Source organism: Syzygium oleosum, unplaced genomic scaffold (assembly GCF_021117445.2).
Source record: "Syzygium oleosum isolate NSW1041296 unplaced genomic scaffold, Sole_v2.1 Sole_v2.36, whole genome shotgun sequence".
Classification (NCBI taxonomy): domain Eukaryota; kingdom Viridiplantae; phylum Streptophyta; class Magnoliopsida; order Myrtales; family Myrtaceae; genus Syzygium; species Syzygium oleosum.
In genome coordinates this window covers 2,208,198-2,280,286 of record NW_026607520.1, presented here as the reverse complement: position 1 = coordinate 2,280,286, position 72,089 = coordinate 2,208,198, and the positions used below count along the sequence as shown (strand labels likewise).

General features: G+C 40.3%; 2 protein-coding genes and 2 pseudogenes across 2 annotated transcripts; 2 read left to right on the top strand and 2 right to left on the bottom strand.

Annotated features, from left to right (window-relative positions):
* Nucleotides 1-13,215: 13,215 nt before the first annotated feature.
* LOC130135640 (uncharacterized) lies at nt 13,216-19,638 on the top strand. The gene is made up of 2 exons (XM_056305253.1): nt 13,216-14,067; nt 19,615-19,638. The coding sequence occupies exons 1-2, from the start codon at nt 13,216-13,218 to the stop codon at nt 19,636-19,638; spliced, it is 876 nt and encodes a 291-aa protein (XP_056161228.1).
* A 3,900-nt stretch (nt 19,639-23,538) lies between these two features.
* Nucleotides 23,539-24,836, top strand: LOC115664156 (uncharacterized; annotated as a pseudogene).
* A 21,051-nt stretch (nt 24,837-45,887) lies between these two features.
* On the bottom strand, nt 45,888-51,326 carry LOC115680416 (wall-associated receptor kinase-like 3). The gene is given in 5 exon segments (XM_030604223.2): nt 45,888-46,204; nt 46,207-47,351; nt 47,982-48,089; nt 48,461-49,258; nt 50,455-51,326. Coding segments are annotated over 5 exon segments (2,937 nt in total). The 5' UTR covers nt 51,308-51,326; the 3' UTR covers nt 45,888-46,171.
* Nucleotides 51,327-64,237: 12,911 nt separating this feature from the next.
* LOC115669673 (wall-associated receptor kinase-like 1) lies at nt 64,238-67,020 on the bottom strand (annotated as a pseudogene).
* Between the last annotated feature and the right edge of the window lie 5,069 nt (nt 67,021-72,089).

Here is a 72,089-nt window from a genome sequence, read left to right as displayed (position 1 = left end):
CGAGCACGCAACATCCTTCCGAGGTCATCAAGTATGCGACATCCCATGACTTGTCGCCGACCCAATCGAAACACTAGTGATTAAACGCACGCGGAAGCGAATACGAATACTCCATACAACATTCAAATAAACGGGATAGTAAGGAAAATACTTCCCATAAAAACCGGCAAGTCATTATAAGCTCACAAAGATAACTCAAGGAGGTTTACACAATTACAAGCCTCACACGAAGCCACTTCCTAACTAGGCCACGGATACAAAAGGGAGGTTGACTTAAACTCCTCTACAACAAGGCATCCAAAAGGATGATACATCCAATGTCCAACATCACCCCGGAACTCCGAACTGCACATGACGACTACTCGTCATTCCAAGCCTGAAAATGTTTAAAAAATGGGAGATGAGATAAATCTCAATAAGTAATTACCTAAGCCTTGCTTAGTCTAACGCGTACCTCCGAACAATCCTAATCATGCAATACCGACATCCAACATGTCATAACAATCACAGGCACCCTTATCTCGCCTCGGCACATATGTAAGCCCTGCACGTTAGAATCCCGCCACAACATGGCCAATTGCTCATCAAGCTTGTACAACGCAATTCAAGGCATAATCATGCATAACACGGTTAATAATCTAGATGTGCTCATCAATTAACTCAGGCAAAGCATTCCCCAATGCAAATTGCACTCCTTAAGTCTAGATTATTAATGACACCTCGGGCCACTAAACTCCCGCCGGTCTTTTGGCGTAACCAGGCATCGTCCCGCTATGTCGGCGACGGCAATGTTAGGGATCGAACACCCCCCGGCAAGTCGGGTACCCAACGGCATTCCACTTAGGAGCATCGATCCGGCCTCCACCGCGATCGGCATCGTCTGGGATCGAACACCCCCCCGGCAACCCCAGGAACAAGATGGCATCCGAACTCCCGCCGGGCATCGTCTAGAACTCCGGCCTGGACTGAACGTGTCGTGACCATGTACACACCTCAGCAATCATTACCAATTCTTATCTTTGTAAATTAGCTCAATGTCAACTAAATCCGTCAAAATGCCATGATAACACCGAATAATTCTCAAGAGAGAAAAACCGAGAATGTACAAAACCGGGTCCAAATCGGTCAGTTGCGTAGTGACCGAAATCCATTTGAAATAAATAGTAAATCAACTCCAAAAATTCTGAAATTTGGATATGTTGTACAAAACATCTTGGTAAACATTTTTCATGAAGGATACAAAATCCAGTTCTAACTTTAAATGCCTCGTTTTGATACTCAAATCCGGACAGAACCCGATTCGCTCGGACAGCCCCTCACACCATCAAAATACAACTCATTCAGTACCCAAATCACTTTGAAAAGCTCTGACATTTTTATATGTCATAGAAAAAAATGTTTTTAACAATTTTTGTGAAGGAAGTTTGTTGAAACGAGGACTGCAAAAATTTGTAGAAAATCGGAAAGACCAAAAGGTCGGGTGAACAGTAACTCCGGCAGTTTTGAGACTGTCCGAAAATGGACTTTCGAATGACCCCAAATGATCTCCAAAAATTATAGATTTAATATATGTCATACTTCAAGATGTTATAAACAACTTTCATGAATAACACTTTCACAAATTCGGCCCACAACAGTCAAAGAGAAAATAGCAAAGTCCAGCTACGCAGCAGCAACCCTATCGGAAATCAACCAACAAGCACCACCAACCAAGTATAACTAGCCACTAAACCAACTATCCACAGCCCTTAAACCATCCCTAACGTGTCCATTAGTAACCCATTATCCTAACTAAGGCTTAGGGAACACTTACTCTTAGCCTAAGCAAGAAAACCGAGCAACGGGAGCAATAGAGAGCCTTAGCACGGCAACGGCTACTTCGGTGAAGCAACAGTGAGGGTGGACGACAGGTGGCAGCTCAAGTGGTCGGTGATGGTGTCAGGGTGATCGTGGGTGGTGGTGATGACGAGAGGGAAAAGGGGTTGGTCAAGCCGTGAGCAGCAGCAAGAAACCGAAGCAGTGAAGCAGAAACATCAGCCCAAGAAAGAAATAGAAGCAGCAGCGAAGTAGAACCAGTGGAGCAGAAACAGAACACACGAAGAGCAGCAACTGCCAAGAAGGAAAAGAAAAGAAGAAGAAGAAGAAGAGAGAGAGGAGTGGGTGAGAGTCAAAGGCATGGGCAGCGGCAGCGTGAAGCGAAGAATGCGCAGCAAGTCGGCAACAATATGGGTTCAAGGCGAAACAGGCGATCACGTGAGGGAAGGAAGAAGTCAGCGGAAAAGCAGTCAACAAGTGGGGGCAGCGTGGGAGGTCAGCGGGAAAGAAGGAGAGGAGAGAGAGAGAGAGAGGAGAGAGAGAGGAGCGAGGGGGAGGTCCAACATTAGCCACAAAATATTTTGCCCAATTTTTCTTTTTCCAAATTTCTGATCAACCCGATAATTGGCCACGTTTAACAAGACGACGTCCGACAAATTAGTCATGGAAATCTTGAAACTTCGATATCCAGTTCGGATTCTAATTAATGGCAAAATTCAATCGAATGCGACTTTAGTGTATCTCGAACTAACGGACAACTTTTAGGAATTACGCATATCAACTCGTGGCCAATTCGATATCGAGCCACATCTAAGTTTACTCGAGCCATGGCGACTTCGGTTGTCATGTAATTGTGAGGGTCAATCACTAGTTCCGAATGACGCGATCGTTCGAATTAGGTTTAGGATCAATCGAAATTCATACAATGGCCAAGCAGAATCACTCGCGATCCAATTGCATGACATTTGCGAATCATTCCATAACCATCTTTAGATCGGCCTTTAACGGCCCAAAATATTTCCTTGCCAATCCTTATGGTTGAAGTGTCAATCCATGGCCAAGTTCTTATGTCCACGTACTTGATTCCTAGCTAGCCATTCCCTAACGGTTAGTCTACTCGAGAGTAATCAATTTCGAGCGAGATTTCACTGAAAGCGCATTGAAGAAATATTCATTTCATAAATCCCAAAAATTGGTTCAAATTTAGAATGTCACGGCATTTCTTTCTCTATCATACACACTTTTATCCATTGCGTAACCCAGTTGAGCTTGTAAATTCATTTCTCAAACCTGTTTGGTGTGATCATCCCCCACATTGGGGCGAGGAAAATGAGTTGCTACATTGAGACAGCATGATTCGGAGCATGGACTGTAGATAAAAACCCTGAGAGTTCAAAAGAACTGAATTGTTGACAGCACATTTAGCTGGGTCCTTTGGAGCACCGTAAGAAATGTGTTGAAAAAGAGTCAAAAAAAGAAGTAGAAGAAGAAGAATGAAAGAAAAGAAAAGGAAAGAAGAAAGAAAAAAAAGAGTGAAAGAAAAAAATATTGAAGTCCAATTGTTAAGACTGAAGGCCAAGTTTGCAAAAATCATCCTCATGAAAAGGTTGCGATTTTGTGAAGATTAGTGTTGGACTCTCATGAAAGAGAAGATTGGTAATGATGCCGAGATGATCACCAACTTCAAACCCCTTCCATGAAAATCTTTGAGCCTAACGAATCCTCTCGTTTCTCAAACCATAAACCTAGCCTACATTATGCCCCTTTAAAGTCTCTTTAGATTTTAGGCTGCGCATGGCAACCATTCCGTGCCCGAGAACAGATTCTGGTCAGAAATGATTCTTTTTTATTCTGTGTCCGGGAACTGATTCTGAACATTTAAAGGCATTTGATAATTGTCCAAAATTCTGTGCCCGGGAACAAAAATGCGTTTGGTAATGGCATAAAATTTCTTTTTATTAATAATATTTTAATAACATTTTAAATATTTTAATATTTCTTTCTTTTCTTTTTTCTTCTCCTCCTTCTTGGCCATGGTCGGTAAAATATTTTTTAATTAATAATACTTTTATTAAAAATAATTTTTTTATTTTTTTGGTCATGGCCGGTAAAAAATTTTCTTATAAAATTTGTTTTATTAATAATTTTTTTTAAAAATATTTTACTAAAAAATATTTTTATTGAAAATATTTTTTTTATTTTTTTTTCTCCATGGCTCGGGCGCTGACCATGGCCGAGAAAATATTTTTTTATAAAAAATATTTTATTGAAATTATTTTTTTTATTTTTTTTGCCATGGCCTGGTCGCTGGCCATGGCTGGTAAAATAATTTTTTTATTAAAATATTTTAAATAAAAAATATTTTTATTGAAATTATTTTTTTTATTTTTTTTTGCCATGGCCTGGTCGCTGGCCCTGGCTGGTAAAATATTTTTTTATAAATAATTTTTTTAATAATAATAATTTTTATTAAAATATTTTAAATAAAAAATATTTTTATTGAAAATATATTTTTTATTTTTTTTGCCATGGCCTGGTCGCTGGCCATGGCTGGTACAATATTTTTTTATAAATAATTTTTTTATTAAAATATTTTAAATAAAAAATATTTTTATTGAAAATATATTTGTATTTTTTTTGCCATGGCCTGGTCGCTGGCCATGGCTGGTACAATATTTTTTTATAAATAATTTTTTTATTAAAATATTTTAAATAAATAATTTTTTTATTAAAATATTTTAAATAAAAAATATTTTTATTGAAAATATATTTTTTATTTTTTTCGCCATGGCCAGTAAATTTTTTTATTAATAATATATTTTTTATTTTTGTTGCCATGGCCGGTAAAATTTTTTTATTAATAATATTTTAATCTCGCCAAATACGGCGAGGGTGGCCCTCACGCCGGACATTAGAAGCTATATTAAAAACCAAGAAAAAGAAGAAGAAAAAAAAATTGATTCTCATTTTTGTTTCCAGAATCAAGAAGCTACTTTTTTTTTATTCTTGATTCTGCTCCAAAACTGATTCTGGGCACAAATTTGCAAGAATTTGTGCCCAGAATCAAAAAATTAAACAAACGGATTTCTATTCCCAAACTGATTCTAGGAACAAAAGAACAGAATCAAACACTATTTGGCAAGTTGCCATGCGCAGCCTAAGGCACTTAAATTAACATAGGGGTTTCAAATGTTAAAAGTTTCGCTCGAGGAAGTGCGGGCAAGATTGTTTCTATCTCTTTTGCAGGGTTCTTGACTTATAAACCCGACGGAGACGATGATTGAAAAACAATTCTTTCAAAGCCATGAAATGACTTATCCTTTTGCTAAGCCATTGGCCAAGCCTACATTACAATTCTATCAAAAGACCCCTCAGATTGATAAGGTTGTACCACTTGCGAGAAAACCCGGAACCTTTGTCGACGTGACAATGGTAACATCAAGCAATTATTCTCTTTTTCCCGTATCAATGGTCGGGACATGACAGCCTTCTAAGTAAGTGTGAGTCAAAAGTCCTTTCAGACTGAAAATCTCTCGTTTGGCATTTTGAGCAAATCCATTTCGTGAATAAATATCGTCCTGATGATGACTTTTTCTATGGAAATTTGGTGATGTAATCACAGTGAAATTGTTATGCATAAATCCCAGCCGATGAGTTTAATGAGTTTTTCCAGAGATATGTGTTCATAGATAAATTGGGGGTAAGTACAGTGCAAGTACCATAACTTTTGTACGGAGGACACTTAAGTGCCATAACCTTTTTTTGGCTCACTTGAGTGCCATAACTTAAAAAAAAAAAGATCACTTAAGTGCCACTTACGAGCTGGTCGTGAGAGCCTAAAAACGCAGCTTTTCCGGTCGAACAGTGACCTTCCCGGCGAGGCGAGCACCACCAGCTTGAAGAGGAGGTGTCGATGAATCATTCCATGGCTTCCGTTCATCTCGAAATTTCCATTTTAGACTCCGTTGACAATGGTAAAAATGCTTCGTAGTCACACAATTTATCGAGCCGATTTGTGTGACTACGAAGCATTTTTACCTTCGTCAACGGAGGCTAAAACGGAAATTTAAAGACGAGCGGAGGCTATGGAATGATTCACCAACACCTCCTCTTCAAGCTGATGGTGCTCGCCTCGCCGGGAAGGTCACCGTTCGACCGGAAAAGCCGCGGTTTCAGGCCCTCACTACTAGCTTGTCATAGAGGTTGGTCGTGAGGGCCCGAAACTGCGGCTTTTCCAGCCAAACGGTAACCTTCCCGGCGAGGCGAGCACCACCGGCTTGAAGATGGGGTGTCGATGAATCATTTCATGGCCTCCGTTCATCTCGAAATTTTCGTTTTAGTCTCCGTTGACGAAGGTAAAAATGCTTCGTAGTTACACAAATCGGCTCGATAAATGTGTGACTACGAAGCATTTTTACCTTCGTCAACGGTGGCTAAACCAGAAATTTTGAGATGAACGGAGACCATGGAATAATTCACCGACACCTCCTCTTCAAGCTGGTGGTGCTCGCCTCACCAGGAAGGTCACCGTTTGGCTGGAAAAGCCGCGGTTTCGGGCCCTCATGACCAATCCCTCTAACAAGCTAGTCGTGAGGGCTTGAAACCGTAACTTTTTCGATCGAACGATGACCTTTCCGGCGAGGCGAGCACCACCAGCTTGAAGAGGGGGTGTCGGTGAATCATTCCATGGCCTCCGTTTGTCTCGAAATTTCCGTTTTAGCCTCCATTGACGAAGGTAAAAATGTTTCGTAGTCACACATTTATTGAGCCGATTTGTATGACTACGAAGCATTTTTACCTTCGTCAACGGAGGCTAAAACGGAAATTTCGAGACGAACGGAGGCCATGGAATGATTCACCGACACCCCCCTCTTCAAGCTGGTGGTGCTCGCCTCGTTGGGAAGGTCACCGTTCGGCCAGAAAAGCCGCGGTTTTGGGCCCTCACAACCAGCTTGTAAGTGGCACTTAAGTGATCTTTTTTTTGGAAGTTATGGCACTCAAGTGAGCCAAAAAAAAGTTATGGCACTTAAGTATCCTCCGTACAAAGGTTATGGCACTTGCGTTGTACTTACCCCGATAAATTGTGTTTGCCTCATGTATATATTTTCTCTAACAATATCCAATAGAGAGACCAAAGCTATCCGGTGAGTACTTTGTTTACCTCGGAATCATTTAAGCAAATTTCAATACATGATGAGGATTCCAGGTATATGTTATCAAGACAACCCATACTACCTGAGGTGAGTTCCAGGTACACTTCCAGTATCCGAGGCGAGTTCCGGATATTTCAAAACTTTTCCAGACTATTTGAAGTGAGTTCCAGATGTCTATCTACCCTACCTGAAGTGAGTTCCAGGTTTCCTTCTCGACAACCTGAAGTGAGTTCTAGGTACCCTGAAAAAAATCTGAGGCGAGTTCTGGATACTTCAAAACTTTTCCAAACTATCTGAAGTGAGTTCTAGATGTCTGTCTACCCTACCTGAGGTGAGTTCCAGGTTTCCTTCTCGACAACCTAATGTGAGTTCCAGGTACCGTTAAAAAAAATCCAAGGCGAGTTTCAGATACTTCAAAACTTTTCCAGACTATCTGAAGTGAGTTCTAGATGTTTGTCTACCCAACCTGAAGTGAGTTCCAGGTATTCTTCTCGACAACCTGAGGTGAGTATCAGGTATCCTTCTTGACAACTTGAGGTAAGTCCCAGTTGTCTAGTCTATATCTGAGGTGATTTCCAAATGTCTATATAAGGAATCATTCTCGACAACCTGAGGTGAGTTCCAAAAGTCCATTTATCCTACTTGAAGTTTGTTCCAGGTATCTTTTAAGACTATCTAAGGTGAGTTCCAGATGTCTTTTCATATACATGAGGATGGTTCTAGGTATCCCTTCAAAAATTCGAGGTGTGCTCCGGATATTTTAAAACTGTTTTAGACTATCGAAAATTAATTCCATATGTCTATCCATGATCATCTGAGGTGAGTTCCGGATATTTTAAAATCTTTTTCGGATATCTAAAGTGAGTTCTAGATATTACGACATCTCTAAACTCTTGGATTAAATCCCAGATGTTTGTTACCCAATCCTTTTCAATTGTCTAAGGTGTGTTTTGGATATTTCGTCAAGAAATACCTGACGTGACTTCCAGGTATTTATTAAATCTCTTCGAATATCTGACATGAATTACGGATGTTTGAACCTTTATACCTGATGTGACTTCCAAGTATTTATTGGTTAAGTCTTTTTCAAGTACCTGATGTGAGGTCCAAGTACTCGAAGATCTTTGAACCTTCCAAATACCTGATATGAGTTCCAAGTGTTCATTTGTTAAGTCTTTTTGTTGACACCTAAATTTTGACTAACCATTTAGTGATTAATTGCACAGAAAATTAGGGATTAAATTTTAGTCCCTAACAAAAATATTAAAGTTAAATTACATAGCATTTAGTTTTAAGAACATTTATTAAGTAGTTGCATTTGCATCATACTGGTGGCAGATGGGCTTAACAAAATTTAATTGAAATGGAGTTAATGGACTCAAGTACAGAGGTTCTGAACCCAATCGAATTAATTGGATCAAGCCCGTGTGAATTAAAAATTCGGCCCAACTCGTTATTGACATGTGTGTTGCGCGTGTGGCACATTGGATTAGGAAATATTGAGAAAATATCATGAAAATCTTTGGGTCAAGAAACAATTGGAAAGCAAAGCGTTATCAGAGCAAGAATTAAGGAAAGAGGATTCACTCAAGCTGGTGGATACAAACTTGCGGACAAAGGGATTAAAGAAAGGAAAGAAAGGATTGGTAAGAAGATGTGGCTTCTGGAGAAATAACAAAAGAAGGAAAAGAATAAAAATATATATATTTCAATGCATCCACAATTGGAAGCTGCATCATGTTCTTTTCTTGGGGGCTTTATGTTGTTTTACATATAAATAGGGGGGCTTCGTTCACAACATTCACGGCCACAATATAGAGAGAGAGAGAGAGAGAATTGTCTCCATTGGCGAGAGCTTTTCATGAAAAAGACACACAAGACAGAGAGGGACAGAGAGAATTTTCTTCACCTTCTTCTTCGTGCTTCATCGAGAACGGCAACAAAGAAGCTATGACCTTGCCGCTTCCTGACGTTGGCGTTGTTGATCCGCGACGCTTTGCTGCTGTGGTGCTTTGAGGCTGTTCCTTCGCTCACCCCTGCATCACCCGACTGAGACGGCATTAATCTGTGAAAACATTGCTGCTGCCACGTCTAGCTCCACCACGTCCCTGCTGTCTGCACGAGCCCGCTGCGCCCCCGCTGCCTTCACGAGCCGAGGAGCTGTCATGGACCCCTTTTTGCTCGAAACGACATGATCGCTGCCTTTCCGAGTCAGCGATCTTCCCGTGTTTCTATTTTGCAGGCAAGCCAAAGTTGTCCTGTAGATTATCAAACCGAGCTTACACTACCATCAACTCCACCGTTGGTGTCGTTGGTGGAATCCTGAGCTTGCTGTCGTTACCACCTCTGTGACATTCTGAATTTCGACCCACTTTCGGGATTTATGAAATGATATTATCATCAATGCACTTTCTGTTATATCTCACTCGGAATTGGCCATTCTTGGGAATACTAACCGTTAGGGAATGGCTAGTTAGGATTTTGATACGCACGACCCAAGAACTCGAACCTGGATCGATACTTCGACCATAAGAATTGACGAGGGGATATTTAGGACCATTTTAGGCAGATCCAAGAATGATTAAGGAACAATTTAACAATGTTATACAATTGAGTCACGGGTGATGCCGTTTAATCACTGTATGCATTCCAAACGTTCCAAAATCAATTTCTAACGATCGTGTCGTTCGGAACTAGTGATTGACCCTCGTAATTACATGACAACCGAAGTCACCATGGCTCGAGTAAACTTAAACGTGGATTGATATCAAATCAACCACGGGTCGACACGCGTAAACCCTAAAAGCCGCCCGTTAGTTTGAGATACACGAAAGTTGCGTTTGAGCGATTTTGACCACGAATTGGAATCCGAACTTGGGTATCGAACTTTCAAGGATATCAAAATTATTATATTGGACGACGCCGCATTAAGCTCGCTTTATTATCGGTTTGCTCAGAAATTCGCGAAAACGGGAAATTAGGCTCGGAAATTAGAAAAGACGATTTTACCCCTGTGTGTTCTAGAATTTATTTGTTGAGTGGAAGGACTTATTGGTATTTTTACCCTAGTGACCGAAAATCTTCATGGACAACTTTGCCCTTGCCTTTTTGGTTAATTACAAAAATGCCCTTCTAGAAGACTTTTGTCAAGATGCATTTCTAGCCCTTGGATCAATACTTGGGCATCAAGGACTCATCCTAGCCCTCCATTTTGGTGAGATATGTTCAGCTCACACACTCTCTCTCCTCACTTTTCCCTTGCTCTCTCTCTCTCTTCATTTTTCTCTCTCTCTTCCTCTCTCTTGGCCGAGACACTCCCCACCACCGTCCACCACCCATCAGCCCCTCACGCCACCACCTTGGACCACCGTGGACCACCGTGAGCCGCCCGCAAGCCGCCGTTCACACCCGGAGCAGCCGCCGTTCGCCGGATCGCCGTTTGGGCCGCCGCCGTTCGCCGGAGCTCTTGGCTTGGCCGGGACTGGTGCTGCTGGGTTTGGCTTGATTCTTAGCTTATATTAGTGGTAAGTAACTCCCTAAACCTTGATTAGGTTAGTAGGTTACCAATGGATAGTGTTTAGGGGTTGTTAGGGTAATTTAGGGGTTAATTTAGGGGTTATGGCATAAGCTGAATTGAGAAATTGTTGGTGGATGGATTTGATAATTATGTGGCTGATTTGAATGTTAAGATAGGTAGATTATGTTATTTGAGCTTGATCATATGTTTAATGTTGCTAATTGTGCTTAATTTGGCTAATTATGGTTGTTTAGTGATTGTTTTAATTAAATTCGTGGGTTAGTCTTGTGGCTGCAATAATCATGTGGTAGTGGCTGAATTGGATGACTTGGACTTTGATCATATGGCCCCCATTGGTTCTAGAATGGTTAAGGTTAATTTTAGGGCTTAATTATCATGATTATGTGCTAATTTTGATCCTACGGTTTAGATTAAATTAAGATGTGATAAAAGTTAATCATATGGCTTATTAGAGATTTGAGATTGATCGGGTGACTTTGATTGGCAATCGCATGGCTAATTAGTCGATTGTGTGTCGATTAAAGGTTTAATGACGATCGTGTGGTGGATTAGTTGTTTAAAATTGATCGCATGGTTAATTGGTTTGATCGTATGGTTAATTTATTTAATCATGGCTGATTAGTTGACTATGTCTTGATCGTGTAGTTTGGTGATGATTTCGTGGCATAGAACGAAGATCGTGTGGTTAATTATGGCTATTGTTGGCTTGGCATGGCGTATCGTGATCATATATCGATGTTTGATGCGAAAACGAGTGCGATTCATGGCATATTTATTCGTAGTACATTGCACGTCATAAACACTTGCATTGGCTAATTAAGGAAGATTAAAATTGGCAATGCGTGGTTATTTACGTGTGTGACCATGATGAGTTCCGTCTAAGACGAGTTCTAGACGATGCCCGGCGGAAGTTCGGATGCTGTCTGGTACCCGACTTGTCGGGGGGGGTTCGATCCCAGACATTGCCGATCGCGGTGGAGGCCGGATCGATGCTCCTAAATGGGATGCCGTCCGGTACCCGACTTGTCGAGGGGGGTTCGATCCCGGACGTTGCCACGCCCAAAGTAGTGGGGTGATGCCTGGCTATGCCGGAAGACCGGCGGGAGTTCGGTGTGACCTATGGTGGGTCGTTAATAATCTGGACAACTTCGAGTGTTATGTGCATATGGTATGCTTGAGCTTTATTATAGGATAAAATCGTGAGGCACGGTATGGGACGGGCCGAAGTGATTTCATCTTATAATCGAGACTCGTGTGAATGATTGATTATGTCTGGATTATTATTATTGATGTTATGCATATTGATAGTTGCCATGGTTGTGATACAAATTGAGACTTGCATAGTATGTGGTACCATTGTCCGTTGGATAGGAACTTAACCTTTTGGTTAGAATGGCATGATTAGGGTGCCGGAGGTACGTATTGCCCTAGTCGAGGCTTAGGCAGTTTACTTATTGAGATTTATCTCATTCCCCGTTGTTAAACATTTTCAGACCCTCGACCTTGATTATGACTGAGCCTCCGCTTCGTTTCGTGGTACCAACGGAGATGGAGCATTGGGTGACTGAGTACCCAGTAGGAGAGGGTAGGGAGTATCGGAAGTATGAGAGCACGGTTTGGGTCGACGATGGGGAGCAGTGACTTGACAGCTCATAAGTACATGGCTTGGTTTCTGAGAGACGGAGCTCAGAATATTGGTCCTCTCGAGGGGTTTGATGTTCCCCATGACGATGGTTTAGGATTATGGGATCTTATGGAGATTGATCCCCCTGACGGAACTGTAGTTAATCCGGAGCCAGAACCGATGGTGACAGAGCCTCCGGCGTGGGTCGAGTGGCCGAACCCGAATGGGAGTCCTTGCCGTCCGGTTCTTATAGTGAGGCATCCGACCCGGCTTCGCCAGGAGCACCGCCAGGATATTGTGGAGGTTTTTGATAGGGTTAGAGATCCCTATCTTTTTGGGAGCTCCTCTTTTGAATAGAGTAGTGGAGCAGATCGACCACCCTATCCCTTTTTGAGTATGCGTGGTCTGGGTTTGTGGCCTTTAGGAAGGCTTGTATATTCTATCGATGTATGTGATGTTAAGTTTATAAAATAGTTCGTTGGTTTGTTTAAATTCTCTCTCTGTTATCCCGTTTGAATGTTCGTTGAATGGAGTGTTCGTTTGGCTTCCGCGTATTTTCTCTTATTTCGATGGTAACGGGTCGGCGACGAATCCTGGGAGTCGCATTCTTAACGACCGCGGCGGGATGTTACGTGTTCGTAGGGTACGGGGCGTGACATCCCCGTTTAAGTGGTATCAGAGCAAGGTTAGCTCGATCCATGTTTGGTCGAGACCTGGAGTGATAAGGAGCGATGATTTTGGGGTAGCTGGTTAGAGAGACTTGCCTTGATCACAAGTTTGTGACGCTTTGTGCGTGCTTTGAGAATATGTGCTTGTGATTGGTAGGCTTGAATTAACATCATACTGTTATCTGCTTATGAGTGCTGAGTGGTTTAGTGCTATTACTAACGTTACAGGCGCTCTAAGGTAAGATCTATACTCTTGCTAAGTGTGTACTTATGATGCTTATTTGGGGTGATTGCTTGCTTACAATTGCTTGCTGTAGTTCGTTGCCTAGAACTGCTTAAGCCGAGTAGTTGATTTAAGTCTTTGATTCCATGGTGGAATTATAGCAGGCTTAGGTGTTTGGAGTGATTTCTGTGAGGATGAACACCCGGGGTAGAGGAACCAGTGGTGCATCGAGTTCGCGAGCTAGAACGGCAGAGGATCCTAGAGTTGATGGGGTTTTAAGGGCTCTAGAGGCGATTGGACAGTTAATAGGCTTGCAGACCCAAGAACGAACTGCTGCTGCTGCTGCTGAGGCTGCTGCCGCCGCACAGAATAATCCGGGGAATGGAAATGGAAATGAGAATCGCCAAATGCACAAGTTGGTGGAGCAGTTCTTGAAACTTAAGCCATCAAAGTTCGACGGGAAAGGTGATCCCGAGGTTGCCACTCGCTGGGTTGAGGAATTGGAAAAGGCCTTTGCACTTCTGGGGTGCACGGAGGAGGAAAAGGTGACTTTGGCTGTGTATCAACTTCAAGATAATGCTAATGATTGGTGGAAGGCCACTCGAGAAAGAATTTTCCCAGTGGGCACTGTGCCGAATTGGACCGGCTTCGTCGATGCCTTTAATGGAAAGTACTTTTCTGAGAGTGCTCAAGAACAGAAGATGGCAGAATTCTTACGGCTTCGCCAGAATCAGATGACTGTGGATCAGTACGAGGCGGAATTTGCTAGGTTATCGAAGTTTGCACCGAGGATGGTCGAGAATCCTTTGGATAAGGCAAGAAGGTTTCGAGATGGTTTAAAGCCGGAACTTCGCAGCCGACTGATACCCCTGAACCTTAGGGATTACAACGAGCTTTATGAGCGGGCTCAGATGATTGAGAGAGATATGACCGAGAGGAATGCCGCATCTGGATCGCGGTTTATACCGGCTAGGGATAATCGTAACTTTGGAAAGAAACCTATGAATGGGAATAAACGATTTGTCCCTCCTGTTAAAAAGAATATCGTAAAGCCGACCTACTATTCTGGAACTCCGTGTCGATTTTGCGGAAGAAGGCATGGGAATGGCCCTTGCCCTGGCAGGAATGGAACTTGCTTTGGATGTGGCCAGCATGGTCACCAAGTGAAGGATTGCCCGAATCGACAAGTTAGGTCGCCATTTCAACCACAACAACCTCGGATGGGGAATCAGGCTAGAACCGCTCCCGGAATAATCGAATCGACCCCCAAAGACAAGGAAGAGTTTATGCTATGGCTCGCAAAGAGGCGGAGGATGCGCCCGGCGTGGTCACGTGTACGGTCTCTTTATGTGATCATGCTGCTTATGCCTTGTTTGATCCAGGAGCATCGCATTCATTTGTGTCGAACAATTTGTTAGATTGATCGGGATTGAACCGAAACCGTTAGAAGTAATGTTGCATGTTACTACTCCTCTAAAGGATAAAGTGCTAATCTCAGTAGGATGCTCGAACTGTAAGATAGTCATTGGTGGTAGAGAGGAATTAATTGATTTGGTGGTGTTGGCTATGTTTGATTTTGACGTCATTATTGGTATGGATTGGCTAGTAAAACAAAGGGCCGTGATGGACTGTAGTAGAAGGGTGATCCAATTTAATCCTGTTGGTCATCCTCGATATGAATTTGTCGGAAACCGAGGAGGAACCTCGATTCCTTGGATTTCGTCGCTTGAGGTGACTAAGCTGTTGGATGAAGGATGCCAAGGTTACCTAGCGGCTGTATTTGACTCATTGGCTGAGGAGTCAAGGCTAGAGGACATAGCCGAGGTGTGTAACTTTCCCGATGTCTTTCCTAAAGAATTGCCGGGATTACCACCTGAAAGGGAAGTGGAGTTTGTAATTGAGTTGGCCCCTGGGACGGAGCCAATCTCTAGAGCACCCTACAGAATGGCCTTATCAGAATTGAAGGAGTTAAAAGTTCAGATGCAAGAGCTGCTAGACAAGGGATTCATTCGTCCAAGTGCGTCACCGTGGGGAGCACCGGTGTTGTTCGTCAGAAAGAAAGATGGTTCGTTGCGTTTGTGCATCGACTATCGGCAGTTGAATCAAGTGACCATCAAGAACAAGTATCCATTACCAAGAATAGATGACTTGTTTGATCAACTGCAAGGGGCTTCGGTATTTTCCAAGATAGACTTAAGAACGGGCTACCATCAGTTAAGGATTAAAAAGGAGGATATACCGAAGACGGCATTTCGTACAAGATATGGACATTACGAGTTTACGGTTATGCCGTTCGGATTGACTAATGCCCCAGCTGCTTTTATGGATTTGATGAATCGGGTATTCAAGGAATTCTTGGATTTATTCGTTATAGTGTTCATCGACGACATATTGATATACTCGAAAAGTCCCGAGGAGCATGAGCAACATTTAAGAATGGTTCTACGGACCTTAAGAGAACACGCACTTTACGCTAAGTTTAGTAAGTGTGAGTTCTGGCTGAATCGTGTAGCATTTCTTGGACATGTGATCTCTGGGGATGGAATCTCAGTGGATCCAACTAAGATTGAGGCAGTTATGAATTGGCCGAGACCTACGACAAGTGACAGAAGTTCGGAGTTTTCTAGGACTAGCTGGCTATTATAGAAGATTCGTGGAAAGGTTCTCCGCGATAGCCACTCCTTTGACTCGCTTACTAAAGAAGGAAACAAAGTTCGAATGGACGGATAAGTGCGAGAGAAGTTTCCAAGAGCTTAAGCATAAGTTGACTACCGCACCGATTGATAATACCCTCGTGTCCGGAGGATACGAGATTTATAGTGATGCGTCGCGAAGGGATTAGGATGTGTTTTAATGCAACATGGAAGAGTCGTTGCATACGCATCGCGACAGTTGAGACCTCACGAGATGAACTACCCGACACATGATTTAGAACTTGCGGCCATCATCTTTGCACTTAAAATTTGGAGGCATTATTTATGTGGAGAAAGGTTTCAAATCTACACGGATCATCAGAGTTTGAAATATTTGTTTTCTCAGAAAGAATTGAATATGAGACAACGCCGATGGATGGAACTTCTAAACGATTACGACTGTGACATCTTATACCACCCGGGAAAGGCTAACAAAGTAGCGGATGCACTTAGTCGGAAATCGAGCATCGCGCATTTGATGATTAAAGAGTGGACTTTACTCGAGGGAGTACGGGATTCTGAATTTAAGTTTGAGGTGGGTCACCTCTCAAGCTTGTTAGCCACTTTAAGGATTGAACCAGAAATTCAGGCTAAAATTAAGGCATTACAATCTACGGACCCCGATATTCAAAAGATTCTGCAAATGGACGAAACTAAGAGAAAGGTTGACTTTCAAGTATCCGAGGACGGAATCTTGAAGTTTCGTGGACGTTTGTGTGTGCCCGATGACGTAGAGCTTAAGGAAGAAATCTTGGCAGAAGCTCACCGTAGCAACTATAGCATTCATCCGGGTAGCACAAAAATGTATCAAAATTTGCGTCAGCACTACTGGTGGAACGGAATGAAAGTGGAGGTAGCCAAGCATGTGGCCCGGTGTTTGACGTGCCAACAAGTAAAGGCGCAGCATTGTAAGCCCGGTGGACAGCTGCAACCTTTGGAAATTCCAGAGTGGAAATGGGAGCATGTTACCATGGACTTCGTTATGGGATTACCAAGGAGCCAGAGAGGTCACGATTCCATTTGGGTTATCGTCGACAGATTGACTAAGTCGGCACATTTTCTGGCAGTGCGAAAGGATTTCGCAATGGATAAGTATGCCGAGCTGTATATGCGACAGATAGTTCGTCTTCATGGAGTACCAGTAACTATTACGTCGGACAGAGACCCTAAGTTTACCGCAACCTTTTGGAAGAGTCTTCAGACGGCTATGGGAACGAAGTTACAGTATAGTACAGCATATCATCCGCAAACAGATGGTCAGTCTGAAAGGACGATTCAGACACTCGAGGACATGTTACGAGCTTGTGTGATAGATTTTAAAGGCGGATGGGAAGAACAGTTACATTTAGTTGAATTCGCCTACAATAATAGTTATCAGCAAAGCATCAGAATGGCACCATTTGAAGCGTTATATGGCAGAGCATGCAGAACACCAGTTTGTTGGGATGAAGTTGGTGAAAGGAGAATTACGGGTCCAGAATTGGTAGAACAGTCAGTCGAGGCAGTTAAGGTCATTCGGGAAAGACTGAAAACTGCTCAAAGTCGTCAGAAAAATTATGCAGATAAACGGCGTAGACCTTTGGAGTTTCAAGAAGGAGATCATGTTTTCCTCAAGGTATCACCAATGCGAGGAACATCTCGGTTTGGTAAGAAAGGGAAGTTAAGCCCGAGGTACGTAGGTCCGTTTGAAATATTGGAAAGAATTGGAATTTTAGCCTATCGACTTGCTTTACCGCCGAATTTATCTCAGATTCATAATGTATTCCACGTGTCCATGCTAAGAAAGTATGAACCAGATCCGACCCACGTGCTGAATTATGAAGAAATAGACGTGGATGACAAGGTGTCGTATGTGGAAAAGCCTATTCGGATAGAAGACAGAAAAGAACAAGTTCTACGGAATAAGACAATCCCGTTGGTCAAAGTAGTCTGGCAACATCATGGAACGGAAGGAGCCACGTGGGAAAGTGAAGAAATCATGAGGCGTCAGCACCCCCATTTGTTTGAATAGTTTGGGTTTGGTTGTAAATTTCGAGGACGAAATTTTTGTAAGGGGGGAAGAATTGTGACATTCTGAATTTCGACCCATTTTCGGGATTTATGAAATGATATTATCATCAATGCACTTTCTGTTATATCTCACTCGGAATTGGCCATTCTTGGGAATACTAACCGTTAGGGAATGGCTAGTTAGGATTTTGATACGCACGACCCAAGAACTCGAACCTGGATCGATACTTCGACCATAAGAATTGACGAGGGGATATTTAGGACCATTTTAGGCAGATCCAAGAATGATTAAGGAACAATTTAACAATGTTATACAATTGAGTCACGGGTGATGCCGTTTAATCACTGTATGCATTCCAAACGTTCCAAAATCAATTTCTAACGATCGTGTCGTTCGGAACTAGTGATTGACCCTCGTAATTACATGACAACCGAAGTCACCATGGCTCGAGTAAACTTAAACGTGGATTGATATCAAATCAACCACGGGTCGACACGCGTAAACCCTAAAAGCCGCCCGTTAGTTTGAGATACACGAAAGTTGCGTTTGAGCGATTTTGACCACGAATTGGAATCCGAACTTGGGTATCGAACTTTCAAGGATATCAAAATTATTATATTGGACGACGCCGCATTAAGCTCGCTTTATTATCGGTTTGCTCAGAAATTCGCGAAAACGGGAAATTAGGCTCGGAAATTAGAAAAGACGATTTTACCCCTGTGTGTTCTAGAATTTATTTGTTGAGTGGAAGGACTTATTGGTATTTTTACCCTAGTGACCGAAAATCTTCATGGACAACTTTGCCCTTGCCTTTTTGGTTAATTACAAAAATGCCCTTCTAGAAGACTTTTGTCAAGATGCATTTCTAGCCCTTGGATCAATACTTGGGCATCAAGGACTCATCCTAGCCCTCCATTTTGGTGAGATATGTTCAGCTCACACACTCTCTCTCCTCACTTTTCCCTTGCTCTCTCTCTCTCTTCATTTTTCTCTCTCTCTTCCTCTCTCTTGGCCGAGACACTCCCCACCACCGTCCACCACCCATCAGCCCCTCACGCCACCACCTTGGACCACCGTGGACCACCGTGAGCCGCCCGCAAGCCGCCGTTCACACCCGGAGCAGCCGCCGTTCGCCGGATCGCCGTTTGGGCCGCCGCCGTTCGCCGGAGCTCTTGGCTTGGCCGGGACTGGTGCTGCTGGGTTTGGCTTGATTCTTAGCTTATATTAGTGGTAAGTAACTCCCTAAACCTTGATTAGGTTAGTAGGTTACCAATGGATAGTGTTTAGGGGTTGTTAGGGTAATTTAGGGGTTAATTTAGGGGTTATGGCATAAGCTGAATTGAGAAATTGTTGGTGGATGGATTTGATAATTATGTGGCTGATTTGAATGTTAAGATAGGTAGATTATGTTATTTGAGCTTGATCATATGTTTAATGTTGCTAATTGTGCTTAATTTGGCTAATTATGGTTGTTTAGTGATTGTTTTAATTAAATTCGTGGGTTAGTCTTGTGGCTGCAATAATCATGTGGTAGTGGCTGAATTGGATGACTTGGACTTTGATCATATGGCCCCCATTGGTTCTAGAATGGTTAAGGTTAATTTTAGGGCTTAATTATCATGATTATGTGCTAATTTTGATCCTACGGTTTAGATTAAATTAAGATGTGATAAAAGTTAATCATATGGCTTATTAGAGATTTGAGATTGATCGGGTGACTTTGATTGGCAATCGCATGGCTAATTAGTCGATTGTGTGTCGATTAAAGGTTTAATGACGATCGTGTGGTGGATTAGTTGTTTAAAATTGATCGCATGGTTAATTGGTTTGATCGTATGGTTAATTTATTTAATCATGGCTGATTAGTTGACTATGTCTTGATCGTATAGTTTGGTGATGATTTCGTGGCATAGAACGAAGATCGTGTGGTTAATTATGGCTATTGTTGGCTTGGCATGGCGTATCGTGATCATATATCGATGTTTGATGCGAAAACGAGTGCGATTCATGGCATATTTATTCGTAGTACATTGCACGTCATAAACACTTGCATTGGCTAATTAAGGAAGATTAAAATTGGCAATGCGTGGTTATTTACGTGTGTGACCATGATGAGTTCCGTCTAAGACGAGTTCTAGACGATGCCCGGCGGAAGTTCGGATGCTGTCTGGTACCCGACTTGTCGGGGGGGGGTTCGATCCCAAACATTGCCGATCGCGGTGGAGGCCGGATCGATGCTCCTAAATGGGATGCCGTCCGGTACCCGACTTGTCGGGGGGGGTTCGATCCCGGACGTTGCCACGCCCAAAGTAGTGGGGTGATGCCTGGCTATGCCTGGAAGACCGGCGGGAGTTCGGTGTGACCTATGGTGGGTCGTTAATAATCTGGACAACTTCGAGTGTTATGTGCATATGGTATGCTTGAGCTTTATTATAGGATAAAATCGTGAGGCACGGTATGGGACGGGCCGAAGTGATTTCATCTTATAATCGAGACTCGTGTGAATGATTGATTATGTCTGGATTATTATTATTGATGTTATGCATATTGATAGTTGCCATGGTTGTGATACAAATTGAGACTTGCATAGTATGTGGTACCATTGTCCGTTGGATAGGAACTTAACCTTTTGGTTAGAATGGCATGATTAGGGTGCCGGAGGTACGTATTGCCCTAGTCGAGGCTTAGGCAGTTTACTTATTGAGATTTATCTCATTCCCCGTTGTTAAACATTTTCAGACCCTCGACCTTGATTATGACTGAGCCTCCGCTTCGTTTCGGGGTACCAACGGAGATGGAGCATTGGGTGACTGAGTACCCAGTAGGAGAGGGTAGGGAGTATTGGAAGTATGAGAGCACGGTTTGGGTCGACGATGGGGAGCAGTACTTGACAGCTCATAAGTACATGGCTTGGTTTCTGAGAGACGGAGCTCAGAATATTGGTCCTCTCGAGGGGTTTGATGTTCCCCATGACGATGGTTTAGGATTATGGGATCTTATGGAGATTGATCCCCCTGACGGAACTGTAGTTAATCCGGAGCCAGAACCGATGGTGACAGAGCCTCCAGCGTGGGTCGAGTGGCCAGAACCTGAATGGGAGTCCTTGCCGTCCGGTTCTTATAGTGAGGCATCTGACCCGGCTTCGCCAGGAGCACCGCCAGGATGTTGTGGAGGTTTTTGATAGGGTTAGAGATCCCTATCTTTTTGGGAGCTCCTCTTTTGAATAGAGTAGTGGAGCAGATCGACCACCCTATCCCTTTTTGAGTATGCGTGGTCTGGGTTTGTGGCCTTTAGGAAGGCTTGTATATTCTATCGATGTATGTGATGTTAAGTTTATAAAATAGTTCGTTGGTTTGTTTAAATTCTCTCTCTGTTATCCCGTTTGAATGTTCGTTGAATGGAGTGTTCGTTTGGCTTCCGCGTATTTTCTCTTATTTCGATGGTAACGGGTCGGCGACGAATCCTGGGAGTCGCATTCTTAACGACCGCGGCGGGATGTTACGTGTTCGTAGGGTACGGGGCGTGACAACCTCCACTGAAAAGTCCACACTGCAAGTTACTCCTGCCCTGGCTGAGAACCACCGAACCAGCAAGCTTTGCTGAGCGAGTCCCGTCCGCGATCCGCAATCCGGATCCGTCATCCGTTGGTCCAAGATTCGTGTCTAACGAATCCAGTATGGAAACGCATCGGGGTGACACCGTGAACTAGGTGAGAATTTGGGTTAATTCAATTTCCATATATTTTGTCGAATTATTTGGAATGTTTTGATGTTGATTGAAGCTCCGAACATATTATTCATATCCGTGAAATTCTTGAATAGCCTTTAAATTAGGAATTATTTCCTAATTTCACAGCGTGCATATGATCGACTGTCCGATTTCATGCCCGATATATGACTCGCGATCGTACGGAAAATCGTCAATCCGATCTCCCGCCCGAGATATGATTCGCGATTGCGTGAAAAATTGGCCAATCCAATCCTCATGCCTGGGATACGATTTGTCAATCTATTATTTCTAAATTTAAATGGATGTCGGTAATATTTTGTGATATGGTGTCGTTTGATTTTTTAAAAAATAAAGAAAATCTAAAAATATGTTAGTTAGGACTTCAATTAGAAGTTTTGCATGTTTAGGAGTGTATCTAGAAGATAGGATAATTATTTAATTTAAATTAGGACTTGAGACAATTTATTTCCTAGTTTAAATTAGGTATTATTCTAATCCTAATAGATTATTTAGGTTATTTTTAGATTCCGAATTTCCATGAAAATCCCAAAAAAGAATGAGTTACTTTAGGATAGATTAGGATAGATTGCATTCTTAATTTGAGTAACTTTTAATTTCGAATTTCAATAAAAAATATAAAAAAGGAAGTTGGTAGATTGCATGTTAATTTAGGCATTTTTTTAATTCCGAATTTCATTGGAAAAATACCAAAAATAAATCATTTGCCCGTCATTAGAAATATATCATATTGTCGCATGTCATATAGTTTGCATATTAGGCTGTATTAATCCAATGTTAATTTTTGCACGTCATTACATATAGGTTAGCTTTCATTTAAATAAGTGAAAATCCAAAAAATATTGAGTGAATTGCTTGTTAATTAGAAATCATATTGTGATTGTTGATGTGATTTTCTAGCTAACAATGCATATGCTTACGTTGCTTCGACGTAAGTAATTTTCCCAATCTTGCAATTTATTTAATGTTTTGATTATTAGGTGTTACTTTGGTGATTTGCGCACCCGTATGATCACTTCACATGCTAGTAACTAAGTTAAAATGAATTCAAACTGTTTGCCAAAACATTTTTTTGAAAAGAAAAGGTACCGAAACGGCATTAGACTAGATCTAGCGCAACCAAGTCCCCGAGCTTAGAATCTCTAGTTCGTAGGAATAAAACATATCTCCCTATATTTTATGTAGATTTCTAATCGACCTATCGTAAATAGATTAGTGGCGACTCCAAGCATGAAAATATTTGCACGTTAAGAACTTAAATCCGAAGTTGCGAATTGGTAGGGCTTGGGAGGGTCCGAGTTAAGCTTAGTCATAATAATCCATTAGCCTGAGAAATTTTAGGTCGCGACAGCTTGGCGACTCCGCTGGGGACTTGAGTTAAAACTCTTAGTGGACTTAGGCCGATTTTTCTCTTTTTGAAAAAAACATATTTTTGTTTGGCAGCGAGGATTCCAGGTACGTCCCTAACATTTAAGGTGTTAAATGTTTTTGCAGAATGGGAGTTATAAGGGGTGGAGTGTTTGTTAACCACTTTTTTGCAGGGAGGTGTTGAGATCGGATGTTTTAATTTTGATATTGAAGTGCTGTTTGCATATGATCTGTTGTGCATGCCTATGCATTTTCACTACACTCTAGCACACACAACCTGTCGCCGGACCCGGGCCGCATAGGATCACCTAGGATGGTATTGAGATGGATACCACTCCGATCGTCCGCCCGCGGTACAAGTTGCCCATCTCAATCTCGAAATTTCTTTCTTAATGTCAAGGGATTACCACCCCGGTCCGCATGCCCGCGACATGGGTCGGCTCTTTGATGATGCCGGAGTTACTAGAACCCGACTTAGTCCGCATGCCCGCTGCTAGTCCGATCATCCTCGTGGCTCCACTTTGTTAAACCTTCTAGAGTAGAAATCGAGCCACGTAGCATCCATATGTCTATGTGATTGCCACCCAGTTATTGGTAAAGTAAGTCCTTTGAACTTTTTCTTCGCACTTTATTTGCTTTATCGTATTTTTTTGTCGGTCCATGACATTAGGCTGATAGTAAGTCTTGGTCAATATACAATGGGAAATTCTGACATTCAACTTATCCTCCCTCCCAAGAAGGAACTCAACGCGTAGTGGGACAAGTTAGATCGAGCTAGTCGTGAGTTCGTGGAATCAATAATTGACCGACTTCTCCCTCTGTTGCGTATCAACATTCATGGCGGCCTCATTCAAGCACTTGCCCATTGTTGGTGTCCAGAGACAACTACTTTCGTCTTCGGTAAGCATGAGCTCACTCCAACCTTGGAAGAATATAGCATTGCCATTGGAAAAACTTTGGAATCAGAATTAATTAGTCCACCTATCGGAATAAATCCTGTCTTGATTTTATCTGATTTTTTGAGAATCAAGGAAGAAAAGATAAGAAAAATTTTGAAAGGTCACCGCAATACTTGCCCGTTTTCATTTCTTGATGAATGTTTTCAAAATGGCACTTCATTTCAAATGAGAAGGATTTTCCTATTAGCTTTCTTTGGATTTATACTTTTCCCTCACTGTAAGAATGCTATTAATCCTTTGATTGCTAAGTTAGTGGGGCAAGTGTGTGGGGGAATGAACTTTGTTAATGCCCTCTTGGCAGAAACTTTTCTTTTCCTTTCTCGATTTAAAGAAAATGGTGACAAAATCTTTCATGCTTCTCTTGAGCTTTTGCAAATTTGATTCTTATCTCACTTAAAAGGGTTTGGTGGTTTAATGATTATACGTAAAGTTAGCAACTCTGATCACCCTATCATGAGATTTGAGAATAAACAAAAACATGCACTGGATTATCATTACTCCAATTGGTTGGCTTTCTTTAAAAATCCAAAGTCTAAATGTTTCCTATGGCATGCTAAATGGTTCCAAGTTCGTGAGGCCAGACTCACATGTGGACGTGTTGGCCCAATCCCTTTACTGGGATTCACTGGGGCAATGGAATATTACCCGACTAGGGTGACTCGCCAGTATCAAGTGGTGCAAAAGCTTCCCCCAGCTTTGAAGCAAGCTGATTCAATTCGAGTCGACTTCACTGACGGAGACCTCGACCATGAGGATAGCATTTCTTTAATCAAGTCGTTGTGGGATATGTGCCATCCACAAATGCTCATATGACCCGAAAAAGAATTAGAGGGTAAAGAAAGAAAGTATTATGCTACGGCTGAATACATTCGACGACACAAGATTCCAGATAATTTACTCCCGAAGATACCAATGGTGCCTGAGAAGATCACCAACCGTGCTGAGAAAAGATGTCTCAAGAGAAAAGCTGAGAAGTTACAAGAGCAAGTTGCACACTTGGCCGAGGAGAATAAGCGATTACGTTTGGAAATCACATCCCAATTGTATATTGATCAAGCCAAATGAAGTGACTTGTGTCTTTTAAGATATTTTTCTTTCTAGATTCGTTGTTTAGGAAGTTGGGTCATTATATTTGTTTAAGGGATTTCAAGTTGTTACTTTCATAGTTTTTGTTCAAGAATCCATTATGAATAAAGTTTTTTTTTTTATAAATCAAAGCGAATAGACCAATGTCATGGATTGGCGTGTGATTCTTCTTGACACTTATGTATGCCTATTTTATCTGTGAAATTAGGTAATTACAGATCGATCACGATCTCCTATTCGTACGCAGTCAAGAACTAGAATGGCTAATCAAACTGACTTACGAGATCATGTCGTTGGCATTGAGGACCAAATGAAGCAATTCCTTGCCACAATGCAACAGATGTCCGCTGAGATCAAAGCCCTTCGGCTGACTCCCATTCCTGCATCCCCTGAGGCATCAGCCCCAAAGCATAAAGGTAGAAAGAATGCCGATAGTGAGGAAGATGGCAATCTTCCCGATTTAGTAGATGACCCCGTCCAGATTATCGTCAACTAGGACAAACCTGATGAACGGGTCAACAAACTTGAAGAGAGAGTGAAGCAGCTGGAAGGTTCACAGGATTCACCTTCGATCAACCTATCTCTGTACACACAGATTAAAATCCCGAAGAAGTTCAAGATGCCGGATTTTGACAAGTACAATGGCACCTCCTGCCCAAAAGCCCACCTGCAGCTATATCACGTACAAATGACTCCGTACGTTGATAATGAACTCATGTTGATCCATGTATTTCAAGCAAGTTTGACGGGTCCTGCCTTGAACTGGTATCTCATGAAGAAGATAAATGGCCTCAAAACCTGGAAGGAAGTTAGTGAAGCATTCCTAAAGCAATACAGGTTCATAATGGACATCATTCCCACCCGCGAAGACCTCGAGCGTGCTCAGATGAAAAAGACTGAGTCGTTCAAGGATTATGCTATCAGATGGAGAAATATAGCTGCTCAAGTTATCCCAGAACCCATAGACAGTGAATTGAAGAGGATGTTCATTAAAACTCTTCCGTTCAAATACTGTAATCAGATGGTAGCCATTCCGGCTGATAACTTCAAGCAATTCATGTCCATAGGCGAACAGATTGAGATAGGGCTGAAAGATGGGTGGTTTGTAGAGCCGTTTTCTTCGACCAAAAGATTTAGCACAAGAAAGGAGAAAGAGCCGGCAGCTGAAGTCAATGTGACGTATACCCAGCCAAGTCGGAAGAATGTTAATGTCGCTCCAGCGATTCAAGTAGCAGAAACTCAACAACATAGCACGAGTCATCAACCTTCTCAGAGGAGGAACAATAAGAGGCAATTCACCCCCCTCCCCGGGTCATTGTCTCAAGTGCTGGCGGTCCTCCGAAAGAAAAGTTTGCTTACTACTGAGCCAAAGCGGCCCAACCCCGAGTAGTTCTATAACTACGATCCGTCCAAGAAATGTGATTATCATATGGGTGAAGTGGGGCATTCAACTGATGACTGTATCACTCTCAAGCATCAGATCCAGAACTTGCTTGATACAAGGGCATTTTCCTTTCAACCCGCTAAGCCGAATGTTCAGAGCAACCCGCTCCCTGATCACGCGGGCAATGTGAATGTCATATTTAGTTTCGATGCTGGTCAAATCAAGAATGTCAAGGTATACACCACCGATGTCTACGGTGAGTTAGTGAAAGCCGGTTATTACCCGAGTAATGAGGTCCTTCCCTTGGCTATCATGAGAGAAAGAATCTCAAGAATGGTAGAAGCTAGGATGATCGTTTATGCTGGCTACACTGGCAACATTTCCACTATCTCCGAAGTGGTTATTAATTGGGACGAGGAGTTTGCTACATTGAACACTGGGAAAGACAAGCTCGATCCTTTGCTTGAAGACATGCCTCCGCTCGAAGACGCGACCGATGATGAAGAGATCGTAGTAAGCATGCCCATAGCCGATGAAGGGATGGTGATCGAGATACCTCAACCGTACGAGTACTGTGATAATAAAGCAGTCCCTTGGTCCTACAGTCTCGATGTCGACTTAGTTACTAGATCTGGACGTAGCTATGGCTAAGCTAATGCCCAACCTGCAAAACCTATTACTGATGAAGAAGCCAAGGAGTTTCGAGCCGTGATCAAGGCTAGTGAATACAACATAGTTGAGCAACTGTGCAAGATGCCTGCGCAAATCTCTCTGCTTGAACTCCTCCAAACGTCTGTCAAACATCAAAAGGCCCTGATGAAGGTGTTAAGTGAAGTCCACGTGCCCGAGATGATTGATCATGACAAATTGGAGGAATTTGTGGGTTCCATACTCCTCAAAGAAGTTATAGCCTTTTCGGATGAAGAGTTCCCTCTAGAAGGGAGAGGACATACCAAAGCACTTTACATTTCTGTCAAATACAAGGCCTCGCATGTAGCTCGGGTACTCATTGACAACGGATCAGCCTTGAACATCTGTCCTCTGGCGACTTTACACTACCTCAAGATAGATCCTTCTAGGATAAATTTTGCGAAGACTTCCGTACGAGCCTTTGACGGAACGAAGAAAGAAGTGATGGAAGAAATCCACCTTGACATACAGATAGGACCAACAATGTTCAACATCCTATTTCAAGTTATGGACATTCCTACTGCATTCAATTTTCTGTTGGGACATCCATGGATTCATACTGCTGGAGTTGTGCCATCTAGTTTACATCAGAAGGTGAAGTTCGTTGTGGAGAGAAAGTTAGTCACAGTCCACGGTGAAGAAGAGCACCCAATTTACCACGCAACGGCTATCCCTTATGTTGAGCCGAATTGCAAAATAGAATCGAGCTATCAATCGCTTAAGCTCGTATCAACCATACATGCATCTAGAGGATCATCACCACCCGTTCCTGAGGTGTCAAATGCTACAGTAACGGTCGAAAGAGTAATGGTGTCCCATGGCTTTACTCCGGGTGAAGTCCTTGGCAAGAATGGTCAAGGTATCCGCCAACCGGTAGAGGTCTCTCGGAGGCCCCACACTACTCGGTTGGGGTACCAGGGGTCAAACGTGCCAAATAATGGGGGACGTGGTCGAGGTCGAGGAGACGGGCAGAATAGACAGCGATCCGAAGAAGAGCCGAATGGTGAAGAACGTGGGCGTGGAATTACCCAAAATAACGGAGAGCTTGGGCGTGGTAGGTTGCTTTCACACAACCGCACCACATTCCCAGGTCCTGCAAGAATGATGCATGAAGAGAATGAGGTGATCGACACTTTAGGGCAACCGAGCGGCAAGTTCGATTATTATGTGAAATACTCGGCGTCCCCGAGCTTCTATGTTGACCCCTGTGACATTGTCCCAGATGGATGGGGAGGTATGGATAATCCAACACCTCTAATGACAGAAAATCATGATGATGCAATGGAGGAAATCACTGCCCTGTTTGATAATTTCTTTATTGGAGCCATCGAGGAAGGACTGTTGGAGGGAATGGGCACTGGCTCGCAAGAGGGCAATCTTGTGGCACGTGAGGGTATGGGAACGGTCCAATCTCATGAATTATGTGCAGCCGAGCTTAATCCCAATGACACCGACAAACTCGACGATTCCTCAGATATTCAGCGCGATCTAGAGCGGCATGAAAGGCCCAAAGTCCTCACATCAGACCAAACTGTCATCGTTAACCTAAGTGATTCCGGAGAACTCAGAGAGGTGAAGATAGGGGCAACCCTTCCCAAAGGTGAAGTGAAACGCCTAGTCCAATTGCTAAAGGATTACTAGGATATCTTTACCTGGTCGTACGTCGATATGCCGGGTTTAGACTCTTCAATTATGGAGCATGGCCTGCCTACTAATCCTGGCATGCCGCCCAAAAAACAGAGGCTACAGAGAACCAAGCCTGAGCTTTCGAAGAAAATAGAGGAGGAGGTCATGAAGCTCTCGAAAGTGGGATTCATCGAAGTCACCTAATACCCCAGCTGGATGGCCAACATCGTGCCGATCATGAAGAAGGATGGCCGAGTTCGGATTTGCATCGATTATCGCGACCTGAACAAGACCAGCCCTAAAGATGACTTTCCATTACCGCACACAGACGTTCTGGTAGACAGTACTGCTGGATTCAAGCTATTTTCCTTCATGGATGGTTTCTCGGGTTTTAATCAGATAAGAATGAAAGATGGCGATAAGGAAAAAACGGCGTTCATTACCCCTTGGGGGACATTCCACTACAAGGTCATGCCCTTCGGCCTTAAAAATGCTAGGGCAACATATCAACGGGCAATGGTGACGCTTTTCCATGACATGACGCATAAGGAGATCGAGATCTATGTCGATGACATGATTGCCAAGTCTCGACCCGGAGAGAGTCATGTTAATACCCTGAAGAAGTTGTTCGATAGACTCCGTGAGTTTAAACTCCGTCTCAACCCAGCGAAGTGCATATTCGGAGCAACTTCGGGCAAATTGCTTGGGTTTATAATAAGCAGTAAGGGCATTGAAGTCGATCCCTCCAAAGTGAAGGCTATACGTGAGCTACAACCCCCATCGACCGTGAAAGGAGTGCGGAGCCTCCTGGGTAGATTGAACTACATAGTCCGTTTTATTTCCCAGCTCTCCGAAACTGCTAAGCCATTCTTCAAACTTCTAAAGAAGAATGCTCAAGTGGAATGGGACGATGATTGTCGGGAAGCGTTTAACGAACTAAAGCGGTACCTGATGAAACCACCAGTGCTAGTCCCACCAATGCCAGGCCAGCCTTTGATCCTTTACCTCACGATTCATAGCGAGTCTCTAGGTGCGATGCTAGCCCAGAAAAATCCTAAAGATGTAAAAGAGCGAGCCATTTATTACTTAAGTAAGAAGTTTACCGTCTCAGAGTTGAATTATCCTGAAGCCAAGAAGACTTGCGCTGCACTAGTATGGGTGCTCCATAGGCTGCGACAATACACACTGCATCACCAAACTTTGCTTGTGACTAAGAATGATCCCATCAAGTATTTACTTGATCAACCGGCTTTGGTAGGGAAGTTAGCCAAATGGCAGATTTTAATTTCAGAGTTTGATGTCCAGACGATGCCACAAAAGTCAGTTAAAGGCCGGGTAATTACTGATGTGTTAGCCGAAAATCCTGGAATCTCAGATGATGATAGATATTCTCCGGAAGATCGCATTTTGGTAATAAAGGAAGATACATGGACCATGTTTTTCGATGGAGCTGTAAACTTGGCTGGTTCTGGCACTATGGCAGTTTTAATATCCCCAGATGGGCAACATTATCCTGTAGCAGCAAAGCTAGTGTTCCCATGTACCAACAACATAGCTGAGTATGAAGCTTGCATTCTCGGACTCCAAGCAGCAGTGGAAATGGGGATAACTAAGTTGAAAGTGTTTGGTGATTCCGCTCTGATTATTCTCCAAACTATAGGAGAGTGGAAGACGAGAGACACCAAACTAGTGCCGTACCATGAATACCTCGAAGAAATCATAGAGGAATTCGAAGACATCTCCTTTGAGTACTTGTCGAGGTCCCATAATCAGTTTGCTGATGCGCTAACTACGTTATCATCCATGCTGCAAGTGACTGGTGGAATAGAGGTAGAACCCTTGAAGATCGAAGTCCTAACAAAACCGGCCTACTGTATGGTTGTGACCGGAGAACCTGACGAAAAGCCATGGTATTACGATATCATGAGTTACATCCAAAGACAAGAATTTCCTGGGGGAAGCACTCCGGCCGACAGGAAATACATAATGAAAATGGCTTCAAAATTCTTTGTCAGTGGTGAAAAGCTATACAAAAGATCCTATAATTCAATCCTGCTAAGGTGTGTAGATGCAGCTGAAGCTACTAGAATCATGTAAGAAGTACACGAAGGGATATGTGGTCCACACATGAATGACCACATGTTAGCTAAGAAGATCATGAGGTTGGGTTATTATTGGCTCAGTCTTGAAAGTGACTGCATCCAACATGTTCGAAGATGCCATCGCTGTCAAGTTCACGGGGATAAAATAAATGTTCCCCCGACGGAATTACATCAGTTGTCCGAGCCATGGCCCTTTTCAATGTGGGGCATCGATGTGATTGGCCCAATTAATCCTAAGGCATCGAATGGACATCGATTTATCTTAGTTGCGATTGATTATTTCTCCAAGTGGATTGAGGCGGCATCTTATGCAAATGTCATTGCAAGGAATATTGTGAGATTCATCAGGCGAGACATAGTCGCTCATTATGGTGTCCCTGAGGCTATTGTCACCGATAATGGGACAAATTTGAACAACAAGTTCGTAGATCAGTTGTTCAATGAGTTTAAGATCCAGCACCTAAATTCATCTCCCTATCGTCCACAGATGAATGGAGCAGTTGAAGCCGCTAACAAGAACATCAAGAAGATCCTGGCCAAAACGGCTGAAAACTATCGTGACTGGCATGAAATATTGTCATTTGCACTAATGGCATATCGAACTTCTATCCAAACCTCTGTTGGGGCAACCCCTTTTTCCTTGGTGTATGGCATGGAAGCAGTCCTGCCCATCGAAGTAGAGATCCTTTCCCTACGAGTCTTATCTCAGGTGGAGTTGTCCAAGGCGAAATGGACGCGACAAAGGCATGAGCAGTTGAACCTAATTGATGAGAAGCGATTGAAAGCCATTTGCCACGGTCAAACCTATCAGTAGAGGATAGCTAGATTCTTCAACCAAAAAGTGCATCCAAGACACTTCGAGGTAAATGATCTAGTCCTAAGGAAGGTACTGCCACTCTTTCCTGTTCCTGGGGGTAAATTTGCCCCAAACTACATCGGTCTATATGTGGTTAAAAAGGTGCTTTCCGGAGGTGTCTTGATTCTCGCAGAAATAGATGGTCGTGAGTTCTCCACTCCTGTTAATTCTAATGTTATGAAGATGTATTACCCCTGATAAAATTCAACATTTTGCAGTAAAAGTTTTCAAGTGTTTGGTTTTATATTCTGAATTGCAAACATTTCACTGATGAATAAATGGTTTCAATCAATTTCAAGTTAAGATGTGTGCATTGGCTTTAAATTCTGCACGGTTATTTTGTCGGTCTGCATCATCGACTTCAAAAGGGAAATCTATTTGGACAATCTGATAACTCATGTAGAATGAATTGAATGTATTAAATGATGTACATCGAGATGATGAAAGGCAAGCCCTATCTTATATACAGTCCCATGCACTAATGCCCAATGAGTTGAGTGGAAAAATTCCATGTCTGCAAGGTAAAGAGTTATCTCGCAAAAGATACGGCGACCGAAATGACAAGAGGCATTTCATTTCTCTACCTTAAACACTACAAGTTGTCCATTGTTTCACCACTTTGAGCCTAAATGCTTGGAGAAATCCTTTCAAATTACCCCTGTCAAGAATCAACCCACATCGAGGCAAACTGGAGGTAAGTCAGCATTATAAGGTGAAAAATGAATAGAGATTGTCTTGCTCTCACTTGCATCAATCTTCGAGTGTTGCTTTTTCAAATGAATTCACACGAAGTTCAAGTGCCTTAGGATGACAAAGAGCATTTCTTTCTCTATCCTATATACGCTTTATCCTTTGCTAAGCCCAATTGAGCCTGCAAATTCATTTCTTAAACCCAGTTGGTGATCATCCCCCACACTGGGGCAGGGTAAAAGCCATCACTGTTGAAGCAGTATATCCGGAGCGTCAATAAGAGACAGAAATCCTTGAGAGTCCAAATGGCGAGTCATTCAGTCAGAGTATAGTTGGCCAATGTTTACATTGTAAACAACATATGTCAAGTGTCAAAAAAAAAGAAGGGCAAGAAAAAGCAGTGTGCCTGATACCTAATGAAAAAATAGGTGTGTTAAAATCATCTCCAGTGGGATAGTCATAGTCCTACAAATTTAGAGAAGTGGTGAATTCAAGCCCAATGAAGCATTTGCTGAAATGACAATGCCCGAGGATGAAGAAGAAGACCGGTGGCAATGCCAAGATGATCACCAACTCTCACCCTTATACACAGTTTTGAGCCTGATATATCCTTTCGTTTCTCAACCCGTGAACCTAGCCTGCGTTACATCCCTTACAAAGTCTCTTTAGATTATGGCACTTGAACTAACCTAGGATTCATATGTTTATAAGCTTAGCTCGAAGAAGTGCGAGCAAGTCCATTTCTATCTCATTTTGCAGGGTTCTTGACTTGTAAATCCAGAGACAATTGCGGAGTATTTTCTTTCAATAGCCTCGACTCGAAGAGTCCCTTTTTGCTAAGCCATTGACCAAGCCCACGTTACGGTCCCAGCAAAGACCTCTCAGATTGGTAAGGTCGTACCGCTTGCGAGAATACTTGGACCCTTGTCCACATGATGGTGAGATAGAGCGATTCTCATAAATTAGCCTTTTTCGATGAGAATGAGTGAAAGCCCTTTTGGACTGAAAGTCCCTCATTTGACATTTTCAAGACACCCACTTGTGAGTTCGGATTGTCTTATCATGATTCTCCCCAGTGAAGTTTGGTAATTCCGATTCGACAAAATCGTCATGCATGAAAACCAGTTAAATTTATAATGAGTATATGTGTTCTTGATTGCCCATGAATACATATTACATGTTACCTAAAACCATGTCTAGCTGGACATACGCCCTCAAGAGTCGGAGATATCACCAGGTAAGTATATCTCTATCCCTTGGATGCCTGTGACTATGCAGATATCCCTAACCTGTTCTAGCAATTGTCAGGTTCCATATTTGATCATTTTGTTGCAATCTCTAGATGCATCTGACGATATCTAGGCATCTATTGATCAAGCCTTTTTAGGTACTTCTGATGATATCCAGGTACTTTGTTAAGGAATCTCCAAGCATTCGGGCTAGCCCCTCTGTTCGCCAAATCGTTAAATACCTCTGACGATATCCAGGGATTTATCGATCAAGTCCTTTCAAATATCTCAAATGATAACTAGATATTTCGTTAGGCACACCTTTCAAACAATTTGGAAAGTTCCTTCTTGAACACCTCTGACGATATCTAGGTGTTTAGCAATTGACTTTTTCCGAATACCTCTGACGATATCCAGGTATTTCGTTAAAAGTAGGAATATATTCCAATTTATCGAATCACTTTTCAGGTACCTTAGATGATAACTAGGCACCTTGTTAAGTCCCCTTTTCTAGCAAATTGAAGAAAGCCCCGCATTAGGCACCTCTGATGATATCTAGGTTCCTAATGAATAATTTTCTCGAGTACCTCTGATGATATCCAAGTATTTCGACAAAAGGTGGGATAAATTCCATTTCGCTAAACTATCACTGGATGCCTCGAACGATATCCAGGTGTTCAGCGGAAAGTCCATTTCGAGTATCTCAGACGATATCCAGATATTCGAAGTAGTCTTCCATTCTTTGATACCTCAGATGATATCCAGGTCACCGAAGTCCATCAGCGTTCATCAGGCAATACCTTTGGGACTAAGCCCAAACATTTGCCAAACAACCTACAGAATTAGAGTCATGCCTCGAATTACGCTACCACTCTTGTCAGGTAAGTAACTCCAGGTATGTTTTAGTCAAGTCAACATGCATCATGACATACTGCATTTTAGAATGGGACTCATAATCCCAACAAAAAATGTCATTCATTGCATTTGCATGGTCAAAATTTAGACATCATTTAGTCTTTGAATGCGACCTCTACGAGCTCACCTTCAAAGAGGGGCAGCTGTTGACACCTAAATTTTGACTAACCATTTAGTGATTAATTGCACAAAAAATTAGGGATTAAATTTTAGTCCCTAACAAAAATATTAAAGTTAAATTACATAGCATTTAGTTTTAAGAACAATTATTAAGTAGTTGCATTTGCATCAGACTGGTGGCAGATGGGCTTAACAAAATTTAATTGAAATGGAATTAATGGACTCAAGTACAGAGGTTCTGAACCCAATCGAATTAATTGGATCAAGCCCGTGTGAATTAAAAATTCGGCCCAACTCGTTATTGACATGTGCGTTGCGCGTGTGGCACATTGGATTAGGAAATATTGAGAAAATATCATGAAAATCTTTGGGTCAAGAAACAATTGGAAAGCAAAGCATTATCAGAGCAAGAATTAAGGAAAGAGGATTCACTCAAGCTGGTGGATACAAACTTGCGGACAAAGGGATTAAAGAAAGGAAAGAAAGGATTGGTAAGAAGATGTGGGTTCTGGAGAAATAACAAAAGAAGGAAAAGAATAAAAATATATATATTTCAATGCATCCACAATTGGAAGCTGCATCATGTTCTTTTCTTGGGGGCTCTATGTTGTTTTACATATAAATAGGGGGGCTTCGTTCACAACATTCACGGCCACAATATAGAGAGAGAGAGAGAGAGAGAATTGTCTCCATTGGCGAGAGCTTTTCATGAAAAAGACACACAAGACAGAGAGGGACAAAGAGAATTTTCTTCACCTTCTTCTTCGTGCTTCATCGAGAACCGCAACAAAGAAGCTATGACCTTGCCGCTTCCTGACGTTGGCGTTGTTGATCCGCGACGCTTTGTTGATGTGGTGCTTTGAGGCTGTTCCTTCGCTCACCCCTGCATCACCTCACTGAGACGGCATTAATCTGTGAAAACGTTGCTGCTGCCACGTCTAGCTCCACCACGTCCTTGCTGTCTGCACGAGCCCGCTGCGCCCCCGCTGCCTTCACGAGCCGAGGAGCTGTCGTGGACCCCTTTTTGCTCGAAACGACAAGATCGCTGCCTTTCCGAGTCAACGATCTTCCCGTGTTCTATTTTGCAGGCAAGCCAAAGTTGTCCTGTAGATTATCAAGCCGAGCTTACACTACCATCAACTCCACCGTTGTCCTTGGTGGAATCCTGAGCTTGCTGTCATTACCACCTCCACTGAAAAGTCCACACTGCAAGTTACTCCTGCCCTGGCTGAGAACCACCGAACCAGCAAGCTTTGCTGAGCGAGTCCCGTCCGTGATCCGCAATCCGGATCCGTCATCCGTTGGTCCAAGATTCGTGTCTAACGAATCCAGTATGGAAACGCATCGGGGTGACACCGTGAACTAGGTGAGAATTTGGGTTAATTCAATTTCCATATATTTTGTCGAATTATTTGGAATGTTTTGATGTTGATTGAAGCTCCGAACATATTATTCATATCCGTGAAATTCTTGAATAGCCTTTAAATTAGGAATTATTTCCTAATTTCACAGCGTGCATATGATCGACTGTCCGATTTCATGCCCGATATATGACTCGCGATCGTACGAAAAATCGTCAATCCGATCTCCCGCCCGAGATATGATTCGCGATTGCGTGAAAAATTGGCCAATCCAATCCTCATGCCTAGATACGATTTGTCAATCTATTGTTTCTAAATTTAAATGGATGTCGGTAATATTTTGTGATATGGTGTCGTTTGATTTTTTAAAAAATAAAGAAAATCTAAAAATATGTTAGTTAGGACTTCAATTAGAAGTTTTGCATGTTTAGGAGTGTATCTAGAAGATAGGATAATTATTTAATTTAAATTAGGACTTGAGACAATTTATTTCCTAGTTTAAATTAGGTATTATTCTAATCCTAATAGATTATTTAGGTTATTTTTAGATTCCGAATTTCCATGAAAATCCCAAAAAAAGAATGAGTTACTTTAGGATAGATTAGGATAGATTGCATTCTTAATTTGAGTAACTTTTAATTTCGAATTTTAATAAAAAAATATAAAAAAGGAAGTTAGATTGCATGTTAATTAAGGCATTTTTTTAATTCCGAATTTCATTGGAAAAATACCAAAAATAAATCATTTGCCCGTCATTAGAAATATGTCATATTGTAGCATGTCATATAGTTTGCATGTTAGGCTATATTAATCGCATGTTAATTTTTGCATGTCATTACATATAGGTTAGCTTTCATTTAAATAAGTGAAAATCCAAAAAATATTGAGTGAACTACTTGTTAATTAGAAATCATATTATGATTATTGATATGATTTTCTAGCTAACAATACAGATGATTACGTTGCTTCGAGGTAAGTAATTCTCCCAATCTTGCAATTTATTTAATGTTTTGATTATTGGGTGTTACTTTGGTGGTTTGCGCACCCGTATGATCACCTCATATGCTAGTGACTAAGTTAAAATGAATTCAAACTGTCTGCCAAAATATTTTTTTGAAAAGAAAAGGTACCGAAAGGGCGTTAGACTAGATCTAGCGTAACCAAGTCCCCGAGCTTAGAATCTTTGGTTCGTAGGAATAAAACATATATCTCTATGTTTTATTTAGGTTTCTAATCAACCTATCGCAAATAGATTAGTGGCGACTCCAAGCATGAAAATATTTGCACGTTAAGAACTTAAATCCTAAATTGCGAATTGGTAGGGCTTGGGAGGGTCCGAGTTAAGCTTAGTCTTAATAATCCATTAGCCTGAGAAATTTTAGGTCGCGACACTTTTCAAGTATCAAACATGAGTTCCAAGTACTTGAAGATCTTTGAACCTTCCAAATACCTGATGTGAGTTCCAGGTGTTCATTTGTTAAGTCTTTTCAAGTATCTAACAAGAGTTCCAGGTACTTGAAGATCTTTGAACCTTCCAAATGTCTTATATGAGTTACAGGTGTTTATTTGTTAAGTCTTTTCAAAGTATCTAGTGTGAGTTCAAGGCACTCGATGACTTTTCAGAAATTCGATCCCTGCTGACAAGAACCCATCAAACAATTCATCAAATCCTCAAATGAGGACATCCAATCCAAGATATTTCAAACACTCGAGGGCCATCCGGGTGTTTGTTTCTTAAGATCGTAGAAGACCTAAGGGCTATCCAGGTATTTGTCATGGTTCCCAACAAATCATTCCATACCTGAATACACTTTCCCGAACCTCTAGGTAAGCAGCAGCAGGTACGTATTTCATCTTTGCATTGGCATCATTCTCATCACATTTTTCAAATGTCTGAAGAGGATTCAAGATAATTGTCAAGACTCTCAAAAATTGTTTTGTACCCAAGTGTGCTTTCCCGGATCTCCATGTAAGTGACAACAGGTATGTATTCTACCTATTTATATTGGCATCAACATTTACATGGCATATGAAAATAGGAGGCAAAAGGACACTCTAAGTGCCATAAGTTGTGCATGGAGATCACTTTGGTACCATAACTTTTTTTCAGATCACTTTGGTGCCAAATCGGAGGAAAAGAGATCACTTTAGTGACTCCGGCCAAAATTCCGGCAAAAAAAAGAGTCACGTTAGATTTCCGGTGAGCCATGTCAGCATCGGAAATTAATAAAAAAAGAGCCACGTCAGATTTCCGGCGGCCATGTCAGCATTGGTACTAAAGTGATCGTTTTTCAAAAAAGTTGGCACCAAAGTGATCCGAAAAAAAGTTATGACACCAAAGTGATCTCCGTACACAACTTATGGCACTTATAGTGTTCTTTTGCCGAAAATAAGACTAGATTCTTTAGAGTCCATTCTAAAAGATTATTGCATAGTCTAAATCATTATCATTTACTTCAAATTCTTTATTGCATAACATTGCATTTTGAAAATGGGATCAGATTCTTTGAAGCCCATTCCCCACTTCAAAAGATTGTTGCATTGCATTTGCATGATTTAAATTTAGGTGTCATTTATCTTTGAAGGAAAACTCTATGAGCTCCCCTTCAAAGAGGGGTAGCTGTTGATACCTAAATTTTGGTGACATGTTTAGTCATACACTGCATAAAAAAAATTAAGGGTCAATCCCAACTCTTAAATTTCACTTCTCATAAGCATTACACCCACATGCATTTTAATTGAGCGAATGTGAAACAAATTCAATGAAGGAGCGTACGTGCCAAATTTAAATAGCAAGAAATCATGAAGGGCCAGGAGGAGTCGTCAGAAACCGGAATATGTACGGAGCAAGAAAGAACAAAAGAAATATACTCTAGGAATGTCCAGCGATATACTTGCTAAGGCATGTAAATCTCGGGAGAGAGCACATATCCACGGTTGAGTGCAGAGTATATTTGGCCAAATATTGGCATGATTCTGGGCAAAAGCTTAATCTTCGGGAGCGAACTAATCAACCAGCAAATTTCAGCTAGTCTAGAGAAGGAAATCGTGGGGATATTTGCTCATTTGAGAGCGCAGCAAGTGGGGGCTAAAATAAGAAAGAAAGTAAAATAAAAAAAGGAAGTAAAAGACAAACAGCTTAATGCTTTGCCGAGAATCATTCAGCTAAATATGAAAGGAAAACAAGAGGGGATCAATTTGATTGCTTATGCAAGAAAGTGGGAATTCTGGCCAGCCATTCTTGATTTGACAGATATTCAACTCTCGGTGATTGAGGAGCCGAATTTCCTGTCAATCTTGAGCTCTTAAGGATCAAGAGCCGTGAATTGTGCAAAGAAATCAGGTAAATAAGAAGGCAGGAAATTGATAAAATGGAAGGAATCAAAGCGTTTGAGGCTGAATAGCATACATAAAAAGAAAAAATTAAGCTGGCCATGAAATTGTGCGCAAACTTGATCGTGAATCATGGCGATGAGAAAAGGAAACTCAGAAAGTTGCCCATAGAAAGAGATGCTCAAAGCCATTATAAAAGCAGGGGAGAGGAATGCAGAAAGGGCGGAGTTTTTCACATCATTGCCTCACCATACTAAGTTTGCCCGTGAAGTGCCTGCACAATACTGCTGCGCTCAGCAGCTTATTCTGCTCTCTAATAATATCACTATTCCTATTGAATTTTTCATATTTGGTTTTAAAAAAAAAGTCAAAAAGTCAAAAAGTATGTACAGTGGACGCTCGGCACTTCTTTTTAACCGAGAACTTGCGCATAGCAGGGAAGAGAAGAGGAGAAGAAAGAAAAAGAGAGAAAGGGAAAGAAAACGAAGAAGAAGAAAGAGGAAAGGCTCACGTCACCGGAGCCTCGCCAGCTCGGATCAACTTCGTATTGCAACGCCCAGTAAGCATTCGCGTCCCTCGTTCATCCGATCGGAGAAGTTTTCAAAGTTAGGGTTTAAATTCGGAATTTTGGGAAATTCAAGCCGCGAAGTCCGATTTTTGAGTCATTAAGTTGCGAATGTTTATAGAATTGGTAGTTTAGGATGTTGTGAAGCCGTGGGATTTTATGGATCTTGATTTGGACTTGCGGTTTGCCTAATATGAATTTTTTAAGTTGGCCGCGCAAGGTGAACAGTGCGTGACCAGCAGATTTTAGGCTGATTTTCGTCGGTTTTTGGCTCGATTTTGGGACGGCCAAGTTGGGGTTCTTGTAGTGCTATGAGTGGGCTTTCTATTGACTATAAGCTCGCTTGAAACGGAGTTCGGTGGAGGAATTTATGGTGCGATCAAGTTTCGCGTTCAAACTCCACGTTGCGAACGGTTTGGATAATTGCTTTGGAGAAGCAATTTGTGGGCGCCTTTGAGTTGTCTTGTTAGCGTTTAAGCATCGTTTAGCCGTTTCGTAATTGTCGTAGTATTTTACTTGATTTTGACGTCGATTCTCGTTTAATTGTTAGGATTACGAGATCGTCGGTTCGAGTGAGCGTGATTGTTTGATTTTTGGGGATTCCAGGTGAGTGGTGCTATCTCTTCTTTGAGTTTGTAAACTCATATTTCGAAAGCGATATGAATCAGATATGTTATGAGTTAAATAGCATTGTTATTGCATAAAAGCTCGGATCGGGCATTTACTACCCTGTTGATTATTTGAAAATGGCATGATAAAGCATTTATGGAAATGGTTTATATCGATTATCGTGAAATGATTTGAGAATCGTTTTGGAAATGTATTGTGAAAGGATACATATGTATATTTCGTTACGAACTAGTTTGTGAAATGACTTTGGAAATGATTCAAGAAATGTCAAAATGTATTTCTGGAGGTTGAGCTGTGTTGTGAGAAAGTTATTTGTTTGGATTGTGAAACGTATTCTGGATTGGATTTCTGATATTGGATGATGATTGTTTGATGCTCAATATAGCTGTAAATCCATTGAGGGGTTTTAGGGGTATGCATATCGAGTTTAGGATATCCTTATGGGCCGAGCCACCGGCTTTGTAGGTGGAGACCTTGCCAAGGGGGAATCTTAGTAGCCTTGTCACAAGGCTTTATGTCGTGACCATGGTTAAATATTGAGCAATAGATTGATCGATGGAATTGACCATTGATGTGTGATGTGATTTGAGATTGGCCAATGGAATGGACCATCGGCATGTGCTTTTGATGAGATTCATTAATGGAATAGACCATTGATGTGTGATTTGAGATTAGTCAATGGAATTGACCATTGACGTGGTTTTTAATAGAGATTGATCAATGGACTTGACCGTTGATGTTTATGATGATTTAAAATGAGTATTTTCTAAATTTTATAAAGCTTTGATGAAATGAAATAACTCTTATGTGACTCGATATGTATTTTATATCTTGAGTTTGACTTCTAGAATTTTTGATATGGCTTTATCTATATATGCATAGTGGTTGCTCGATCTGCTTAGAAGAGATACGCACTGCTTACTGAGCTGTGGTTGCTCACTCCTTTCTTTCCCCAATCTTTTCAGGTTCTTTGGTTAGTAGCCAATAAAGCGAGAGCGATATCATGGGGAGTTTTGGGTGGTTTGAGGCTGCGTTCTTCGGATAAAAGGACAGCCGTGTCATCCCCTATCCTGGTAGGTTTCGGGGTGTGACATCAAGTGGTATCAGAGCCGACTCCCGACCGCATGTGGAGCCACAGTGAGGACGCTGTGCTCGAAGGAGGGGAGAATGTAACGACCCGGTCCGACGAGGGCGGGGAGTGGTCGCCGGGGTCCGAGGACCTGGACAAGGAGCGGCTTCTGGCAGGCTTCTAGATAGGCAAGGGGGGCATGTCTCTTGTCCCACATCGCCTAGAGAGGGAGCCTTGGGCTTGCTTATAAAGGCTTGGAAAACCTTAACTTGCAAGAGGCCTTTTCTGGAGGTAGTATGGACTGCCCTCGGAGGAACAAAACCGTGAGGACTTAGTGTCCAAAGCGGACAATATCTTGCGAGTGGGACCCAGGTCGTTACAGAATTGCTGCCCTCATACAGTCCTTGTTTGTTCCACACGTTGAGCTTTGCTTCACTCCACTTCGGCCACTCTCCATTCTCTGGCGAGTTTCCGACAGTGTGTGCAAAGCACAGCCTCTGTTGTTTTCCCTTGGTGATAGTTGGACAGATCTCCGTTAGTTCCACCCAAGTCTGACAATTCCCCAAGAGTCGTGACTCACACCTCCAAACGTGCTGCCCCTGCGATCGCCAAGGATCCCCATCGCTGCTGCTGCATTGTTGCTACTTGCTATTGTACTGCTGCTTGATGTTGCTGCTGTTCATCGCAGCAGTTCGTCACTGCTGTTTATTGCTGTTTGCTACTGCTGCGTCCCTGCTGCCGCTGCTCGTTGCCGTTCTTTGCTCACTGTCGCTTGCTGCTGCCGCCGTTCATCATCGCTGCTTTCTACAGTTTGCTGTGTTGCTGCCGTTCGTCACTGTTTGATGCTGTTCGCTGCTGCTGCATCTAAACTGCCGCCGCTCACCGTTCGCTGCTGTCGCTGATCATCGTTGCTGCTTGTTGACGTCTGCTGCATTGCTGCTGTTCGTGGTTGTTTGTGGTTGTTTGCTTCTGCTGCTACTACTCGTTGTCGTTCGCTGTTGCCGCTACTCGGTGCCGTTCGATTGTTGTTGTTGTGCTGTTCTTCATTGCTGACACTCACTATTCGCTGCTTGCTGTTACATCACTGTTATTGCTGTTGCGATCCCCCTCACTTTAGATCGACTTCTCGTGGATAACTATAACTAAGGTGAGGATAATGTTAGTTTAAATTTGTGGATACTTAATACATGATTTTATCTAGTTATATATTTTATTTGCATTAACCAAGATATATTAGGGCGTTTGGACCTTTAGACACTAAGGTCAAATCCTTAATATTATCTGGACATGATTCATTGATTTGCAAAAAAAAAATTTGAAATAAAGAGAACATGTACCGAAAGGGCGTTAGATTAATCGGCAAAAGGACACTATAAGTGCCATAACTTGTGTACGGAGATCACTTTGGTGTCATAACTTTTTTTCGGATCACTTTGGTGCCAAGTCAGAGGAAAAACGATCACTTAAGTGCCATAAGTTTTTTTTGGATCACTTCAGTGCTAAAATTTTTGAAAAACGATCACTTAAGTGCTAAAATTTTTTTAAAATGATCACTTAAGTGCCAATCTCCAGCGAGCCACGTCAGCTTTAGAAATTAATAAAAAAAATGCCACGTCGGATTTCCGGCAAAAAATTGTGTACGGCATCGGAGTTGGTACTTAAGTGATCGTTTTTCAAAAATTTTAGCACTTAAGTGATCGTTTTTCAAAAATTTTAGCACTAAAGTGATCCAAAAAAAACTTATGGGACCAAAGTGAGCGCCGTACACAAGTTATGGCACTTATAGTGTTCTTTTGCCTAGATTAATCTAGCATAACCAAGTCCCCGAATCCCTTGAATCTCTGGTTCGTAAAAGTAAAATGTACTCTCACATTTTACTTGAGTGTATAATTGACCCATAACTGATTAGTGGTGGCTCCGAAAGGTAAGATAAATGTCATGATTAACTGAAGTACCAAGTTGCAATCGGATGGGCTTGGGAGAGTCCGCACTAAACTCGAGCGATCGCCTCATGAGAGGAACCTTCATTCCCATTCAGTAAATCCGTTAGCCATCTCCTAGTGGTTCACCTCCGGGAAGGTCGCGACACTCACATCACGACAACGCTTGAAAGGTACTGAGAAATGGGAACTTAGCTTTCTGAGTTAGAAAAATCGAAAAGTTCTCGAACAGCACAGTTGATCTTTGACCCGCACCTGAGGCATTGAGGCCATTCCAGTCGTGGCATTAGCGGAAAGTGAAAAGTAAATTGCTTTTTAGAGCCAAATTCTTTGACCGAGAGAAGCAGAAGAAGACTTGTTTTTACTTGGTTCCATGCAGATTTCAACATCGAGATAACCATAATTTAGCTGCAGAAATATTGTGGAGCTTGTTATTACATTCGACATGCAGTTTTACCCGTTTTCATATAAATTTAATTCAAGCTTTTTGCAAACCAAGTTTAACCAAAACTGGAGACAAAACGGATTCTCATCGTTTTTGGTGATATATAATATGAAGGGTAGTTATTCGACGGTGTTACAAGAACCGAAAGAATAAATTTATGCATATCTAGTACATGTTTAATGGATTTTGGGAGATTTGTAAGATTTCAGCGTTTTGAGTTGGTGAGTTCGGTTTCTTGAGTTCTTTTGAGTTCAAACTGTTGAGTGTTAAGGCGGCCATCAAGTACGACATACACAACCGATGGAGTTTCTTTTTTTTATCACAAAACCTGAATTTTCTCTCCATATATGGTTAATATAAACATGAGATCTATGCTAAGAGCACACTTCCACTTTAATGAAGCTTCTAATGCTCTCAAGAAGAGGAAGGAAGCCATGACTATCCTAAGAATGTAGAAACTTCAGAATCACTGGAAGTTCTCTAACTATCAAACTGGCATTTACAATTCCACCCTAAATAAATGAATATTTATAATTTGAAAGAATAGTCCTCTGCACGAGGATCCCTATGCATTAATGCCATGCTAACGAAACACTCATTGCCACAAAAGACGTGATGATATTTCATTTGAATATTGTTAACATTATGTCTCTAAGGATGCTTCCTCGAGGATAGAAATATCAGAGCTTGAAAAGTAAACCACACCAATTTAAGCAGGTAAGTGAGACTTTTCCCATATTGGGTAGATAATTTTGTCATCATCTTTCTTGTGAAAAAGACCGGGAGCATTACCAAGATGGGTGACTTTTCAAGACCCTTTATCATGGACCCCGTTAATTACATTAGAACTGAGATATTTATTCATTTCCTTACTGACTTGAATTGTTCCTTGTACACATTGGATCCTTTTAATTTTTGCTAGACCAAAAATCATGTGAATTCTTCTCTTACGCATTGGATTAAATATTTGTTCCACATCTTTGCTTATTGCCAAAAAATTTCACATTCATTGCCAATCTTCTTTTTTCTCGTATTGATTAGCTTGGTCACTTATAATTTCAGATTTAACATTAATATGATATTTTATTTCTGGATTAATCTTAGTTTAGCATTGTTTATGTTATTTAAGAAATTAATTAAACCTCGTTTAGTGCTAGAGTTTTAGGTTCTAAGCATCGTGTGTTTATAGTTTGTTAAAAGCTTTTAATTTTGTTAGTTAGATGTAGTTTAGCTGTAATTCTAATGTTTTAATTTGAACTTTGTGCCATGTCCTTTTGTATTAGTATATGTAATTAATTTCAATTGAATAATTTTGGTGAAAATGTGACTAGAAGCCTAGAAAGTTTAATTAATAATCTTTTTCTGACTTAAGAATGGCAATGATGAAGCTTTCTAATGTCATTTTCTTTCGAATGATTTTTTGAAAATGTTTTCTTAGAGTTTGTAGAAAGTCAAAAAGAGAAAAGAAAAGTTCGATATGGAGGACATATGTCTTAGTATATCTAATTACTTTCAATTGAATCATTTTGGTAAAAATGTGGCTAGGAAATGTTATTATTTACCCTTTTCCTACTTAAGTATAGCAATGTTGAAGCTTCTAAGGTTATTCAAAAAAATGTTTTTGAATTTTCCTTTTAGAGTTTGTGGAAAGTAAGGAAAGAGAAAAGAAAAGTTCGATAGTGGGACATGTGTCCAAAATAAAGACGAGCACAAGTCAAAGTCGTCATTGACTTTTCCAAGAGCCTTCTTTGTGCTGGCCAACATTTAACATGGTCAGTTTGATTGGTCATCTTAGAAGATTTCCACACAATTGCATATTTAGGACTGATTTATTGTATAGCAGAAATGAAAATTAAAGACTTGCTCGAGATACATCTTTTGAGCATCTGCGTGTAACAAGCCGACTGAATGGTGAAGGCTGGTGCAACAAAGATGCTTGTTCGTATGAGTATTCGCGTGACTGAAGTAATTTCTGCAATGATAAAATTGACAACAAGTATATATGGATCTCAAAATGAAGTAAAATTGTTGCATCATGCTCAAGCTAGATGATTGCAATTTGCAAAGTATTTCCCCATTGGCACATACACCGTACGATCATGCCTAGCTAATTACAATATAAATAAATTTGGAATAGGTGACATTACAGTTTAATAATCCCAGACATCGAGAATAAGTTCATAAACAATAAATAACTAACGAAGTTCTCGTATTAGTAAATGAACGAGTTTTCCTCCCTTTTTTCTTTCGGTCTGAACACCAATTTCCATGACAAACATAGCAATATGAGTCATCAGTGTAAGAGGCAAAACAGATCTTCACCATGTCCCACTAGGTAAGAGTGGCTGCACATCCGACAATGTAATGACATCCATAACCATGTTTGACTTGCTAGATGGAAAAGCAACATCATAAGATTCAGTTGCCTCATGGTCCTCTTGATTTTGCTGAATACCCGAAGGATTCTGGAGCTTCCTTATCCTCTCCAACTCCATTGCCACTTCTTTCATTGTAGGCCGGTTCCTCCCATTCAAGTATAAGCACCTTTTCGCAAGGTTAGCAACTGATGCAATATCTTCCTTCTTACCTTCTTTCAAAACTTGAGCATCCACAATGTCGAACAAGCAATTTTGCTCCATCGAAATTATGAAATAGGTTGCGAGGCTTCTTCCTTCTTGTTCCCTTAGCGACGAGATTGGCTTTTGGCCCGTTAAGAGTTCAACAAGGACAACTCCAAAGCTGTATACATCACTTTTGTCTGTGAATTGACTTGATTGGAAATACTCGGGATCTAGGTAGCCGAAAGTCCCCTGCACCAATGTGGTTACATGAGTTTGATCGAGGGAAACGGACTTGGAAGTACCAAAATCTGCCACTTTTGCCCGATATTTCTCATCCAAGAGGATATTGGTGGACTTGATGTCTCGATGATAAATGGGAATAGAGGCTGCTGAATGCAAGTAGAATAAGGCTCCTGCAATTTCAGTTGCAACTCGTAAGCGCGTGTCCCATGATACACGAAACTCTTCCTTTAGGTCATGTAGATATTGATATAGAGTCCCGTTTGGTATAAACTCATATACTAAAAGCGGGACTTCTGTCTCCAAGCAGCACCCCAATAACTTAACCACATTCCTATGGTTGATTTGTGAGAGAATGAGGACTTCATTTATGAACTGTTCGACTTTGCCCTCATTTATTGCTTTCGATTTCTTAATCGCAACTATTTTTCCATCTGTTAACATTCCCTTGTAAACAGTACCTTGTCCACCTTGCCCGAGTATCCTATCCTTGTTGAAATTGTCAGTGGCCTTCTCTAGATCCTTGGAGTTGAACAATTTGTTTTTCTCGACATTGCCTTCGGCTGAAGATAGCTCACTTTCCAACAAAAGACCACCATTGCGTTTGAAGTACTTCTCTTTGAGCTTTATTTCTTTTCTCTTCTTGATGTATTTGTACAACCCCCATAAGACAAGACACAAAAATAGTGCCCCAAGGCCAGCTCCAACCCCTGCATTACAAAAATTTGAGGGGAAAAAGTCCAAAAAAGGTACCCTTATTGTCAAGTATCTATATGGTCTTATAATCAAGAATAGTAGTGAATTTGATTAAAAGGAAATCATATAAGAGTGATTAACCTAAGCTCCTTTCATGTGGATTTATCTTAACGACCTTGAATAATTAATTTGTCTCCTGTTGAAGTTCCATCAGGTGATATTTTCATACATACATCTGGACTGGACAACTGATCTCCATTACAAGGAATTTTGAAAACCATTGATGAAAGTGAAAGAATGCCTACCAGTATTCATCTTGATTATTATTGTAATAATTCCAATTCAAATATGACAAGAATAAGTAGGACCCTTGGTTATCTTTTGATAAATCTGAAGCGGCGACATTAGAAAAGTTCTAAGTGTGGTCTTAGCTATCAAATAGTATTAGGGTGCGAAGAAAGTTTCGAGGTTGTTTTGATAGATACTATTGATCGAAACTTATCTATAATCATCACCAAGCAAATGGACAACCCTGCCAGAATGAAGGGTAAGGTAAAATTTATTTCCGTTTATGCTGTTCTTTTTTCTAACAATAATCAAGAGCATTAACCGGTCTAAAATTCTAGGTTAAAAGATCTACTTACCAATAAGAATGAATTTAGCTGTCTTTCTACCATTGACGCAATCATATGAGCCCTGTTTGTTCACGCAAGTCCCGGAGCACATATTTGGATCTTCACATTCATTAATATCTGATAACAAATGATAAAATAAATATATTAGCAACAAAACCCATCTCTTTGAGTAAAATTAGCGAGACTACTAGGTCGCCTTTTCTCGTAAATTATTAATTCCATGGCTAAAATATAATGCTTGTGACGAAAGGACTGTCATGTTCCCCTCTATATCCAGTAAATTTTTCTCAATATAATTTGTTCAATTTTGTTTGAAAGTGCATTCACTTTGTGCAATCTTGGGCCAAAAAAAAAAAAGGCAGAAAATCATGTATGTGATCATTAAACAGCGTGAATGAATTCTTTTCAGAGAAAAATCTGGAAATGAACAAGCCACTTCGCTGTATGGTGCCATTAAATACGGAATGGGATAGCATGAAGTATGTTACCTTGGCATCCTCCAATAACATAAGGGTTGCCACCATACCCCCGTCCGCAGTAGCACCATGTAAATAGCATTTCACTGCTGTCGACGCTGTCTCTGGTACAGGCGAAAGGAGTATCATAGCTTGAGTTGTATATTGCGTCGTAATCTTGCCGGATAAGGTCAAGTGCATAGTTGGTATTGTTCGCAATCCCCCATACCAGCACCACTGGAACCGTATCACTCGATCTCAAATCATATACACCTGTAAAATCAGACCTCAAGAAAGCGTAGTTGCACCCCTGATGTCCACCTTCTTCTTTGAAATCCACGCTAAAACCCTGAAGGTTCAAGGGGAGCTTAGTCTGGCAGCATCCGTCCCTCCCGGAACAAGCACTATACTTGCTAATGTTGAAGTTGGTTCCAGCACATTTCGACCGGCAACCGACAACAGCTGATTCTGTACTATTCACTGTTGCCATGGTGTTGCAACCAACCAATGTAAAGAAGTTCCTTGACCGGGAGAAGACAAATTGACTTCCTTTTAAGCTTACCGCTGCACCACGTCCGTCACCCCCACAGCTTGCATTTGAGTAAATTACAGGAAGACTAATGTTAATCATGCCAGGCAAGTCTACCTCAGGGAGGGAAATGTTGAGAACTCGCACTCCAATCTTATTTAGTGTGGGAGTCGTGTTTTGCTGGCAGTCGATCTTGTACCAGTCATCCAAGAAACACCCGGCTCCCATTCCGAAGGGGAAGGGAATGGTGACCTTCCCGCATGTTTCGTTACAGCCACGTCCTGGAGGTCCAGGTGCAGCTCCTGATGGTCGTACCGTGAGGGAAATCAGAAGAAAATATATTAACCGCGAAAGCCATCTCATTTAGTAAAATTACCAAAACTAGTAGGTCTCATTTCCTCATAAATAGTTAATTCCATGGCTAAAATGTTGTGCTTGTAACGAAAGGACTGTCCTGTTCCCCTTTATTTCCAGTATATTATCATCAATATAATTCGTTCAATCTTGCTTGAAAGGGCATTCACTTTGTGTAATCTTGGGCAGGAAAAACTAACAAAAAGAAGGCAAAAAAGCATGGACCTAATACCCTAAAAAACTCCATCTTTAGGTCCAATCTCAATTCTACCCTGAAATTTTTTTTGTCTCAAAAAAGGCCCAAACTTTAAGTGTAATTCCAATTCTACCCTAATATTTTTTTGTCTCATAAAAAATCACAAGTTTTTACTTGAATCCCAAATTTGCCTCCGTTAATCTTCTGTCCAAAATTTTTCTTGACAACCGAGATATGGAAAACTCCCATGCGCAAACTATTTGAGAGTCCCAAGCCAAGTGTCTCGAGCGTAAACTCTCTGATCGTGAGAGATGGAAGAATCTCGAGCACAAGAGATTGAAGACCGAGAGCAAAATCAAAGATCCCTAAGCTAGATGGAAGGAAAACTCTCTCAAAAGTAAGAGCAATTGAAGAAAGCCAACTCTAATTGCTCTAGTTTTTACCCAAATTTCATATCCAATAAGATGTGGTTTGGGCTGACATGGAAATTTATCTCCAAAAGATGTCTTCTCGGATATGAAATTTGGGAAAATACTAGAGCAATGATGTGAAAATGCCACACCGCTGAAGGCGATTTTGGACGAAGGATTAAGCGATGTAGGTATGGGACTCAAGTAAAAGTTTCTGTTTTTTTATTAGACCAAAATATTCAAGGTAGAAATGGGACATGACCTAAAGTTTGCGGTTTTTTACAAGATAGAAAGAAGTTTACGGTAGATTTGAAACTGACCAAAAGTTGAGGGTTTTTTTATGAGACGAAAAATAGTTTAGAATAGGAATGAGATGGGAGTAAAGTTGGAGTTTTTTAATGGTATTAAGCCGAAAAGCATGTATACAGTCATTAAACAGTGTGAATGCGTTCTTCTCGGCGAAAAATCTGGGAATGAACAAACCACTTCGCTGTATGGTGCCCTTAAATACGGAATGTGATGGTAGGAAGTATGTTACCTTTGCATCCTTCAATAAGATATGGGTTACCACCATACTCCCGTGTGCAATAGCACTGCACAAATAGCATTAATTCACCTTCGCTACACACGGAAGGATAATCAGTTTCTGACTGCTCGATAAGCTTACGTCCATATTCAGTATTGCTCGCAATCCCCCATTCCAGCACCACCGGAACAGTCTTATTCAGTCTCAAATCATATGAACCTGTAAAGTCAGACCTCAAGAAAGCGTACTTGCACCCCTGACGTTCACCTTCTTCTTTGAAATCCACACTAAAGCCCTGAAGGTTAAGGGGGAGCGTAGTCTGGCAGCAGCCATCCCTCCCGGAACAAGCACTATTCCAGCTAATGCTAGTGTTGGTTCCATCACATTTCGACCTGCAACCGACAACATCTGATTCTGTACTACTCATCGTTGCCAGGGTGTTGCAACCGACGAATGTAAAGACATTCTTTGTCCGGGAGAAGACAAATGGACCTCCTTCAAATCTCACTGGCACACCAAATCTATCGCCCCCGCAGCTTGGACTTGAGGAAATTACAGGAAGTCTAATGTTAATCATGCCATCCACGTCTCCATTGGGGAGTGAAATGTTGAGAACTCGCAATCCAATCTTCTTTAGAATGGGAACGGCGCTGTTTTGTTGGCAGACGATCTGGTACCAGTCGTCCAAGAAACACCCGGCTCCTATTCCGAAGGGGAAGGGAATTGTGACGTCCCCGCACTTTTCAGCACAGTTAGGCTTTGCAAGTCCAGGTGCAGCTCCTGATGCTTGTAACGTGAGGGAAACCAGAAGCAAAAGAATTTGAAACACTGAGATCGACATGATTTTCAAGTTTCGTAAGTGCATGGACCTAAATTTATGGAGAAAGCAGATATGGACGGAGTACCTTCATATTGTTATTTAAGAGGAAGAGGGGACAAAATTTTCATATACTGTGTACGCATAATTTTATTCCAGCTGTTACTTCCCAGTATCTTTGAGATGTTTCCTTTAGGGAAAAAAATTGCATTACAAGTCCTAAATGTCCAAAATCTTATATGAATGCAATCCAAATCTTAAACATTTCAATTGATTAGATCAAATTCTAAAATTTTAGGAAAAAGTGCAATCAAGTTTTGAAATTTTTAATTGATTAAATTAAATCCTCTACCTTTATTAAGAAATACTATTAAATCCTAAAATTATATTTTTTTGTCATAATCCTATAATTATGTTGAAAAGTGCAATTTATAAACACTTTTTGAGTGATACGAGATAATTTCAGATATTGTTCATCAAAAAGATTTAATTCACTTGTGCAAAAGATTTGAGATTTAATTGATTTAATTGAAAATTTTAAAACTTGATTGTATTTCATATACGAGATTTTGGACTTCTTGTCCACCTTTCCTTGAGCACAGAAATGTCAAAGCTCGATAAGTGGAGAGCACTAATTTAAGCAGCCAAATGTAACTTTTCCATTTGTTTGGTAGATTTTTTTTGGGGTCAGATTTTGGTAGATAATTTAATCATTATTTTTTCATGAGAAACATTCGAAACATTATCAAGATGGCTTGATAATTTTTAACACTTGGAAGCAAAGTTATATCTATTCAATAATTTGTTTATTGGTAAGAATATTAGTTTAATAATTTTTTCTCTATCAAGATGAACACAAAAATCAAATCGTCATCCCAAATGAACTAACTTTTGATGAGCCGTTCTCATGTTCCGACTTTTTTGTCTCTCCTTTTTTTAAAAGAAAACCACTTTACCACAACAAATTTGTCCTATGACAGGACAGCCATCAATAATTGAAGCAAAAGTGGTTTCTTTCTGATTTCTTTAATCGGAGTGCGATATTCGAGTGACGTGATCTCTCACATTATTGAAGCGAAAATCAGAATTGTTCTCGAGTGCGGTACGTCGTGTAACAGGTCCAATGCTTTATTTGCGCAAGCTAGGGATGAGCATGATGGATCGCTCGAATCGGGACCGGATCAGACCGGATCAGATCAGCCGGTTTAGTCCGATTCTCGAAAGTATTGATCCGATTCCCAATTCTTAAAAGTGAAATCGGTTTCCGAGCTGTCCGATTCTCGGTTCTAGGGTGGGAACCAGACCAGATCAGATCAGACCGGACCGATAAATATATATATTTACTTTTTAAATTTTTTGAAGAAAAAAAGAAAGTCTAATCTATTCCCTCTTGCCTTTACCAATTTTTTTAAGGATTTGTTCCATTGGAAAATGGAATTGGTTCCATTGGAACGTGATTAGTTCCATTTGAAAATAGAAAAATAAATACATTTATTTATTTAAAATAAAAAGCTTAATTTAAAAGTACACGATCGGTTCCATTGGAACCGGACCGGACCATCGGTCCGGTCCAGTCCACGGTCCTAAAACTAGCTGGTCTGGTCCTCGATGCTAGAAAATGGGAACCGGTCCTCTTGATCTGATTTTCGATTTTTGGATGGAATCGGACCGAACTGGGAACCGCTTACCCCTAGCGTAAGCCATCGATAAAAGCACTTGGGAATATTGTTGGCCCCCTAGAAAAAAGTGGAAGATGCGTGGATGGTGGGGCACGTTTTTTGCTTCCGTGATGGAAGAGAGTGCGTCCCATGCACTGGGATTGAAGAAAACTGAAAGATGTTTTCGCTTTTAGTAGTCTTATCAATTCACTAGTCTGAGCATGCTATATTAATTTGTGCACTGTGAACATGAGTAGTCTTTCGCTCAAGGAAGGACATTATCAAACGAGGTATCTTGAGTCCATATCTAATCAGCGTTATTATCTATGATTTTTTTTTCCCGCTAGTTTAACTTCGTACATAGGAAAAGAACTTGAAACAAGAAGTTCGACATGATTTTCACTTTTGCATGTGCATGGACCAAACCCAGGAGAAAGGGGAAATGGGCTGAGTCCCTTAATTATTGTTGTCTAAGTGGAAGTGCAGGCTCAGATGTATTCTTTGATGATGCACTTGTTCATAATTTGAGATATGCTTGAGCTTGATTGCTTCAATAAAATTGACTTCATCGTGTTTCTGAAAGTGAAATCAAATCACAGCTATTTTTTGTTGAGAAAAATATGTGAGTAGTACTTTATAGTTCTTTGACACTTTGATGAGCGATAGCAATTACTATCCTTAAGATATTATTTGGCCTCACTATTATTGCTACCGTGTCTAAGCATATATACATCTAGGATATAAACCAAAATCATAGAGAAACGAGTTTAAAAATTACTCAATTTTCCTCTTAGAATTTTTAACTTGAATGTGTTGTTAAACTTGTGTGAGAAAAGAAAAGAAGAAAGAATTATGAAGAAAAGAATATTGTGAAAAAGAGAAAATTGTTATGAATAATGTGTGATTTGATTATAGATAGTCAAACAACACATCTTTAGGGAATAGGTACTTTATCGGTATCCATCACCACTTTTGATGATCAATCATCACTTTTTCTTCGTGTCAATATTCACTTCTTTCTATATCCAATTCAATCTCTTCTCTTAATTATTTATAGATAACAAATTATTTCAATATTTTCAACACTAAAAACTAACCAGTGAGTCCAAATGGCTAAAGGTTGATACAAGTTGGATGCATGTTCCCAAGAGTACAAGTGCAACCTTAATGTAATCCTTACAATAAAGTATTCATGGATCCTAAGCCGCGATAATCCCCTCATGATACATGAACCGAAAAGAAAAAATCTATCTTGTTGACTTGTCAAAACAGCAAGTTCCCCTGATTTGTTGACTAGGCCACGAGGTTTCTTCGTTCATCCCCCCTCAACGAAGAGATTGGCTTCTGTCCTGTTAAAGAGCTCAACAAGGACCCCTGCAAAGCTGTGCACGTCGCTTTCGTCTGTAAATTGATTTATTTGGAAGTACTCACTGGTCTGTGCATTTATAGCTAGAGGTTCCTGTGGGCGATAATAACGAAAGAGCTGCTTCACCATGTTTCAAGATGGGTTGAGTGGATGCAGATCTGCAAACGTAGCTAAATTGTAGTCCACAAAATAAGACTTGCTATATTATAGAGATATCAAAGTTTTGAGGACGTCAAGTCCTCATTGACTTATCTATAGAGCACAACTATACATATGTTTTATTTGATTTGGAAGTCGTCTCTCTCTGCCCTTTTATCAAGAGCCTTCCGTGTGCCAGCCAAGATGTAACCCGGTTCGTTTGATTTGTCTTTTTAGAAGATTTCCACACCGATAGCATAGTTATGGTTTAGTAGGAAAGAAAATTAAAGTCTTATTATTAAGGAAAAATAACACAAATAATCCATAATTATTAGTTCAATATGCAATCTCATCCTTGAATATTTAATTTATTCAATGTGATTTTTAAACTATTTCTAAATGTTCAATCTAGTTCCTCAACTTTCTATAACAAAATCAGATTAGTCCATCGGTACTATTCACAATTTTTCATAATTACACTATTGCCCAGATTTTAAGAAAAATTCAATTTATCTCCTAAATCAGCAAAAAATGCTATCTTTTTATTACCTTTTTACCTTTGGGTGTATAGAAATATTACTATAGTGCTATTTACGTATATTTTAACTTACAATCTCGTGACAGTAAAAAAATTACCTCATTTAGAGTTATATCGAATTCATATTCTTATTATTTAAGAAATAAAGTGTTTTCATGAGAATTTAGTGACAATATGAATTATCTATATACTTCGCGTACTTCTATTATTCTAAATCGTGTTCCTAATTTTTTAAATAGATATAATTTTCAAGGTTTTGTATTTTGTGTTTTCTTAATTAAATTTAGTTAAATCTGTAAATTAGGAAATTAAAATAGCATGAATATTAACCCAATACAACCCTAAATGAGGTTCCACTTTTACTATCATAGAGATCATTAGCTAAAATATACTCACATGGAACTACTGTAATATTTACAAAGAACAAAAGGTAAAAAAGTAACAAAGATAACCATATTTTGTTGTTGATTTAGGAAATAGATTGAAATGAAAAGATATCATACAATCTAGGCTATAGTGTAATTATGAAAACTTTTGACTTTTTGTGGAAAGTTGAGGGACATGGATTGAACAAATAAAAAGTTTAAGGACTAGATTAAACATTTAGGAATAGATCAAGGACAACATTAAATGGCTTAAAAGTTCAAAATGACATTGCACAATGGGACAAAGTTCAGGGACTATTTGCGTCATTTTCCATCATTACAATGATCTTTATATTGTTATTAGTATAATACTGGCTTGAATTCTTAGTTATTGCCACACAAAAAAAACACATAAAATTAGATAGAGCAGTGCTAGGTAGTCGCATCACATGATATAAATAATGGGAAATGTGTCAGAAAAGTCCTTAACCTATTACATTTGTACCAATTTAGTCATAAACCTTTTAATATAGTGGCTAAATTTGATCGGATATTGCTGATATAACATCGACATAGTGCCAATTCAGCTCTCGCCCATGTAACATGGTCAGTTTGATTGGCCGGCTAATTTTGACTAGATATTCCGGCTAATTTTTATATTAGCAGAAAGTAGTTTTTTCTTAAATGCTCTAACTAGCTTCATTAACCAAGGTGAATCAAAAGTTGTAGGTAACTCAAATATGAAATTGTTTATACTTGGTACTTGGTAATCTATGAATCAAACGGGTGATGCCCAACCGTACACATAAACCAAAACTTGGAGATCTTCCTGGATCCCCGTCCATTGGTCTAATATGCAATCACAGCCGGTGAGAAAGTGTGACTCTCGTATGGTTTCTACATGCTTAGCGGCTATGATGGATGGGGTCCATGTAGGACTAGATCCAAACAACAATTCTGCCCAAAACCTGTGGAAAACAGGTTAACTTAATTTTCCATCTATATGAAACCGACTTGCACGTAAACAAACTTGGAAAGACCGATCAGGCATGGTGTGAAACCGACTTGCACGTAAACAAACTTGGAAAGACCGATCAGGCATGGTGCGAATCAATGGATAACTTGGAAAGATGGACCATTGGCTCCGGTGATAGCACAGAGAGACTATTGTTCCTTAGCTAATTACTGTGCTGAAGATGACTTTCCTTAGCCCACAAGCTTCTTGCGGATGTCCACTTCCTCATTGACTTGACTTCTCCAAAGAGCACCACAATACATTTTATTAGATTTGGAAGTCGTTTGTCTTTCTCTACTCTTTTTTTACAAGAGCCTTCTTTGTGCTGTCCATGACGTAACATGGTCAGTTTGATTGGTCATTTGGGAAGATTTCCACACCAATTGCATAGTTTGGACTGAATTGTTTTTTAGCAGAAAAGAAAACCAAAGACTTTGGCCGTTTCTTTTTAAGGATCTTTATATTGTTAGTAGTCTGTTAGTGGTGAGTTCTCAGCCACAAAGCAATCACATATACAAAATAGATGGAGAATTGATGGAGGATGTATCGCATGATATAAATGACTGTATAATCAAACTAGATTAGCGGAAAGTAATTTTTTTTTCTCTGAAATCACTTTACCTTGATGATCAAAGTAGATTTTTAATAGGTAATTTTTCTGTTCCTTCCTGACGTCATAACGAGGAAGTCTTCCCTTAAGACAAGTATAAACGTAATTGCTTGGACAGCGAGATCTCCTTTGCTTCTGGGATTTGCCAATAAACATTTTGCAATTGATTATAACTGTGACAAGTTTTCCTCATTGACTCCTATTTTCTTTGATTGAATTAAGATAATCGCGATCCATCATTTCTTGTACTTTTATTATGTTTCCTCGATTTTGCCCACTCAAAATCTTCATTTTTCTGAGTCTTCGGAACTTGTAACTTGCAACTTCAGCCATATGAAAGCTAATGCCATGAAAGTGAAATTTAAGCAGCAGTTAGTATAAAAATCAATGTTTGCATACAGGAATAGGAGTCATCAATGTAGACCAATTTGCACGAAAACAAACTTGGAAAGACCGGCGTGGTGGGAACCAATGGAAGACTTGGTGATAGTGGCCCCTGTGGTCTTCAAGACCGTTTCTCTCCTAAGAATCTTATATCAAAACAGGCCATTGACTTATTAGTCTTAGTCTCTAACAGTGACAGAATAGAGAGAGACGATCCTTCCTTTGCCAGCTATTGCGTTGAAGATGACTTTCCTCTGTCCACAAGCTTCACGGTGGTGGGCCACCACTGACCTTTGGTTGGGTCGGTGGTCTCATGCCCACCTATTGTCCACAAGATCAAAAGTTATCGCTATTCCATGATCGAGTTTCTAACAAACTTGTGCTCATGGGTACTGTTACATTATATGGAGAGAATTATGGACTGTTCACACGACGGTGAGGCTATGTTGGCAAGCTCGATTCTAGGGTCTCGGGTGGTACAGAATAGCTATAACTCAAATCTAATATTTTGTAATAAATGTGGGACTTCTATGATGAAATCTAAAAGATAATAAACAATTGTTACTTGTCTAATCAACCTCTGCGTTCTTACAATCATTGTTCCGAATTTCCGAGTTAACACAAACACTTTCACCACTTGATAGATTAAGAGATAATGAGTTGGAACAAGAGAGATATCTCGCAAATGGCCTCTCTTGAAAAATCCACATAAAAAATATCATGATAAAGAACAAGTACATTTAACGAAAAAGAGGAATGGAGTAGCATGCCACTTGGTCCTAATACAATGTGAGGGTGAGCACCAATCCCGGGTACACCCTGGAAATGGATTGAACTGGTCCTTACCAATTGGTTTTGGTCTGGTTCTTATGGAACTGATTCGGTTCCTGATTGTAACCGGCTAGCTATTACCTATCCGATTCCCGATTCAAAGTATGGAATCAAAAGGAACCAGAGAACCGGATCAAGAAAACGTTAATTCTCTCTTTTTACTCTTGCATTGCATTTCGCGGCTGCTTCATCATGCCTAGACTACAAAGTTATAAAAATCATTGGCTAAATAAAGAAAATAGATATGGCATAAAACAAGGGAAGTTGCTAAGAAATTAGAAGAATATGCCAAAAAGATGTTTATTTGTGAGAGACCTGAAATTGATGGGTGGGACTCATATTTTCATGATCTGTTTAGTGAATAAAACAGTGTTTATTAATGATTGAGTAAGGAAGAATTGAGATCATGTTGGTCACCAGTCATCATTAGCTTTTAACTATGTAGGTGAATATTTTAAAGAGTGACCAAAAAACAAAAAAAGGAAATTGGCCGGTTCCTGTGTAGACCCGAGAACCCAAATCGTAAGTTTAGTTCTAGGGTCTACAGGATAGGGTCTAGGTTCCAAAAATTGAGAACCGGTCTTAACAAGGTAGGTTTCAGATTTTAGGTCTGGAACCTACTCACCTTGAAACCGCTCACACCTAGTACATTGTGCAACAAATCAACTGAATTTGATCAAGTTGTAGCTTTGGATGCGATTATTAAATAAATATAGAATCTAAACATTGAGATCAAGAAAGGAAAAATACTATAGGGTGAAAAAGATATTTACAAATAGAATTAGATTAACTGAATAGAAAAGTCCTTACTTAAATTACAGAGTTTGAGATGAAAATACAAGAAATATACAACTTAAGGAGAGTATCTAAGAGAAACTTATCTTGTGGACAAGTAGTGTCCGGGAAAATTTGAACTACGAAACGATCCATAGTTTAACTCCATGATTTTATTATAAAATAAAAACTCTATATTTTGTGCTTGATTTATAATTCAATGTCGAAAACATAAAACTAATTTAAGATGCTTAAGAACTTTGTATCAATGAACAACATGACTTTCGTTCCTTGAGAGTAAATTAATCAAACACTGGCGGAATTACTTTTTCTGATCAAAGCTAGTATTTTACTATAATGGCAAGATCAATGGAAGTATGAAGAAGAATAAGATCAAAAAAGGGAATTTAAGACATTACATACCATTCGGGATGAAATTCTTGTCTTTGTTTTGCTAATCCCTGTTCATGATCTTGTTGTGCAGATTATATAGAACGAATGCGCAGATCCAAATCTTACTAGTTGCCCTTCAGAGTGTGTCAAATCGGCTTGGCTTGTGGGTGTGGTGGAAAGACAGAAAAATTCATTCTTAGTGGTACTCGAATATTTTGCTAAGTTATAGATTGCTTTCCAAACCTTAGCGAGCATGTGATCACCGTAAAAAGAAGGACATATCACTATTAAGTGGTTATTAGATATAGCTTTTCTGTAGCTGCTTCAGCTGAGAATATATGTGTCACAATTTTAATAAGGTGCTTGACAAACATATTATGCTTGTAGCACCTTCATAGCTGTAGCAACTTACAACATCTTTTAAAATTGAACTCAATCATGCCATAAAACATGAAAAGTACTGTTTATTTTAATAGCTTACAATCACATGACATTGAAGCGCTCGACAATAGTCTACCAACTTGCTTAGCAAGTTAATTTTGTAAATCAAGGATATGGGTGCTACTAGTATAAGAAGGGAAGAAAGTTAAGGATATGGGTGTTTTCTTCGGTCCTGTCACATCCTAGACAATAGAGGCCTCTTTTGTTTAAGCATCCAAGTGCGACCCTAATAATGAGAAAGTCTTCCGTTGAGACAAAGACAAACATAATTGCTTGGACAGCGAGATCTCCTTTGCTTCTAGGATTTGACAATTCAAAATTGATGGAAATGGGTTGGAAATTCACCGGGGTACATCTGCATCAAGATGATGAAACTGTTCCATGGATTCATCTCTTCCTGTGACCCCTATGATAGAAATTTTGATCATCCAACTGCCCATAATTTGAATAACCATTTTTGTGTGAATGAAATTGTAACAAGGTTTTCTCATAGAATCCTGCTTTCTTCGATTGAATTAAGATAATTGCGATGCTTTTTCTCATAGAGTCCTTTTTATTATGTTTCCTTTATTTTGCCCTCTTAGAATTTCCATTCTTCAGTGTCTTCGAAACTTGTAGTCTGCAACTTCAGCGATATCAATGCTCATGCCATGAACGAAAATGAAATTTGAGCAGCAGTCGGTATAAAAGCAATGTTTGCATACAGAAACACGAGTCATCAACGTTCACTCTGTAAATGTATTATGCTTTTGAAACATTAGGGGAGAAGAGCCACACATAAATGTAGTTACGCTTGGAAGAATATATCAGATTTGATCACGATATAGATCGAAACATATTTCTTTTGCATTCTTGTCAATAAAAATTGGATCAAGTATCAAGAGGCCAAGACAGCAACGGCCATTGAGTATCAAGAGGCCAAGACAACGACGGCCACTGCCTGCCCCCTTAGGTTCGTTCCTATGTTTACATGTCCATCATATTCAGAAGTCTCAAACAAACAAAATAATTCATTGGCACCCAAATTATGTACGAGGGACGTTCATTTAAAAGAGTAGAGGTGTCACCAACAAGTACTCGACATTCAAGTAATTTCCTTCTTTTTAATGACGAGGAAGTCTATTTTAAATAAACAAATCTCGCATTTATGAGAAGCTCCAACTAGCTTCATTGATCAAGGCGAATCAAAGGTTGGATGGTGACTTAATTATGAAATTATTCATACCTGGTACTAGGTATATATATGCATTAAACGTTCTATGCCCAACCCATACACATAAATCAAAACCTGGAGAAACTATTGTGTGGATCCCAATTCATGGACCTATCTGCCGCAGTCAATCAAGTACTTATGAATGGGGTTAGTGACTGTGATGGATCGGGTCCACATAGACTGGATCAAAGCAAGAATTTTGCCCAAAACCTGTGGAAAATAGGTTAACTTATCCCATCAATATGGGAACAGAATTGTACGTTAACAAACTTAACTTGGAAAGACCGGCATGGTGGGAACTAATGGATGACTTGTTGATAGTGGCCCTCACGGTCTTCAAGGTAGTTATTAGCAGAGAACTTTTATTAAAACAGGCTATTAACTTGATCGCCATCAATGATATAATGAAGAGACGATTGTTCCTTAGCTATTAATTCTGCTGAAGATGATTTTCCACAAAATCACAAGTTCTCATGCTCACCTATTGTCCACAAAATCACAAGTTCTTGCTATGTCATGATCAAAATAATGACAAACTTGTGTTCATGGGGTACTATTACATTATGTGGAGAGAATTATAGATTAATCACACGCCAGTGGAGCTATGTTGATAAGCTTGTCTCCAGGATCTCATGTGGTGCCAAGTAGATGTAACTCAAACCTAATATTTAGTAATAGATGCGAGACTCCCGTATAAAGTACAGAGAATAATAAACATTGGTCGCTTGTCTAACCAATCCTCTCATTCTTATAATCATTGTTGAGAACTTCGGATTTAACACAGTTTCTTTCAACACCTAACAGTTGAAGAGTCTACAAATTGGAAATGGAGAAACATCTAGCAAATGGCCTCTTTCGAAAACTCCACATTAAAAAAGTATTACAACGAAGGACAAGAACATAATAGGAATGGAGTAGCATGCCATTTGGACCTAGTACAAGGCCCAGCAAAATAAATGGCATGCCCGGGCATTTGATCGACTGAAACAATCAAACTCTCGTTTTTCGTATTTCAAGTCGACATTGTGAAGCAGTGGGTGGGCCACGCTTTGCCAGTTCCTTTAAAATTTGAGACTTATGAAGGGGGCCCTGGCTGCAAGAGAGGCCCAATTAGGTGGACAGTGAACTTTGGGAAGAAGATTTGGGGTTTTTCGAGTAGTAAACTGCGAGTTGGATGACCCTTTATAAAACTTTCCATTTAAGATAAGGGTTCCAAACTTACGAAAAATTAAGGATTCAACGAGAAAAAAAACAAATCCCAGGGTAAAAAAAAAAGCTAAGATAAAATGAAGCCATTATTGGTCATGATACCCCTTTCTAAACATTGGGATTATGAAAGGATAAATATAATAAAGTAAAGGAATAAACTTTAAAAAGATCACGTTTATTGATGTTTTTCAGCAAACAGGTTTAATGAGAATGTGAAAATATAATCAACTGAATAGAAAAGTTATTACTTAAATAATTTGGCATGTGTGAAGTTTAAGTCGAAAATGTTCAAGAAATAGACAACCCAATGAGAGTATCTACCGGGGCAAGCAGTGTCCATGAAAATTCGAACTACGAAAAATCAATGATAAATCTTAGTTTGAGTGGTGAAACAAGTGAGACCCATACTACAATAGTTGGCATTTTTAAGCATTCGATAGGAAATTGCTACATCAATTAGTAAAAAAATTTAGCGCGATTGCCTAGTACAAGTAGCATTAATTTCACTTAGAATACCACTTGATCCAACATAAAAAAGAGAGGACTGCTGGATATACTTAGGACTTGTTGACTAACTTGATTTAATAAGTGATGAGACATTAGTGGCAATTTAAATTATTGGACCTATTTGAGCACCCAACACTACTCTGTGACATCATTTGGTAGACAAATTTAGAGACTAGTACATTTAACACTAGTTAAAAGCAGAAAAGAATTATAATGTCATCGCAGTTTGGATTCATTTTTCTTATTGCCCTGATAAAATACGATTCGGTTAACTTGAATTTCATTTATTTTAAAAGTGACATGGTATCTTTTTCACTGGATGCTCAAGGAAGCCCCATCGGTTATGTTTTAGGTGACACGGTGCGTGAGGAACAGAAACTTGCGGCCTTCACCTGTTTCTTCCCTAAAACTCACACCCAGTTCCTAAAGGTTTGAAGGGATCCCTAGCTATTGGCAACACCATCCCTTCCCGGAACAGTTGCTGTACGTAATACCAGCGTCGGTTTTGTCATTGTTACAATTGGACTATCAGCTTATCATGGCCAATTCCGATTCCCCGCTCCTCATCAGAGCGAGCACACCACACTCAACCGCGACGAAGTAATTCTTTGTCCAGGAGAAGTAGAGTGGGCTCCCTTTTATTAAAAAATCGCGGTTGTATTGTCAATTTACTTATGTCAGGAAAATTTTAGAAGAGTTGGCAATTTAGTGCTGAATTAGAATAACGACAAATTCTTCACAGTAGTGATTAGTTATTTACCACAATGGAAAAATTTCAAGAAGTCGGGAATTTACCGCTACTTTAATATGTTGATGGAATCCTGATAGTTGATAATTGTTTACCACACTAGTAAACTCTAAGAGTAGTTGGCAATTTTCTTTTTTATTGGAATGTTGATAATTTTCTAATAGTGTTGGTAATATATTACCGATTCTTGACAAGCCAATTACCAATCATACTCATTTCCAACATGATTGGAAATTTACGGTAACTATGAAATTCATCCCATACGGAATTTTTCCATTTTTTTAGCCGGCGGACCGTAGAATTTTCTATTTTACCTGAAACTCAAATCGTATCACACTTTTCACAACACGGGATAAAGGTTGACGCAACTAGGGAGCTTATTCCCAAAATTATGCGTGCAACTGTAATATAAGCCTCACAGTAACTGGGTTAAAGACGAGTATTCAAGGATCCTCCAGATGCAATAAGCCACTTCATCATAGATTAGGAGGATGATTTTGCAGCTCGTTCTTTTTGGCATATAAACAGCATTACAGTACTTACGTCAAACTCGGACACCGAGCCAGAGAAATCTTGAAAAAGGTACTGCTTAAACACTCTTTTGATCCCAACACCAGCAACAAGGAAACGACTTTAAAAAGCTGTCTATAATTGACTAGTCGAAGGGCCAGTTCCCTTTATTTGTTAAGGCTAAGAGATACGGGTAAAGAGAAATGGTGCAGTTTATCATTGGCCTCTGCATGTATAGCTAGAAATTGTTGCGGATATGATGCCAGAAATTGCTGCCTTCACCGTGATTCACAATGTGCGCGTGGCTGCACATCTGAAAATGTAGTTACGCCTATGTCCATGAAAGATTTGCCAGATGTGAAAATAGAGTCACGAGATTCAGCGGCCTCGATCTTTTCTTGATTTTGTTGGAAGCTCGAAGAGCTTCGGAGCTTCCTTATTCCCTCCAACTCCATTGCCACTACTTTCATTGTTGGCCGCTTCCTCCCAATCGAGCTCAAGCACCTTCTTGCGAGGTTAGCAACTGCGGTAATCTCTTCTTTCTTGCCTTCCTCCATAACTCGAGGATCAGCAATGTCAAACAAACAATTCTGCCTCATTGAATTAATAAAATAGTCCGCGAGGCTCCTTCCTTCTTCCCTAAGCCGACAAATTGGCATTTGCCCCGTGAGGAGTTCAATGAGGACCACTCCTAGGCTACACACATCGCTTTTGTCAGTAAAATGACCTGTTCTGAAGTACTCTGGATCCAAGTATCCAAAAGTCCCCCGCACCAATGTGGTTACGTGAGTCTCGTCGAGGGATACAGACTTGGAAATACCGAAATCTGCGACTTTAGCACGATGTTTCTCATCCAAGAGGATATTGGTGGTCTTGATGTCGCGATGATAGATGGGTATAGAAGCCGCCAAGTGCAAGTAAAATAAGGCTCCTGCGATTTCAGTTGCAATTCGTTGGCATGTGTCCCATGATACGAGAAGGTCTTCATTTGGGTTATGCAAATACTTGTAAAGAGTCCCGTTTGGTATGAACTCATAAACTAAAAGTGGGATTTCTGTTTCCAAGCAGCACCCCATTAGCTCGACCACATTCCTGTGATCGATTTGCGAGAGAATGATGACCTCATTGATGAACTCCTCAACCTTTTCCTTGTCCATCATTTTCAATTTCTTAATGGAAACTATCTTTCCATTAGTCAGCATTCCCTTGTAAACAACACCTTGTCCACCTTGGCCGAGTATCCTATCTTGGTTGAAACGGTCAAGTGGCCTTCTCTAAATCCTCGAAACAGAATAATTTGCTCTTCGCAACGTTGCCTTCAGGTGATGAAGATAGATGTTGTTGCAACAAGAGTCCCCACTGCGTTTTGAAGTACTTCTCTTTTTGCTGAATTACTCTTCTTTTCTTGATGATTTTGTATATACACCGAGAGAGAAGGAACACTTGCACTAATCCTCCAACGCCCGCTCCGAGGCCTGCAGTCCGGAAATTTAGCAAAGGACAGAGTCATAAAAAGCACCTGCTGTTAAAAATGTATAATGTTGTGCAAAACTATGCATCTAGGAAAAGAGTAATTTGGAAGCAGGAAATCTATTATTCTCACATTGATTCATGGATATTCTTTCGCAATTTCTTCCCATCATAGGAAGCCACCAACTATATGTGGGAGAATTTGGATTACGAAATGAGGTTGTATTAAAGAAAGCTTTTTAGCAAAATTGAATGCAATAAAGTTTACTAGATGTCGTGTAAACCATCTAATGAAATTGATGATTAATTTTTAATGGTATCGCATAGTAATCTCACTCTTACTAAACTTATCTCACCATCGGTTCCAAAAAAACTTCATCATATAGATTAACAAAAGTTCTATTTCCGAGGAAAAATAATCATCTTATGCAAATAACATAGCTTGGGATTATGAAAGGATAAATATAATAAAGTAAAGGAATAAACTATAAAAAGATCACGTTTATTGATGTTTTTCAGCAAACAGGTTTAATGAGCACGTGAAAATATAATCATCTGAATAGAAAAGTTCTTCCTCAAATAATCTGGCATTATGAATTTTAAGTTGAAAATATTCAAGAAATAGGAAACCCAAGGAGAGTATCTACGGGGACAAGCAGTGTCCAGGAAAATTCGAACTACAAAAAATCAATAATAAATCTTAGTTAAGTGGTGAAACAAGCGAGACCCATACAACAATATTTGGCATTTTTAAGCACTCGATAGGAAATTGCTACATCAATTAGTAAAACATTCTAGCACGATTTCCTAGTACAAGTAGCATTACTTTCACTAAGAATACCTCTAGATCCAACATAAAAAAGAAAAGACTGCTGGATATACTTAGGACTTGTTGACTAACTTGATTTAGTAAGTGATGCGACATTAGTGGCTATTTAAACTATTGGACCTATTGAAGCACCCAACACTACTCGGTGACATCATTTGGTAGACAAATTTAGAGACCGGTACACTTAACTCTAGTTAAGAGCGAAAAAGAATTATAATGCCATCACAGTTTGGATTCATTTTTCTTATTTTCTTAACAAAATACGATTCAGTTAACTTGAATTTCGTATAGTTTTTAAAACATTTGGATAAGTGACATGGTATATTTTTCACCGAATGCTCAAGGCAGCCCTCTAGTTATGTTTTAGGTGACATGGTGTCCACTGCCCAGTCCAGTGCCACTGGGACATGATTCAATGATCCCAGCGACTCTTTTACCCTTCTCAAGTTTGGTCTCCCTTTCATTGATGGTGCGTGAGGAACGGAAACTTGCATCCTTCACCTGTTTCTTCCCTGAAACTCACACCCAGTTCTTGAAGGTTTGAACGGATCCTTAGATGCTGGCAACACCTTCGTTCCCAGAACAGTTGCTGTACGTAACACCAGCGTTGGTTCTGTCGCTGTTACAATTGGACTCGCAGCCTATCATGGTCGATTCCGATTCCTGGCTCCTCATCAGAGCGAGCACGCCACACCCGACCGCGACGAAGTAATTCTTTGTCCAGGAGAAGTAGAGTGGGCTCCCTTTTATTAAAAGCATCATGGTGGTATTGTCAATTTACTTACGTCACTGGTAAAATTTCAGAAGATTTGGTAATTTAGTACTGAATTAGAATGATGATAAATTCTTCACGGCAGTGATAAGTTATTTACCACAATGGACAAATTTCAAGAAGTTGGTAATTTACTACTACTTTGATATGTTGGTAGAATCCTGCTAATTGATAATTGTTTACGACACTAGTAAAATTTCAGAGTAGTTGGAAATTTTCTACTTTATTGAAATGTTGATAATTTTCTAATAGTATTGGTAATTTATTATCGGTTCTTGACAAGCAAGTTACCAATCATATTCTTTTACCAACATGATTGGAAATTTACAGTAACTTTGAAATTCATCCCATACAAAATTTTTCCTTTTTTTTAGCGGACGGACCGTAGAATTTTGTATGTTTATCTGAAACTGAAATTGCATCTCACTTTTCTCAGTACGGGATAAAGATTGATGCAATTAGAAAGCTTGTTTCCAAGATTACACGCGCAACTCTAATATAATCCTCACAGTAACCGGATTAAAGAAAAATATTCAAGGATCCTCGAGATGCAATAAGCCACTTCATGATATATTAGCAGGATGATTTTGCAACTCTTTCTAATTGGCATATAAACAGCATTATAGTACTTGTTGCGGAACAACACCAAGAGATGCATAAATCAAAAAACTCAAATAGCAAGGATGAAAGCAAAATCGAACCACATGAAACACAAGATATACATGGAAACCCAAAACAGAAAAAACCACGGGAGAAGAGAGGGGTTTCACTATCTTCAACAACGAGTACAATCGAAAAGCTCAAAAACCATTTGGTGAGCCACAAGATCTAATCATCAAATAAGAAGATAGAAAGAACAAAGAAGGGAGAGAATGTGAAGGCTAGGGTTAGAGATGCGTTACGCAAGACATCTCTTTTATAGTCCCCCTTCAAAAAAACCCCTAAAATAAATGTGCATGGTCCAAAATACCATTGTCATCAATTTGAAAGTCAAAACGCAACAAATCTCTACCTTGACTTCAAATCTCCGGAAGAGCGATATATCAAATGCCACAAGACATCTCTCCCTCACCACCAAAAGTGACCACACAAGGCCACCCCTAAATAGCGGAATTGACAACGTACACCCCTAAGTCTATGTGAGCGTACTTGGTGTAGGAAATAAGGGATGAAACACCACCAACTCCGCTTAGGCAACTCAAATGGTGAAAACGTCAATCAAGTCCAAACAATGCTTGAACTTTGTCAAAGGAACTGATTTGGTCAACATATCTACCGAGTTATCCGCCGTGGGTACTTTCTTCACTGTAATCGTACCCTTAGCAACCTCATCACGCACAAAGTGATATCGGATGTCGACATGTTTCATTCTCTCATGATACATTGCATTTTTGGTCAACTGGATCGCACTTTGGTTATTGCAAAAGATAGCGGGGCTCCCTCCTGCTTCACTCCAAGTTCTGTAACTAAAAGCTTCAACCAAAGAGCTTCCTTTGCCGCTTCCATTGCTGCCATATATTCTGCTTCGATGGTAGACAAGGCAACTGTGTCTTGCAAGGTTGCTCTCCAACTAACTGCGAAACCACCAAGCATATAAACATAACCTGTGAAAGATCTCTTTTTGTCGAGATCGCCTACATAGTCAGAATCAACAAAACCAATAACCGAATGTCCTATATCACAACTTCAATCAAAAACCAAACCCACATCTAATGTGCCTCGGATGTACCGAAGTATCCATTCCACAACTTACCAATGAGCTTTACCCGGATGTGCCATATACCTGCTCACAACACTAACAACTTGGGAAATATCTGGACGAGTGTAAATCATAGCATACATGAGACTACCCCAGCACTAGAATATGGAACTCGAGACATCTCATCTTCCTCTTTACTGGTTTTAGGCGACAAAGAAGCCGAAAGCCTAAAATGGGATGCCGAAGGAGTACTTACCGGTTCGGCATTCTTCATGCCAAAGCGCTCAAGCACTTTCTCAATATACCTCTTATGCGAAAGGTATAACTTCCCAACATGTTTGTCTCTGCAAATCTCCATACCTAGAATCTTCTTTGCAGCTCCAAGATCCTTCATCTCAAACTCCCTGCTCAGTTGCCTCTTCAACCGTTGTATCTCTAACATATTTTTTGCTGCAATAAGCATATCATCCCCATACAGCAGCAAATAAATAAAAGAACCGTCATGTAATCTCCTATAGTACACACAACTGTCATGTGCACTGCATGAGTGGCCATGACTTAACATAAAGCTATCAAACCTCTTACACCATTGCCGTGGAGATTGCTTGAGACCATACAAAGAGCGTTTCAACCTGCAAACGTGATATTTTTTACCCTCAACAACAAAATCCTCGGGTTGAGACATATATATTGTCTCCTCAAGCTTGCCATGCAGAAAAGCAATCTTGATATTAAGTTGCTCAAGTTCTAGATCATAAAGAGCCACCAATGCGAGCAACACATGGGTGGAACTATGTTTCACAACTAGAGAGAACACTTCATTGAAGTCAATCCCCTCCTTCTGACTAAAATCCTTCGCTACCAAATGTGCCTTGAATCTTTCATCTTCAACCCCTAGAATTCCATCCTTTCTTTTGAAGATCCACTTTCATCCAACAGCTCTTTTGCCCTTAGGCAATTTCATAAAATCCCAAGTTTGATTCTTATGAAGAGACTCAATTTCTTCATTCATCACAACAAGCCACTTCTCAGATTTAGAATAAATAGTAGCTTCAGGGAATGTAGAAGGTTCTTCAATATTAAGTTCTTCAACAACTGTAAGAGCATAGGCTACCAAATTAGCAAAGCCATATCTTTGGGGAGGCTTAATTTGTCGTTTAGCTCTCCCTGCAGACAAGGTCTAAGGTTGCTCAACTTCTTCAACATCATCTTTGACCGAATCTGAGTCTTGTTGCTCACTGTTACTTTCCAGCTGAATAGGAACATCTTCAAATGTTCTCCGTGGATGCTCCACGATAAGCTCCACCACTTTCCCAATATTTTTCTCCTGAATACCTATAGACTCAATAACAACCTTTCTCTGATCAAGCATGGAATTTTCATCAAAAGTAACTAAACTTTGGTGACTGAGGATCAGAACACCATAACCTATATCTCTTAACCTCGTCTGCATAACCAACAAAAATACATTTCTTGGCTCTAGGTGCGTGCTAGGCTTGAATGGGCTGATGTGGTTGATTTTGGATGCTTCTAGACGATTTTATTTTATTTTACTTTATTTTTTTTGGGTCTGGCTCCGAGTTCGAGTTCTATAAATGGCCAATACCCTTCTCCCCAGTTCATGCTCACCATATGTTTGATAATATGCCCAAGCCAGCCTGTGCACATGTTTTGCCGATTTCCTTTGTCCTTGAGTGCGTATAGGCAGGTTCCACATGTTATAAATCTCTTGTTGCTTGTTGAGCGTCGCTTGTATCGTTGGACCAAATCTGAACAATCATTTTCTTGTCTTTCCACTCCTTATTTTGCATCGTGTCTTTGTGGTCCTCGCCGGTGAGGAAACCTTTGGAGTCTAAGGTATTATGTATCGGTTTGCCTCCTCAGTTCGTGGTCTGCATATATTTTCTATTCCGTGGTCATAAATGTGAGGCGTCAGTGACCGGCGGCGACAAACGACGTTGGTTTTGGGGTGAATAATGACTGGTGAAATTCTTTGATGATTGCGGTGACGGTGGCCAATGATGGCTCGGGATGGTCAACAATGGTGTCTTTCGATGATGATGGTGTCACGATTCTAGCCGGAGCAGATTCGATGTGGGCGCCGGTCGGGGAGGTCGATTTTGGTGCGGTGTGGAGGTTATCGGTGAGCACTAAGAAGAAGATGTTCTCAGTGAGGAGTCTCGGGGAAGAAGTCTGGATGAAGACGTCCTGGGGAGAGGAAGACCAGAAAGGGGAGGGGGAAAAGACCACGTAAGGAATAAAACAAAAAGAAGAGGAAAGCAAGTGAAAAGTCAAAGAGAAGTGTTCAAAAGGGGAAGTGGGAAAGACCACGTGATGAAAAGAAAAAAGATAAAGAAAAGAGAAAAAATAAAAATAAAAAAATTAGAAAAGAGAGAAAAAAAATAAAAATAGAGCACCTCGGGTCGGGCAAGTTGGGTCGCAGGCATTAGGGTTCTTTGTGAGTCAAGGTGGTGGCTGGAACCCGGGTCGAGAAAGCACGTCAAAACTGGGTAGGGTGTATTAGGTTTTGGATTTTTTAAGTTCAGAATTAGAATAGTTTTTTTTTAGGTCTTGGGCCATTTTGCATATGGGCCGAATTTGTAGATTGGGCTAGATTATCATTTAGGCTTTATTTCGTAGTGGGCTGGGCTTGTGTGTTTTTTTATTTATTTGGATTTTGGAGTATTCTGAATTAGGCCTTCGTGGAGCCCACCTTGCGGTGGACCCGGGCCAGCACGCCCGGGTTGGCTCCGACCCGAGTCAGATGTGGAGATCCGACCCGGGTCCCTCTTTATATTATATTATAGTTATATTATTTTAATATTTTAATATTAAAAAATTAAAAAAATTTGAAAAATCAGAAAATTTTATTTGGACTTTGGAATTGGTTTTTCTTGCCCTATTGTGTGATTAGTGTCATGTTTGATTGCATATTGCTTTGTTCACATACTTCGAATTGCGCGTTTGATTTAACCTCGCACGTAGTTGATTGGTCATGTTAGGTTCTTGTGTTGATTGTCGCTTCCCCTAGCTTGGTTAGGAATCAAATTTTGAGACTCATGATTAGTGTGAACACGTTAGGTGGTAATTGAACAAGGTTAGGTACCGAAAGGGCATTAATTGGTTAATTAGTGCAATCAAGTCCTCGTACCCATTGAATCTCTGATTCGTAGAAGTGAAGCATTTCTCCCGTGCTTCACTTGGGTGTCTAATCGACCCACCAAAAATTGATTAGTGGCGACTCCTAAATGAAATTGATTTGTATGTTAACAACTTAAATTTAAGTCGCGAATTGGTATGGGCTTGGGAGAGCTCGAGCTGGGTTTAACTTAGTAATCTATTAACCAAACCCCTAGGCGG

Bases quoted from the DNA above. Each gene is read 5' to 3' on its own strand.
- LOC130135640 (XM_056305253.1), top strand. From the start codon at position 13,216: ATGAACACCCGGGGTAGAGGAACCAGTGGTGCATCGAGTTCGCGAGCT. The intron at 14,068-19,614 runs GTAAAGCCGACC...TTGATCGTATAG, and splicing joins CTCCTGTTAAAAAGAATATC to TTTGGTGATGATTTCGTGGC.